The following is a 65,901-nucleotide window of genomic DNA, read 5'->3' on the forward strand; positions in this document are numbered from 1 at the left end:
TGGCAATTTGTTGGTTGACAATGACGGTTTCTTTCTCTCCACTTTTGGAGAGCGTTGTCTTGGCAAGTAGATTGATCCTCATCGATATTACCATCTTCTCTGAGATCTATGGTAAGGATTACTCAAGTCCGAGTGTTTTCTTCACCATTCCTTCAATGGATTGGTGCTTTTTTGTAAACATTTTGGAGGTTCCACCCAAAATTGTTTGGCGTTGTCCCTATCGAGTTTTCATCTTCCTTTTAGTTATGGAAGAAAATTTGATTGAGATATTGCTTGATATTTATCTCGGATTTGTTGAAGATTTGAGAAACACTCTAGTTGAGGATTGTGTGGCTCTAAAAAACAAGACACATAGCGGTAGGAGTTATATGATCCAGATGGATTTATTGGAAGAAAGACACCGAAGTTGGCGATATATGCTATCAATGGTTGCTATGGAGAAACATGGGATACGTATAACTCTCGCCACAAGATGGTTCGTACCACACCGACAAGTAATAAGTCATTATTGGGATCGAATGGAAAGAAATACAAAGCCAAAGATAGTTAAAATGACTATGATATGGAAGTTTTGGTATCATAATGTCTACAAATCTGAACTGTTATCGGAAGCATCGGGTTTTATAATGCGGTGTGTAATACGGAGGTTCAGCCAAGAGATGCTACCCACGCACATAATTCGCATAAGAGCAAGATTGGATATGAAGGAAAATAATGGATTTAATAATCCTTTAGCGAGTAAGGCTTATCTGCGGAAAGCATCGTCAATTCACTTCAGTTTGTGTATCTTTCTCAATTTATGGTGCATAAATATGCTTATGTAATAATTTGTTTTCCGAAGTTCTGTATTCTGACTTTGTATTTTGATTTGATATCAATGAATTTAGAAGGAAAAAAAATATATATATTGACACCATAAAAGGTGGGATTTGGTTCTTCACATATTTTACATCCAATTTTCTATTAAGGTTCTAATTAAATAACATTGTCATCAAAATTATCCTAATATTGAAAAACATTAACATTTAATAGAATTTTAAAATCACTAATTGAAAAACAATAGAATTAAAAAACTATGGATCCATAACTAAATAACACTAGATTTATATATAATTTTTAAAAAATTAAAATGAATAACATTCTTGTTGTGAACTGTGTCTTTCATTAATAGTATAAAGGATATATATACAAGGATAATAGCAGGATACAGAGAATAAGGTAAAACCCTAATGGGCCATGGGCCGGTTATGGAGTCCATCCATATGGTTTATAACACTCCCCCTTGGAAGACATAACCGTGCCCGATACTAAACCGGGATCTCTATAATGCCCTGGGGAATGTTGCCTCATTAAAACCTTACCAGGAAAACCCAGTGGGACAAAACCATGGTGAAGGAAAAAGAGTACAACACACATTACTTCCCCTGATTTGAGCATCACTGTAGATCCTTAAGTCCGCACATCCCGATCTGATGAATGAGCTTCCGGAACGTTGAAGTCGGCAATGATTTGGTGAATAGGTCGGCTGAATTCTCACTTGACCGGATCTGTTGAACTTTGACCTGACCGTCCTTCTGTAATTCATGAGTGAAGAAGAACTTGGGCAGAATATGCTTCGTTCGATCCCTCTTAGTGTAGCCATCCTTGAGTTGAGCAATACAGGATGCGTTGTCTTCAAATATGATGGTCTTTGATGTAGTAGTAGATGCGCCTTAAGGAAGGCTGCCTACGTACCCTTGGAAGGGATCAAGCCACACATAGATCCTATTCATTGACCATACCATAATCTGATCTTATGAATATCCTGCATTAGTAAATCAAACTAAACCAAAGCAAATTGGACCTTCTTTGGTTAGATCAGTATAGAATAAAACCCAAGTAAACAACGCAGGAAGAATGAACTTTAAATTTTAACCAAACCTTCCTTTAAACCTTTCCAGTGCCTTTGGGTTGATCATGAACTAAATTTAGACAGGAGACTCACGGCAAAACAAATGTTTGGTCTAGTGTGTCTAGCCAAATTCATTAGAACTCCTATGGCACTGAGGTATGGCATTTCCGGACTGAATGGATCACTATCCAATCTAAGGCTTCTCACCACCATTGGGCCTGGTCAATGGGCGGGCCTGGTCCTTATTAAATTTCCTTGAGTACTCTTTCAGTGTATGCCATTTGATGCACAAGGATTCCATTATTCACGTACTCAGGTTGTAATCCCAAACAGAACTTAATTATTGCCTAGGTCTTTCATTTGAGATTCTTTCTTTAGATATACTCAACTGTTTGGGCGATTATCCAGAGGTTTAAATCATTCATATACACTGCTATGATTACAAATCCTTTGTTTGCAAACCTCTTGATAAAAATACATGGACTGATCGGATCGTTTTAATAGCCTTCTCTGATGAGATATTCGCTTAACCAGTTATACCACATACGTCCGCTTTGTTTCAGTCTATATAAGGATTTGTCCAGCCTTATGCAGTGCTGTTCTCGAGAATCTTTCTTATATTTGAGCTCAATACCCTCTGGTAATCTCATATATTATCCAGTGGACTTATATAAATATGCAGGCATTACATCCATTAGCCGCAAATCTTTCTCTTTTATATAGCCAGACTTAGCAAAAATTTAAATGTTTTAGCATCCACCACAGGGGAGTATATCTCCTCTATTTCTGGTCTTTGTGTGAATCCTTGTGCGACAAGCCGTGTCTGATATATCACGCTTTCACTATGTTTATTTCACATAATCACAAAGACTCATTTGTCCTACTGGCTTTACATTGAATGGTGTCCTTCGTATTGGACCAAACACATTCTTCTTCTTAATGATTCTTAGCTCCACGTTTTATGGTCTTGTACCATTTTAATCAATCAGGTCTTTGAGTGCACTCTAGTATAGACGTGGGCTCCTGATCCTCATTCATTTCAGTTGCTACCTTGTGCGCAAATATATTATCATTTATGTCGACATCTTTTCGGTTCCATTGTATTCAAGACATGATATAGTTTATAGAGATCTCTTTACACCTTCAGGACCTTGAGGTTTGGCGTCCCAAATCTCATTGATTGGTACCTTAGGGTTATGTCTATTAGCCGGCCATGTCTATGGTTCCTTGAACCTTCTCGGTTTCCCTTGCACCTTTCTTTGATTTCCGAGGGTTCTTGTCTTTGGAACCTTTTGGGTCTACCACGTTTCTTACGTGTTGTAGCCTCTGTAGCAACTTGATTGTGTTCCTTGTGAACATCAATACGTACTGGTGCATTACAAGCTGGTATGTACGATTTTGTTACTCTCTTTGGGTCATTATAGGAATCTTGGCAACTGTTTTAGCTAGCTTTTGCAGATATATAGTCTTTTGGATCTCTGATGGAGTCCGAGGATCTTACCATGTGAAGGATGTTTGATTCCATATAAGTTCTTTGACCAGCTTGTTAGTCTCTCCACCCAGTGTTGGGAAAACAGATTCATTGAGATGACAATCCTTGTATCTGGCCTTTGGCTCGAGATACTTAATGATGGTGGGAGAATCATTTTTAACGTATATTCCCATCCCCTTTTGAGGTCCCATCATTTGCTCTCTGTGGTGGTGCTATGGGTAAATAGGTGACACACCCAAATGTCTTTAGATGGGAAACGTCTGGCTCATGACCCGTTAGCAATTGGGATGGGGAATATCTATGCTCACTAGATGGCCGAATGCGTATTAGTTCAGCAGCGTGTAAAACTGCATGTCCCCAAGCTGAGACCGGAAGCTGCGACCTCATGAGTAATGGTCGAGCAATTAGTTGAATTCGTTTAATGAGGGATTCAGCTAATCCGTTCTGTGTATGGACATGTGCCACAGGATGTTCCACACTTACCCCCATGGCCATACAATAGTCATTAAATGCTTGGGAAGTGAATTCACCAGCATTATCTAAACGTATGGTCTTAAGAGGAAAATCTGGAAAATAGGCTCGCAATCTGATGATTTGGGCCAATAACCTAACAAACGCTTGGTTCCTAGAAGACAAACATGCGACCAGCGGGTCGATGCATCGATTAAAACCATGAAGTACCGAAATGTTCCACAAGGTGGATGGATCGGACCACATATGTCTCCTTGAATTCGTTCCAGAAAATGTAAGGTCTCTTTAGACACTTTGACTGGTGAAGGTCGAGTGATAAGCTTCCCTTGTGAACAGGCTATGCACATGTGGTGCTTAGGGAAAACTCAGTTTTCTTTAAGGGTGTGCCCATTAAAACTTTGAATTAATTTACGCATCATATTCGAACCGGGCTGGCCAAGCCGGTCATGCCATTAGTGAATTTCTCAGTAAACCCTTTTGTTTACTTTATTAGCCTTTATCATATTGACCTTGGCATAGTAAAGATATATGACGCGGGTATAGTCTGTAAGACCTTCTCATGGTCTTGGATGTTCTTAGTAATATATGGGAATCCTTTGTTCCCTTCACCCTTAGTTTCAATGTGGAAACTATTCAAACACATTTCTTTGAAACTCAACAAGCCCCTTTGAGCTGGGTGAATATGAAGCATCTGAGGATGCGTGCCCTTGGGAATATGGGCCTGCCATGGGCCTACCCTTAGCCTTCACTAAATTTAGCTATACCCGCAATTTGGCTAATGAACCATGTCTTTAGATATTTCGTTTATTGAATTCTCATAATCATCTATCTCATGGTCGAAATCTTCTTCACCATCGTGATGAACTAAATGAGCTTCTTGATTCTTTTCAAACTCTCTTGATAGAGATCAACGAGATGCTTAGGTGTCATGCACGTCTTAGTCCAATGGTTTCCCCATTCCTCATCAGTGGCAAACAAGTTTATTTGAGTGTTGTGGTTTGGGTATACCGTGGCCTACCTCGATTACGACCAAAGTCGGGTCGGTGGCCTAAACCATATGAATGGTTTCCTTGATCATATAAATTATAATTTCCACTTCTACCACGTCCATTCCATTTACCATGACTGTGGCCATGATACTTATCTCTTTGGACGTGGTTAGACTCTTTAGTCTCTTTAGGCTCTTCAGCCCAACGGGCTTCTGATAATAGGGTAGGACCAGGAGGTCTCATTTCACTATTTATAACTCATTGTTTTGCTCAGCAAGTAGCATATCAGAATCAATGTTCTCATCACGGTTTCTCCAAAGCCTCACTCCTTAGCACTCTCTACAGAGGAGTCCTCCCCAAAAACAAGAGTTTAGACTTGCATATGTGGTAAAAACCTTTTTCACGATATTGTTGCTGAGGAAATATATTGTTTGTGTGAAAGGTCGAGAATGCTTTCTCTAGCAAGTCATTCTCAGTAACTTCCTCACCACGGAATCTCAGTATTGACACTATTTTAAATAGTGCTGAGTTATACTTATTCATGGATTTGAATTCTTGGAATCTGAGATTCTTTCGATCGAATCGGGCTTTTGGGTAATAGCACCGTTTTTTTTTTTTTTTTTTTTTCAACTCTGTCCTGAGGTCCAGAGGATTCTTAATAGTGAGGTACTGATTTTGAGACTCTCATTGAGGTGATGGCGTATGTTAGTAATCGCCTAATATCTTTCTCTTCTGGTGACATTGTTTCCTTCTACAATAGATTCACCAAGCCCTTTTTCCTTTAGGACAATCTCAGTGTCCAAAGCCCATTTTAAATAATTGTCACCAGAGGCATTGAGTGCCATGTATTCATAATAGTTGATTTCTGATATCTATAATATATAGAGTTAAATGAGTTAAATCGGTTAGACCAAGTCATGCGGTATTTAAGACCGAGCCATGCTTGTCTTCAGCAAGTGTTTTCTAAACAATCATGTTATATATATATGGATGAAATCAACCCTAGAAGATTGATCTAGTATGCAACAACCAAACAATGGGATCATACTAGATTAGGATATTAGGATTTCGCGGTTAAGTTTTAGGGTTTTAGCATCCGCGATTTATAGTACTAGGGTTTTTGCTAGGATTTCGGTTTTATGTATGGAACTTTCTATTTATGGAAACTTTCCTTATATGGAACTTTCCTTTTATGGAAAATTTCTATTTCTCATCTAGAAAGAAATCCTAAATAATTATGTATTTTAGGGTTTTGGAATATTTCCTTATGAAGGGGTTTCCTATTTTGGTAACTTTCCATTTTGGGAAACTTGCTATTTTAGGAAACCTTTTATTTTGGGAAACTTGCTATTTTAGGAAACCTTCTGTTTCTGTAAACTTTCTTTATATGGAACTTTCTATTTCTGGAAACTTTCCATTTATAGGAAGCTTGATCTTAAACCGTGACTTAGGGTTTATTAAACCGGTTTAACCTAGGATTTAGGGTTTCGGTTTACTTTCGGTTTAACCTACGGTTTATATTAAATTAATAAAATATCAAAATGTCTGATAACGTGTTGTGAACTGTGTCTTTCATTAATAGTATAAAGGATATATATACAAGGATAATAGCAGGATACAGAGACTAAGGTAAAACCCTAATGGGCCATGGGCCGGTTATGGAGTCCATCCATATGGTTTATAACAATTCTTACGTTCAATAACCCCCAGTGCATTTCTTTTTGTTACAAAACTTATACAGAGAAAATCTTGGCGAAATAATTATTTTAGCCAATCAGAGAATCCTTTAAAGGAAGATATCCGATATTGTTGGAAGCAATAGAAAATTATCTATACTGTATATGCTATAGATACAAAGGGTCTGACTGGTTTAAACGCAGCGGTTGCGGTTGCGGTTGCGGGAGTTTGCGGAAGCGGGCGGTTGCGGTTTCAAGCGTTACCAAGCGTTTTGAACGACTGGTTTAGCGTTTGAAAATGGATGCGTTTGCGGAAGTTTTATGACTGGTAAACCAGCGGGTGCGGTAGCAGTTAAATAAAAAATGACTAAAAAAATAAAAAATATTACAAAAAAAAAAAGAAATAAAAACACCAATATATTATTATGATAATATTAGAAAAATTGAACATGCTTAATAATTAAAACCATAAATAAAGTACTAAATAATTATTCAAAAATAAAAAATTTTTATAATAAGATAGTACTTTATGCTGGGTCGTTAACACCAAAAATTGTATCAAGTAATGGGACAAACTGTAAATAACGTTGAATTCAATCAAAAAGCAAGTAATTTTCTATTCGAGAAAACAAATCGAAACATATATTCAATCAAAAAGAAAAGCAATATATAATGAAAGAAAAAAATATTCAAATTGATTTTCATCAGTTTGGGTGGAAGACATTGAGAAAATAAGGTTTTAGAATATTGATTAGGGTTTCTGATGAGAACGTGATACAAAGATGAAAGATATATATAAGATTAATATATTTTATAATAATTATAAGTAAACGTTTGATTTTTTTTTTTTTTTTTTTTTTTTTTAAATCCAACCGCTACCGCCCGCAACCGCAAACGCTTGCGGAAATGAGCTTTTGAAATTCAGCGATTTCGAGCGGTTTGAAGCGGTACGGAGCGGTTTCTATGATTGGTACCAACCGCTAACAACCGCAACCGACCGCTAGTAACCGCTAGGAGGGTGCTAGCGGGAGAACCAATCAAGCCCAAAATGGTTATGTATATGCACATATCTAATGAGCTATACGAGAGTTGTTAGGAAACGTCTTGGTCACAGATTCTTTTTTTTTTTTTTTTTTTTTTTTTTGGTAAAAACCACAGATTCTTTACTTTCTTGTTCTCTGATCCTTTCTCGCTAAAGGTGAAGAAGGGCTTATGCAACATGACAAATCTTGCGGTCTTTATGCTTCTTAAGTCCCTCAAGCCTTTCCATCTTCCTTGGTTCTTTAGGTTTTGGAGTATTCATTTTTCATGAGTAACGAGAGAGCGTCTACACAGGGAGACGCCTCTAGTTTACCGGAGAGAATGCCCTTAGTATTGGCCACATCAGCAGATTTTTTTTCTTCTTCGTCGAAGGTCGAACAGCTTCACCATCTCATCAACTTTCTTGTACTTCACCTCCTTTCCGTATGTCAATTTGACTGCGCAAACTGATGCAATCAAGTTTTAACTCAATATGCTAGTCAGTAAGTGCACGATAATATCCAGTGGTATCGAACTCACAAGAATCATCAGGGTCACAATTTTAGTATTCTAAGAACTAAGTTTAACCAAGACGTACCCATTTTTCGTGTCTTTTGTATTGATTACACTAATGAAATCAGATAGCAACAGAAGGAAATTAAAGAAGCAAGGCAACTGAAGAGATCGTAAATAGAATTAAAAATATTGGGCATTAGGATTGTTCGCACTTCGCAGGGGTTAATTGTCATAGAAAAAAAAAAATCAAAATTGTTATAGCTAGGACTCATACTATTACTAATATTGATTATCAAAATGGTTTTAGCTAGGACGTCGTAATTATCAGAGAATTATTTCTTAGGTTTAAATTATAACAATTAAAAGTTTTGATTATTACACAGTTTTTTTTTTTCTTTTTCTGATAAATCCTATCGGCTGATCCGGTCGGCTTCGGTAAGAACGCATCGAGGTACTACAGAGTGGACTATTCATGTGGTTCAACAGTTCAACGATTCAACGGACACCATGAGCTCCGAGCGGACTCGGGTCAAACAACGGGTCATGAGATTCGTGAGATCCATGTAATCCAAAATTGGGATACCACACTGCTTGTTTCGAGTTTGGAGTACCTTTCGACCAATGCCAAGGGTAGTCAAACCCGCCTGCATTTCTGACTACCACGTAAACCAATTGGACCAACGCCCAACTGACAGACTTTCCACACAAATGTGTTTTTATTTCCAGAGAGGATCGAATTCGGATATGGGAGTTTCACCTTCACCAAAGCTTTCCATACTACTAAAGCACATATGCACGGGCATTATTACACAGTTACACCTTGGCTTGGAGCTTTTGTTGAATACGTGTCCATGGTATCAATTGTAAAACGTTGAAAGATTTTTGCGATGATATACTTAGCAAGAGTATAATTCAAAAACAATACAAACTTCAAATACATTTTTATTTATTAATGAACTGGCCCCGAAATGAGATCCGATTATCACAACATTATTAACAACATACAATACACTTAAGGTTTAGGTAGTCTTAAAAAATAATAATACATACAGTACCATTGTTATTACGTTCGAGGTTTGGATTTATATCAAGGGCCGGCTTCCACTTATTTTGCGAGGAACCTAGAGAACCATTTTCCAGAAGCTTTTTCTTTTCGATCAGCAGGATTAGTGAAGTTGACCCAATTCATACCAAACCGGAGAGTGTAACCATTTCCGAATTCGTAATTGTCCATCAGTGACCATGCAAAATATCCTGCTACGTTGCATCCATCCCTATAAAATATTTTTCGAAAAGTATTTTTGGTATATTAACATTTATAATTGTCCAAAGAAAGTATATCAAATAAATAAAACAGGAATCATAACTCACTTTATGGCGCATTTGAGACAAGAGAGATGGCTGCAATGGTTTTGAATTCGTCCATTATCGGCAAGAGCAGTTGCAAGCGTTACGTTTCCAAGATCAAGATCAGCAACTCCTGAAATTTTAACACAAGCTAGATTTGTAATAAACACATATCTAGATCGATTTTTCATTGGTTAAACATATTCAAATGCAACATAAAATGATATGTACATACCGTTTTCGGTGATGTAGGTAAGTGGATTTTTGTAGTTGTCTTTGATGTAGTTTAGAATCTGACGGAATCCTGGAGGATAGTAGACGAAGCTAGGAGCCTGTAGAAGAAAGAAAAAATAGAGTTGAATTAGTAATCTTTTAACTGTGAAAATGATTTTTTTGAAATTTAAGTCGATACTTGCCACAACACCAATAGGAACTCCATTGCGGTAAACTGAAACCAAATAAATGAATAATGAGTATGGATACTTAAAATATAAATAAAAATATACACAAAAAAATACGGAAAAACAAATTTTACTTACATCCAAGAGTAACTCGTGGATCCGTTATTGCACTAGGTTGTGTTGGAGCAGGTGCGTCGGTTGCATATTGTGTAACGTAATAGTTCAACCCTAAAAAATCAAGTGATCCTTTTACTAAAGCTGATTCCTCCGATGTGAATTCTGGCAATCTATCTCCTACCATCTCTCTCATTATCTTTGGATATTTTCCATACACCAATGGATCCAAGAACCTTAATTCATGTAATAAAAGATTCATAAATTAGTGTTGCAAATTAAAGTGTGCTTTTAACAAAATCTTTCCAACTAAAACTTTATATATATGTGCATGTATTTTAAGAATCATTTAATTGAACATAATATATATACCATCCAACGAAAAAATCGAATGCTCGTTTTGCAGCAGCCTTGTCGAGATTGTTAGATTCGTTTAGTGGGGCGAACCATCTCCCAATCAAAGTTGTTCCAATCTTACCACCTTGAAATTTCTGCATAAATATTTTTAGATTATATACTACAAATATGTAAAAATTGACGCACAAATGAAATTCTCAGAGATGTTACACTTTATATACCTGATATCTTTTTCTGTATAAAGATACAGCTTTGGCATGAGCTAGAAGTTGGTTATGTGCAACTGTATAAGGTTCCACTCCGGAATCTCCTCCAAATTCACAGCCGGTGCACCGTCCTGGTGGATACGATCCATCTCCATAACCTTTGGTTGCAAGAGAGAAAGGCTGATTTAAAGTGATCCAAAATTTGACCCTGTCTCCAAATCTTTGGAATAGAAGCTCAGCGTAGTTTGTGTAGTCCTCCCTATTCACGTATCGCACATATTAGGCATACATAGATTTGATAGCGATGTTACATAACCTAAAGCAAAGAAAGAAAAAAAGAAGAAGTTATGAATCAAAATCGTTAATGCACTTACACTATACGTGAGCTTAAGAAGCCTCCATATTCGTCTTCTAAAGTCTGGGGAACATCCCAATGAAAAATAGTCACATATGGTTCTATGCCTGTATTCACGTATAAGTTAAATGTTTATACGACAAATTCAATAACATTATTTAAAATGTATTAGCATTAAGTACTTGAATTTCGAATTTACCATTTGCTTTCAACTCGTTAATGAGATTGTTGTAGTATGTTATCCCATTCTCGTCCACTCCCCCAATCAGTCTTCCCTCTAAGATTAGTATATAAAAATCACAAAATTATCGGTCATTTTTCTTTTGTTAATTAGATGAAATCATGCATGAAGAATAGGAGAAGTGTTTTTGTATTTACTTGGTAAGACCCTTGACCATGCTATCGAGAGTCGGTATGCTTGAACATTCATTCTTTTTAGTAGTTTGACATCATCCTGTTCAAGGTTAAATGAAAATTGTAAAATTAAATTGAAATTACAAAACTGAAAAAATATCATATCTACACATTCATCAATAGTGATAGCCTCTTCTTACCTTATAAAGATCATACGAATCACACGCTGTTGGTGTTTTTGCTCTTGTATAATTGTAGAAGCCATTGCTTCAAATACAGAGCATGGTAGAGAAAACAAAGAATTGAAAAGTGGAAAAACTTCTTTATTATTCTCGACAGTTTTTACATAAGACAACATACACACTTATATAGATGTGTACATAACTAACTACTCTAAGTAACCGTTGGTAAGAGTTGTAACTTTTCCGACAAGTTACGTGTCTTACTCACACCCTTTCGTAGTAAGTAACATGTAGCACATGACATCCGTTGACTTTACATACAAACTATAACATATATGATATTACAAGATTTAATCATGGACACAAATTCTAACACTCCCTCTTGAGTCCATTGATTAAATCCCCAATTTCAATCTAGGGATTTCATCATTTATCCCATCGATTCTTCTTCACCATGGTGATTTACCTCTTCTCTAGGTTGAATCCCTTTGACGACATTGGTAAGCTTCCCTTCTCTATCTCCCTCTTGACCTTCTTTACTTCTTCTTCACTGGCAAGTAAAGCACTTGTGTCTGACTTTCTCCATCTCAATGGAAAACTCTTCTGCTTCATCTTAATATCCAATATCCTTCTTCCTTGAGGTTTATTGATGATACATTTATTGTCTTCAAATAAGACTCCGTGTCCATTGGATATCATTTGAGAAACACTCAACTCGCTAAACCCGGCACTAGAAATACCTCTTTGATGATCTTCTCTCCTTGGCTTGTCATCACTTGGATATTTCCTTTTCCTGCCGTCATTACATGTTGACCATTCCCCAGAAAGTCTTCTCCAAGTCACTTTCAAGTTTACCCGTGATCTCTCTCACGTTTTTCTTGAAGTCTCCATGAACTTTCCTCACGTCTTCTCCGTGATCTTTATCATGTTTTCGTCGGCTGTTCTTGCAACCTTCTTCCACTCCCTTTCTCTTAAGTGAGCTTTCTTCTCTTTCCCTTTTGGTGTCCTCTTGATCACCAAATATGTGATCCTTTGATCATCATCACGTCTCTGTGACGTCTTGTACGTGAATCTTCTCCACGTCTTCTTCGGTTGTCTATACAACCAGCCAATGCTTCCTTTCACTCTTAGGTAAGCATCTCAACTTTTTGCTTGGTGTCTTCCTTTGATCATCATCACGTCTCTGTGACGTCTTGTGCGTGAACATCTTCACGTCTTCTTCGGTTATCTTTGCAACCGGCCTCTGCTCCCTTTCTCTTAGGTAAGCAGCCTTAACACCCGTAGGCAAGCTAACATCGTTGTGTTGCTTTCTCCAACAATCACTCCCATTGTGATTGTCACACGTACAAAAGTCACACCATTTCTCGGCTTTATTTTGACTTTTGTCGCTACGTTTGTTTCTTACTTTTTAAAACAAACTTTCTCCACGTCTCGTTGACGACATCGGTTCCCTTGAACCTTTTTGCTGAGTAGCCTTGCACTGTTCTCCCAACAGAAGCTTACTCCGTGTTGCAGTGTTCTTCACAACTCAACAACACCTTTTGACACTAAGCCTTGCCCTGTTTCTTACAACAGGCGGCTTCCCCGTGTGAACATCATTCTCAACGACTCCACACCACTTTTTGCTAACAAGCCTTGCTCTGTTTCTTAAAACAGGTAGCTTCCTCCGTGAGATTGTGTTTTTAACACCTCACACCACTTTTATTGATTTTCTGGTTTAAAACCAGAATCCCTTCTTCTTGGTCGAGCACCGAACACACCTTCATACGTGTTCTAATTCTGTGAAAAGACATGATCTTCATGTGCTTCACAGTGTCCTTAATTCCTCCATTGACGCTTCCTTCCTTTGATTTCTTAATTGCACCCCTTCGGATGTCTCTTCGGATTGCGTCAGTTTGTTAGGAACACCTTTCACCACCAGCCACAGTTATGTCGATAGTAAGATGGTCTTCATCTTGTTACACACCAGATTCCATCGTTTCTCCATCAAACATGTGAATCACTTGCTGCAACGTCTTGCCATGATCTCTGTTTTGACTTGAACCTTTTTGCAGATTCTTTTTATGCTTCTCTTAATGCTTCGATTGGTCCTTGAATCATTAAAGCTCTGATACCATGTTGGTGTTTTTGCTCTTGTATAATTGTAGAAGCCATTGCTTCAAATACAGAGCATGGTAGAGAAAACAAAGAATTGAAAAGTGGAAAAACTTCTTTATTATTCTCGACAGTTTTTACATAAGACAACATACACACTTATATAGATGTGTACATAACTAACTACTCTAAGTAACCGTTGGTAAGAGTTGTAACTTTTCCGACAAGTTACGTGTCTTACTCACACCCTTTCGTAGTAAGTAACATGTAGCACATGACATCCGTTGACTTTACATACAAACTATAACATATATGATATTACAAGATTTAATCATGGACACAAATTCTAACACACGCAAGGTCTCCTGAACTGCGATCCGGAACTTTTTCTGTATATAAATAACAAAAACATGACCATGAATAACTCTTTTAACATCTATATATAGGTACATTTTTTCTCATACATTGAGGATCATGGTAACAAATAATATGTTAAATGATGTTTATGACCTGGATATCTATGAGTGAAGTAGTCCCATCCATTAAGTGCTCTATGTGCTGCACCTTCAATCTGGTAGAACAAATTAAGTCATGTTGGATATATATATATTGTACGAAAAAAATGAAAAATCCTATATATAGCAATAAAAATCGATCCCCAAAAGCCAAGATATATATACTTGATATGCCGAAGTAGCTGCACCAAAAGTGAAATTTTTGGGAAATCCAGTTCGGTTGAATGCATGAGTATTGTCGCAGTGGAAGGGTTCTTTGGCCTTGCATTCTGGATTGCAGACTTTTTGGCTACTCGAAACGACAAAGAGAACGACAAGAACTGCTAAAGAGTAGTGAGCTTTTGTAATTGCCATGGTTGAGTTTGTATTTTCTTTATTGATGGGCCGCTTATTTTGGTGATGATTAAACGATGAACTTGGAGGGGTTTATATACAAGGGTTTGAGTGCATGGGACTTGCATGGAGATTCAAGTTAACTCGTTACGTATATTTGCATTGCATTTTAATTATTCTGAATTTGATCTCCTCCATGTTCTCCACTTCGATCGCTGTCTTGTTTTCTAATAAAAAACTACATCTAATTATCAAAACTTGAATTATTCTTAATTAAAAAAAGAAACAATATGAGTTTTACGGCACCATATTTCTCTTATACATTACCTGCACATGTCTGCGTGAGAATATATGTTCCTTAACCATAATTAATATTCAATTTTTAATTTAAATTTGTAGAATTTATTTTATAAGAATTTTAAATTTTATGAAATTGGCTGGAGGTTTAAGTTCCGTGTCCCTTCTCATTTAGCTAACATTATGGTCGTTTATATTATTCGTGAATGCAGCAACCTACGTTCCATAAGCAAAACATGACTTGTCTCATTGATAAGTATCAAATATTTAATTAAGAAATTTAAACCCTATCTTAAGGTACAACGTAACGTGAGCATATAATTTTATTAATTAGAATAATATAACTAACTATACATTTTATAATACATATGACATTCTGGTATTATTTTTATCAGGGAAAATATAGAAATACATATCTGACATTTTGTATCATACCTAATCTCTGAAAATAATCAATTTATTAATTAAAATTTACGTAGAATTTATTTTTACAAGAATTTTGAATTTTTTGAAATTGGTTGGAGGTTTGATTTGTTCCGTGTCCCTTCTCATATACTCCCTCTGTTTCACAAAGAGTGTCGTTTTAAGGTTTTATTTTTGTTTCACAAAGAGTGTCGTTTTAGGTTTTCAATGCAAAATTTAATGATTTTTTATGTTTTATGACTATTAGTATTCTGCAGATTGTTTTACTATTGGGCAGATTGTGTTTAAGTATATAGGTAATGATGTTTTTGTTTAGAAAAAACAAAAAATTTAATGTTTTCTTAATCTGTATGCAAAACTCTAAAACGACACTCTTTGTGAAACAGAGGGAGTAGCTAACGTTATGGTCATTTATATTATTCGTGGATGCAGCTACCTACGTTCCATAAGCAAAACATGACCTGTCTCATTGATAAGTTTTAAATATTTAACTACGAAAATTTAAACCCTATATTAAGGTATAACATGAGCATATAACTTTCTTAATTAGAATAATATAACTAACTATAAAATTTTAAAATAAATACGAAATTCTGGTAATATTTTTAGAGAAATTCTTCAATATACCACAGTTTTGTTGCCAGAAAATACCACTATTAGTTTAGTGTTATAAAATACTACCAAAGTTTTGGTTTTTCAAAAACACCACAAACACCAAAAATGATTTTCAAGGGTTCAGAATTTAAATTTTTAGATTTAGTTTAACTATTTCAGATTTACGGTACAGTTTATAGAGGATAGGGTTTATTAAGTTTAGGATTTAGTTTTGAACTAGGGTTTAAATTTTTGAAATTAAGCTTTAACTACGAAAATTTAAACCCTAGCTAAATTTTATTTTTGTGGTATTTTGAAAAACCAAACCTTAAATTAGTATTTTGGAAAATTGTGGTATTTTTGTAAAATCAAAACTTAAGTTTGGTATTTTTGGAAAAGCAAAACTTAAGTTTAGTATTTTTGGGAATTGCCCATATTTTTTTATCAGGGAAAATATAGAGATACATACTGGACAGAATGTATCATAGCTAAAACTCTGAAAAGAATTAATTTTATCTAGAGGTAAAAATCTGATCTAAAAAAAAGGATTGAATCATCCATGAGTCGTGAGTAATTTATTTAGACGATGGCCGAATGATTTTCTAAGATTTTCATTCTTTTGTTTTAGGTGACTGGTGAGGAAGCTATTGAAAAAGCCAAACTTCTTGCTCTCAAATAAGAATTGTTAGAGCATCTCCAACGCTCATATACCTTTCTAGTTTCTTATTTATAATATTTTAATCATTTTGATTATTTATTTATATTTTAAATGATAATTAAAAATATTGGCCAATCAAAATAAAGTTATATGTTAAATGGGTTTCTCATAGTTTAGAAACGTATTTCATTCTCTTTCCTGCTTTTTTATTATTTTCTATTATTTAAATCATAAAAAATCTGTTGAGACACTAGCGATGTAGATGCTCTTATAACTATGATCCTTTTTTTGTTGTATTCCGGTCGTAATCTTCTTTCTGTGCTTTTGGTATAATTCTAATTTGATCGTCTGAATCTTCTTCAATGGCATAAACTCTTTATTTTGTGTGAGATTTGTTTTCTTTTTTTGAAGTTTCTTCTTTTGTACTCGTGTGATTGACACGTTGAACATAAATAACTTGCTGATGACAAACATTTTGGTCATGTTAGTATTCATTTATGCTCTGCTTTTGGTATTTGATGGGTGAAATTAGGTCTTATAATCAAGAATGATGATCATGTTTTATCGATCGGAGTAGAGATGGATTCAATTCTTCACAAGTCTGGATAGTTTCGGGGGAAAACATATTTCTTTTTTTTTTGTTTTTATGTGCTAAAATACAACAATTGAGGTCATTAATAAAAAATTTGAATTTATATATATCATTTATATAAGTGAATTCATCTAATAATATTTGTTATTTGTTGTCAAAATAATTTTTATTTTATTATATTTATAACATTAAATTTCAAATTAAAAACAACAAAATTTATAACATCCAAAACATTAATTTTATTTAGATAAAATTCTTTTAATTCATATTTTTCCTAGGCTATTAACCATTAAAATAAATTTTCTATAAACTAATAAATAAAAATTAAGTAATATCATTAAATTGATAAAATATCATTAATTTATAGAGATTTACTGTATTTAAATTTTTTGGCTTTCCTGGTCCTAAAGAAAAAACATTTGTGGGAAAACTGGTTGGAAGTTTAGTGGACAAGTTCGTACCTCGCTTTCTTCTTCTTAGTATTTTTCCGAAAATTTTGAGTTTTTATAGATTCTGTGGACACGTTGTTGATCTTTTGCCCCTTTGTTATGCAGATCGCCATTTTCGAGTGGTTTAGATTTTATCAACCAGATGTTCCCGGCAGGTAATTCTTTGTTGATTTCGTGATTTTAACTCTGATAAGTGAGTTTCTCAGAATTGGTGTTTTCTCTTATAGAAACATATCTACTTGGACTTAAGCCACTAATGCAAAAGATTCATCATGAGATGCAACGGATTGATGCTACCATACTAGCTGATGTTCGTCCACAGGTCGTTTTCTTGAATTTATGTGAGGATTATAATGTTTTTACTTTACAAGAATTATATTGTATGACTAAGGAAAAAGAAGAACTTTGCCTCTGTGTTCAAAAAATAATGTATACATCTGAAACTTATTTTTGGTCTCCCAGAGTGACTTGGGAACAACTGAGGATCTTGATGATGCTACATGTGCTGCGGAGGTTAGTTTCTCATAGCTTGATATGTGTTGTATTCGTATTGTCAAAATATCTTATCAATCTGTCTTTTTCATTTCATTCGTAAACCTTTATATTCTTTATAAACATAGGAACTTTCTCAAAAGATTAACAGTGAACTTCGGCGGGTGGATGCTACTCTACTTGCTGCTATTCGTCAACAGGTAAGCTTTGTTTTACTTTTTCTTCCTGGTCGCTTATTTATGTGAGGTTATATACCTTATGTAAATCGTTGTATTGTATGCACTATGAAAAAGAATAATGTTGCTTCTATGTGCTTCTGAATCTTTTCCTTGGGTCTGGCTATCATTACTCCAGCGTAACTCGGTAAATAAAGCTAAAGAAGATCTTGCTAATGCTACACTTGCTGCACGGGTTAGTTTCTCATAGGTTGATATATATGTATTGTATGTATGCCTACTTTCAAAATATCGTTTCCTTCTTTCATTCTCTTATCACTCTTGTCTTTTTAACTCAGGAACTCTCTCGTAATATTCAAGAGATGAATTCTAAAGCTGAGAAAGATGAAGCAATGATCCAAGAAATATGCGGTGACATTAAGAAGTTAGATTTTGCAAAGAAGAACATAACCACCGTAATCACTCCCCTCCATAACCTCACAATGCTAGGTAAGTTATCAATAATCACTCCATTCAACTATATCGGGTCATGGTATGCTGAAATCTGAATGATAGCCAACAGTATTGAACTGTATTACAAACAAACCCTATATAATTAGGGGTTCCAAGTTAGGCTACATGAAGTTGCTTGTTAACCTATTAGTGAATGTATTTATTTTGTTTATGTAGTAACTTAATATATTTAGAAGCTCATTAATGACACTCACAACCACACTATGGCAGTCTCTGCTGTTGTACAACTTCAGGGGATGGCGTCAAATAGGCAATACAAGGAGGCAGCTGCGCAGCTCGAGGTACCTTTTTTTAGTTAAACAAACTTTGGCGTTTGTTGGTTACGTTTAAGTTGGTCGTAGTTCACTTGCTTTAGTTTTATGTTCACCATGGGAGCCCAAGTCAGTTCTTTGCCATTTTGAAAATCAATTTTTGATGTTAGGTGGATTTTCTAGCACATTACTCTTCTCATTTTCTGACCCTATCATGTTTTTTCAGGCCGTAAACCAATTAGTGAATCATTTCAAAAGGAATTGGGATGTTCCTAGCATAACGGATGTCAGAGTAAAGCTTGAGAATATAAAGCAAATTCTTAAGTCTCATGTATTTTCTGATTTTTCCAGGTACTGCCTTTAGTGAGTCTACCATATTTTACATACTTAAGTAAGTCCACAGAGGTGGTAAAAAGATATTCACTGTAATGTTCGTATGTTTTAACTGTTGGTACTAAGGTGATGATTTTGCACTCTTGGTATATAAATGGAGGCCTTTTTTATTGGCTGCTCTTGTTTTGTTAAAATAGTACTTGCATAATCATATAGACTATTTTCTGCTTCATGTTGTTGTAAACCACAAATTGTCTTAAGATGTTTCACTAATCTCTCAATTCCCCCTCTCGCATCCTCTACTGCCTTCCTTGTTCCAATAATGTCTACTGTTGTGATATCAGTCTAGCTACTGGGAAAGAGACAGAGGAAATGTCTTTACTAAAGAAGTTATCTGATGCTTGCTTGGTTGTCGATGCGTTGGAGCCATCTGTGAGGGAAGAGTTGGTAAACAACTTTTGCAGCAAGGATCTAAGCTCATATGAACAAAAAATTATAGAAGCTGGTATGTTAGACTTAATATATCCCTAGGTTTTTTATAGGTTTTATCTTTGTTGTAATTTTTAAGTGTTTCATTGTCGGCAGAATTGACAAATTTGGATGAAATACAGCGGATATACAATCAGATACATTGTCATATCCGAACAAATCAAGAAATCTGGAAGATTTTTCCTGCTTTGTGGCATGTGCCTTATGGACTGTGCATCAAGATCTGCAAGATAACAAGGTAGTAACTTCTGAGTTTTGTTGAACTGGTCTCTCGGGGATTCATATTCTTTTTTCTTGGTGTCTTCAGAAAATTTATGACATGTTCTGTGTACCTTTCTTTTGGTTTGTATCTCTAATCTTTTACTGATTTTGGTCATTTTTCTGTGAAAATTTAATCATTATCTAACTGTATGCAGCCTCCTGTCTTTCCATTATTTATTTTCAGGGGCCAAGTAGAATCTATTCTGGTCAACATGAAAGGAAAGCCAGCTGCTGTAGCGAGATTGCTTCAGGTCAGGCACGCTTGCCCTGACATGAAAATTTCATTATATTTACTAGATGGATTGTGTTTCTATATGATAGTTTTCTTACCTTTCAAGGAAAATTGGTGATGATTATGAATTCTTCTATCGTGTCCCTCCTTTTCTCTTTCATCAAATCTTGTTTCTTTTGATTATGTTATCGTATTATCTCTACTAGCAATAGTGGAATGTCTCAGGTCTCTAGTAAAGTTTGATGTCATTGAATGATTAGGAACTGGAAAGGACGCTAAAGTTTGAACTGGAACTTGAAATGAAATTTGGTGGTGTTCCTACTAAGCATATTGGAGATGACATTGAGGAAACTGTTGACGGGGAAAGTTATAGTCGGAATGTATCCGAAATTCACATGAAGTTTGGTGCTAATCACGACTTGGTGGAAACTGTATGTTCTGTGTACTTACTATTATATTTTAAAACGCTAGTAATTTTTCTAAGACTTAATTCTGAAATTTTATAGTTACTTGACCTGGCAGTTTAACTTCCGTGGAATTATCTCTTCTTGCTTCGAGCCTCATTTAACCAAATATATTGAGGAGGAACTAATGCAATGCCTGGAAAGAGTTGTTCAGGTAATTTGTTATATTTGCCTAAAGAAAGCGTTTTCATCGAAGCTTATCAAGTTTTCTTAATATTCATTTTTCTTTCTGTCAGGAGGAAACATGGGATACTGATGAGGAAAATCTAAATAATATTTTATCTAGCAGTAGAGAGGTGAGTACCTAGGCAAGCTTCTTTAAGTAGAGTTATGTGATAGTTTTTACTTGTGAAGTATAATTTATAATTGCCTTGTTTGCAGTTGTTTTTGGCTATAAAGAAAAGCTATGACAAGTGTAAAGCTCTGACTAAGAACCTGACTTTATTCAATTTATTCAAGGTACCAATATAGTGATATGCATATACTATAGTAGAACAAAATAAGATAGATGGAGATTTTGAGTTTCTTCTAATGAAAGGCTTTCCTCTTTACAGGTCTTTCAACGAGTTCTACAAGCCTATGCTACAAAGCTATTTTTTAAGCTCTCCAAAGGAGGCACTCGTAAACAGATAGAGGTGCTGTGCACTGCTTTCTGTTTCCCATATGTGCTTTTCGATGTTGTTAAGCTCTTTTTTAATACCCCTATGCAGGTCTCGGGGATAGATGAAAGGTTGATATGTTACATAGTTAATTCTGCTGAGTATTGCCGCAAAACAGTAAGCTTGTTTGACTACTTACTGCTTAATTGAACAACAAACAACTTGGCACTTCACAAGGATTGTTTTATTGTTTTTGCAGTCTGGTGATTTGGCAGAAGAAGTCTCGACAATTATTGACCCGCTTTATGCAGACGGTGTAGACATGTCAGAGGTCCAGGTACTATTGACATGAAGGACTTATAATTTTTCTCAGATATATTATGTATTTTGGATTTTTTCTTAAAAACTGTGGTACTGTGCAGGATAAATTATCGTGCGTCATAACGAAGGCATTGATGACACTAGTCCGTGGACTGGAAACTAAATTTGACACAGAAATGCAAGAGATGGCATGTGTTTCATGGGGCACACTTGAGAGTGTTGGTGACCATTCTCAGTAAGATCTAACTGAGGTTTAAAGCTTCTATAGACAACCAGTATGACCAATAGACAACCAACACCTTTGAAATCTGTACCTTTCTTGTAGGTACGTAAATGGAATATATACAATCCTTAACAACAGTTTTCCTGTCCTTGGGAAACTTCTAGCACCAGTCTACTTCCAATTCTTCCTGGAAAAGGTAATTTTATAGTAAAATTTGAATGACTTTATAACACCAGTCAAGGCCTCTAAAGCTATTACTAGTGACAGGTTACGCGATTAAGCCTTGGCTTACTTTAAAAATCTTTTGTGTAGTTGGCATCATCCCTTGGACTACGGTTCTATGCTAATATTTTCAGATGCAAGAAAATATCAGAAACTGGAGCTCAGCAGGTTAGCCTGCGTACTTTATGTTCCTCGATTTGCATGTGTTGTGATTTTTTCCAAATGAAAAAAGGACCTAGCTAGTTTATAAGGTATATGCAAAGACTAGAGCTACTCAAACATTTATATATTTCTCTGTCTTTTGGTTTCACAGATGTTGCTAGATACGCAAGCAATGGAGATGATTCTTTTAAAAGTTCCATCTCTTGACAGACAGGTTAGCTCATCAGTTCCAAGTTTATGTATCAGTCCCTCTGTTGGGGACTCTGTTTTTAAGATTAAACCTTGTCTATCGTTGTTAACCATGAAGCATTGGGTATTCTTGGCCAAAGTTATAAAGCATTTTTGGTACTCTATGAATCCAAAGCCGGTCACATTTTTTTAGTTTTGGAAATGGCATTGCAGACCGTAAGTGCTGCGAGCTATTCGGAATTCGTGAAGCGTCAAATGAGCAGAGCTGAAGCAGTCCTAAAGGTTTTCGCCTGAGCACCATCGAGACAACTTTCCTTTTTCTACCTCTACGAAAACTGATATCATCGTACTATAGGTCATACTCTCCCCGATCGATTCAGTGGTAGACACATATAGTGAACTGTTTCCAAAAGGAACACACATGAAGCTTCAGCGCATCTTAGACCTTAAGGCAATTTTGGCATTCTAAATCCATTTTCATACTTGATTAATCTCACGCTAACGTCCTCCTCCAGTGACATTCTCTTCACTGTCTGGAAAATCCTCTCTTATTTTCAGCCAAAACAGGTATCTTAATGTACTAGGTCCTTAAAGAAAGGTGTAACTTATTTGATGTTGCAGGGTCTTACGAAAGCCAATCAGCAGAGAGTACTTGATGATTTCAATAAGCATGCCCCAAGAATCACACAGCCTTCGGTTGCAGCAGAAATGCCACAACCGGTTCCAATCCCACCTGCACCGCCATTGGAAATCATAGCAAAAAGTGAGGATGTTACAACTAGACTAGCAACCGCTAGCTATTAGGTTCTTATACTTCATATTGAGACTTTATAGAACAATACAAAGCAACGCACACTAGCATATAAACTTGGGTGTTGATGTCGGAAAAAAAAAAAGAAGCTTAAACTTGCGTGCATTTGAATTATGTAACTACATATATTGTAATTTTGTTTTATGTTTCAAAATTTGCGGTTTATGTAACTAAGAGACGAACCTCTAATTCTAAATCTCTAAAGAAGATATTAAACTAATGTTTTAATCTAAAATTTTTAATTATGCAATCGTATTGTCCTAGTTAGGTTTTAGGGTTTCAAAGAGAATTCATGGATTGCTAGATTAAGATTGTTAAAATAAAGATTTATCTAAATGATTTTTTTTTCATCTATTGTCTTTCTCAATGCTCAAACTTGCCTGATTACCTCGTTTACGATCTTAGGTTAATTTACTCATCAAAATATATAGTTAAGTTGCATGGATGAACATAGATGAGCAACAAAAGCAGTTGATGTCAGGAGGTTTTGTGAACATAAATCAAACTATGTGTTTTAACTTTCTGAATTTAAACGACAATTTATAAGTTTAGGTCTGTAAGCATAGTAGTCAATTCCACGACTTTATGTTAATTAGCAATAAATCCGTGTTTTGAGTTATAAATCGATTTTTAATCTGATTCCTTGTTCAAGTATATGTTCTACAATTATTGTTTCTCTCCGAATTGTCTTAATGCATCACGCTTTTAATTCATAAGTTTTTAATCCTTAAGTCCATTTCGTTTATATTTTCTTTGCATCAAAACAATCGAAGACTCATATTTTGTTTTAGCTCTACTTTATTCGTGATTTTTCTATTGTATAACAACATGTCTTTATGGATTTCATCCTTATTAACTATTGCTAATTATTGTGCTTTATATTAGCGATTATTGTAGACTAAAACAATTTACTAAACTGTGTGTTTGTGTAACTCAGTTTTGTATTAAAGATTTGCATTTCTATTTACTATTGTAAAATGAAAATTAGGATGTACTTTTTTTGTACTTGTCATTGTTTATCTATGTTTTATTTACAATTTGTAGATTTTATCGTGTAAAATTTGTAGATTTTAATTTTAATTTATTTTAGTCAGTGTCTTGAAGGTCAGTTACCTATAACAGCTGGCAAAACGGGAGGGTTAGTCTCTTTTTGTGATTTAAGACCTTAAAGACACATAAATCATGAATCTGTCTGTGTTTTTTAATTGTTTTTGTTTAATGTTGTGTTGCAGATGCCAAATTCACGAAGTTTAAGCCTTCAATTCTCTTTGCAGCGCCAGTGCTAACGGCCATTGCAGATCTTGATCCCCAACTTTTGCCACTCTTTGTTGAAAGATTTGAGGGAATTCACATGGTAAGAAAACACTACTTTCTTTTGGTATAGGTCATTAAAATTTTTTGTACTTTTCAGTTGACAGTTTCTTTTTCATTTTTAGGACGATCTAAGACGTGTTTTATACTTGTTTTGGAAATGTGCAAAAAGAAGAAGTTGCTCTCTCTTTTCATTTTTGTGTCTTATGGTAAGTTCGTAACATGACATGCAAATTTTTTCAAGTAATGAGTTTTTGAGACGTTAGACATACTACGGAATTCAAGACAAATTCATTTCTCTTATATGGCTATATGCAATAGCATAAAATCTAAAAGTGTTACTTAAATAACTCTTTAATTTTTACTTTCTTTTTCTTTTTTTTCATAGAAAACTCTTGAGATCAAAATATCTTATATTCTTGTTGTGTGTATTCATGATAGTGAACAAATATTAGAATCTTAGATATAAAAATAATCAGATTATACATGAAAATGTATAAATTGATATTTAGAGTCAAAAACGAATCTAACAATAAAAATTGTAAATACATAAGATGAGTCTAATTTTATTAACTATACAATAACAAACAAAAAATAAATATAAATCAGTGACAAAAATAATTAACATATTTTTATCTTAACAATTTTCAAAACAAACTCACGCGTAGCGTGAGAATTCAACTAGTATATTTAAGATTTGAAATATAGTGGAAGAGAATGAGAGAATGATAAAATGAGTATTTATAGGATAAAAAGTGATGGGAGTTACAATAAAAAAAAAATTTGGGAATTACAATATTAATTTATTGTGTATTAAATAAAATTGAGTGGAGAATTATAATTAATGCATATTTTTTTATGGTTTCAATTTTATAATAAATTGTGAGTTAATTGTATATGATTAAATGTGTTATTTTTTGTTTAATTGGAAATAAGAAGAGAGTGAAAATTTACTTATATATATAAATATTTATGATTTATAACGGATCATGATGTATTGATGTTTATACTAATACATAGAGATGTGTTTGTAGGTACACAAATAAGAAGATAAAAATAGTTCAAGGATTCGATAACATTCTCTTCGTGCACATCAGAAAATTTTTGTTGTTTTGTTCTATGCTCTGATTTTAACATATGAAAAATAGTATGTAAGAAACTGTCATATGTTTCTTTACAACAATTAAAGGTGATTGTTTAATGATCAATTAATGGTTTTTTGGATGTAACATAAACAAGAAAAAATAAAACAAGAAACCACATGAACATGATTATAAAAGATTGGGGAAAAATGTCATTTAATAGCCCAACTTTCAAATTGTGGCCATTTGCCACACCAACTTCATAAATGGCCAATTTAAACATGACAAATACGTTGACTTCCATTTAGCACATTACAAAATCGTTGACCACGCCAAAACACCAAGCCATTAACAGATCCGCTAACACCCGTTACCACCCGTTAACTTCTGTTAATAACTCCGTTACTGTGCAAAAACGACAGCATTTAGGTGTAATCGATTTTCCCCCCAAATCGAAATCCCCAAATCATAAAAATCAAATCCCTAATTTTATCGAAATCGAGATTCTCTGATGAACTAGCAAATCGTGAATTCGTATCGAGGATTGGGTCTGTAGTTGAAGCTGCAATGCAAGGCGAATTAGATAGAGAAGCCAAACTAGCATTTCATTACAGCAAGACACAACATGAACAAAAGATAAACACAAAGACCAAACAACTAAAACACATACCAAATAACAAAGAAACTAGTAACCTAGAATAAGTTTCTGGTTTTTGGAAGTATACAACATTAGGAGAACAATTGCAGTGACAGTTAAACAAATGCAGACCAACCACAATTTGATTCTCTTAATTTCTCTTTTGCTCCACGTTCCATCTTCCTTCAATTCATTGATCATACACTTTAACTCTGCAATCTCGATTGAAACCTCACATTTGGCATTGTTTATTTCATTGTCAATGCTGGAGATTTTCGGCTTAGCGTCTACAACCTCTTCGTAGACACAATCTTCAACCCATTTAAACAAATGGTCCTGCGATCACGTTGAAAATGTATTAGCGACCAAACCAAAAAAACACTAAATCAAATCTACTTACATTATTTAAGGTTGGACAACGGAAGAACGGTCTCCCTGGGTTCTGCTTCGTCTTCGATGTGAGAATGACAACATCTAAGCCGCAGTGACACTTCGAAGGAAAGCCGCGGAACTCGCAACCTCCATCTTGAACACACGAATTGCAACTCATATCTCTGGTAGAATTGGAGAATTCGATGAAAAAAACAAGATTTCGAGCTCAAAAGGAAGATAATGCTGCGAATTGCTGAGAATTGAAAATTTTAGGGTTTGAAATTGAAATGGGGATTTCTCAGAATTGGGGATTCTTCAGCTTTTAGAAGTTTCGCTTAAGCTCTAAACGACGCCGTTTTGGGCTTTAACGGAGGTGTTAACGGGTGGTAACGGGTGTTAGCGGATCTGTTAACGGCTTGGTGTTTTGGCGTGGTCAACGATTTTGTAATGTGCTAAATGGAAGTCAACGTATTTGTCATGTTTAAATTTGCCATTTATGAAGTTGTGTGGCAAATAGCCACAATTTGAAAGTTGGGCTATTAAATGACATTTTTCCCTAAAAGATTTGGGGAAATTGGAAATAAAGCGTTTTCTATTACAATTGGTAAAAAAAAAAAAAAAAACTGGCTACGCTACAAGAAAAGTAGCATTTTCCAAGACTCTTAACAATAAAAACTCAAGACAAATCCAAAAGGGACATTGTTGTGGACACTCTGACTTAAACCTCGTTGTTAATATACAAAATATCGTCTTTCGATATGTTCATTTTCCCATTGTTATTCCTTCCTGCAGTTCTTGTTCCAGCCCTATCAGATTGTCCTCTCTGTAAAGTCATCCAGTTAAAAAAAAAACAAATGAGTAAGGAAAACTTAGTCTGTGCAGACACAAATAGAAACTGAAGTATGTGAAATGAGACCCAAAAAACCTTTCTAAACACAAAAGAGAGGTAGAGATACGCGGCTTCCCATTCATCCGCTGATAGTGTGCCTTCAAAAATATATCAGTTTGGTGTATTACTAATATTATCAATTTTTGCTAGAAACAAACTGAAGATGATGGTGCGGATACAGAATAAGAAACGAGACTTACTTTTGTTTCGATTACCATCACCTAAAGCACCAAGCTTTCGCATGAGCTCCAAAAACTCAGGTTTTTGCATGTACTCGTGCACAAACTCATGAAAGTTCTTCACTAATACCAGCTCTAAATCATACTGCCAAAGTTTCATAAGACAAACAATGAGACACATCATCAAGTTGAATATGCTACGGTTTCCAATTTAGAAGACTTTTGTCTACAATTGGATTGTTTTCATAGAACAAGACTGTAAAAAGGCACAAGCTACCTCTTCTGCTAAGGATTTGAAGACGTGAAATGGCACAATCCATTCAGGACAATCAACGGCATCCTACATTACAAAATGTTGTATCATACTTACTACAACAATATATCCATTCTTTGAAAGCAGCTAAATTAGGCAGGAGAAGATAAGGGAACTCATGCATAGTAGATTAATTTTAGTACCTCAAGATGAAATACATACTTGATACCAAAGGGGCTGCTAGCTTTAAACTTCTGAATCATTGTAACAAGAATCGTCATCAGAAACCGAAACAGGACTTCAGGTATTAAAATTCTGAAGGTAGGGAAACAAAAAAAAACAGTAACCTTTTGAGAATACTCTTCACCAAAACGAATCCAGTATACACTATTACCAATCTCCAGACCTTCAGCTGCATATTCAGAACAAGAAAAGGTCTGAAGAGTACAAGTTTGCAAGATCATGGTTAAAAATGAAGAAACAATTTACACTAGCTTGTGGGGGAAAAAAGAAACCTTCTCGAAGCTTTTTTATGATAACATTGGCGTCTGGCATTGTTCCAATAAAGATGCCTCCAGGACGAAGTAATGCTGAAACATTTGACAAGGCTCGTCTAGCACGGGTCTCAGTTGTCCAAGAGTAATGCATAGCAAACTACAAATCAAAATTGCTGACTTTTAGTAAATTCAGAATCTATAATAACTTCACCATGAACATCAATACCAAAAGCTACTTAGATAACACTTAACTTCATATATTAACTCATTAAGGTTTACGTAGTAATTTGGGGAAACAACTTAGTATTCAGAATCTTGATCAAAAAACAAGCTAACTGAAGCATACAAAACCTGGCAACTGCAGATATCAAAAGGAGCATCCTCTTCAAGAATCTTGTCAAGCTCAATCTGAAAATCAAGAAAATGATGTTTGTAGAACATAAAAGATCTAAAAAGCGTTTTCGTATCATCCATTTGGAAATATCCTATTCAGAGTTCTAAACTACTTGACACAACTTGGTCATTTACCTCAAAACAATCTCCACACAATAAACGGGCTGGGAAACTATACTTTCTATGGCGATGATGATGGTCCGCATCACCATTATAACGTGTCCGACAATCTTCAATCTGTACAAGTCATTTACAGTGAAAATTTAAACAAAATACATAAATGAAGCTACTCATTCATTTCAACATTCAACTGACCGATCCTTCAGCAATATCGATACCAACATAGTACCCGATCATCGCCTTCTCCCACTTAATCAAATCACCACCCTAACATAATAACAAAGCAGTATGTAAGTGTATAGCAAGAAAACAACATCCAGAGTAATCAATACATTTTGCTGAAGTAACCTTCCCACAAGCAAGGTCTAGAACTGCATCATCACGACGAGTATAAAGCTGAATCAACACACTTTTAATCTGCACACAACAACCACAAAAAAAGAAGAAGAATCAAAGACATGAATACATTACTCCTTATGGGATTACAAATTTCCATTAGTGGCGATAAAGAACAGTCATTAACTAAGTAACTAACCCAATTATTAAGTTTTTTTAAATGAATGATAGGACTTGATTCTCTTTCTTCTAAAGTTTGATTTGTTCTTCTACTGTAATGATCAGCGACCTTACGAGCAAAATTCTTGGTGCTATCATCATCTTTTAAAAACTCAGAATCACCTGATGATAAACCAGAAATACACATTTCACACAACTCTCAGATATAAAAAGATTGAAACTTTAAGTTTGATTGAGAAAGCAAATTACAAACCACGACAATTCATATCATAATCAAAATCCAATGAAGAACTCGAATTATGAAAATCAAAAAGGAATGAAGCGGGAACAAAAACCTTCGGGATTTAGTTTGAATCTTGATGAAGAAGGAAGATCAGAACTTGAGGGAGATTCGAAATTTCCTCGTTTCATAACAAAAAAATCCGAGAAATAGATTTGAAAAACAGACAATTCAGGAACTATGTCCTGTCTTTGTATTAAAAACTTTGTAACTCGATGAATAAAAAAGAGGACTTTTTCAAATCTTCACACACAAATTTCACAATTTTCGATTTCGAAAAAATCGTTTTTTTTTTCTTTGGAAACCCAATTTTAGCTCTTTATTACGTTATGATTAATGATTCCGAAAGAACCCTGATTCAATTTTTTGAAATTGGGCTCTTTAGTAAAATGTAAAAGCTTGGGGACGAAAAAGAAAAACAAAAAACTGTAAAAAGGCAAAAAGGGTATTTTAGTAATTCGCACATACGCGGATCCTGAATCTCGAATTATCCACCGTTGATTATGATATAATCTAACGGTGATAAATACCGATCCGCGTACTTTCTTCTTATTGGTTTAGGCGAATTCAAAACAGTATATAAACTCTGGAGAAGATCAAGAGTTCTACACAACAATTCAATTCGTACAACTTTTTCCCTCTCATCTTTTCACAAAAGAATTCGAATCGATTTCAATGGCGGGTCGTGGCAAAACTCTCGGATCTGGATCTGCGAAGAAGGCAACAACAAGAAGCAGCAAAGCCGGTCTTCAATTCCCGGTGGGTCGTATCGCTCGTTTCTTGAAGAAAGGCAAATACGCCGAACGTGTTGGTGCCGGAGCTCCGGTTTACTTAGCCGCCGTTCTTGAATACCTCGCCGCCGAGGTAATTTCTCTTCTCTATCCTTCAAAGTTTCGATCTTGTAGTTCAATTTTTATAAACCCTAGTTTAGACTGATTTGGGGGAAAATTTGAAATTTAGGTATTGGAATTGGCTGGAAACGCAGCGAGAGATAACAAGAAGACGAGGATTGTTCCAAGGCATATTCAATTGGCGGTGAGGAACGATGAAGAATTAAGCAAATTGCTTGGAGATGTGACTATTGCTAATGGTGGTGTGATGCCTAACATTCACAATCTTCTTCTTCCTAAGAAGACTGGTGCTTCCAAGCCATCTGCTGAAGATGATTGATTAAGTCAACCAAATCTGCTTTATGTTTTTAGTTTTTACGGCTTTCTAAGTAATTTAGATTAGATCTATGGTGAAGAAGAAGAATCTATCTTTTGTGTTTTCTTTTTTGAATTGAATGTTCATATGCTTCAGTTTCTTATGGAATCAAGATTCAGACTTTTTCTAGGGCTTCAATTTCATATGCCAATCTTTTAAATCACTAAAGATTTGTTTTTTTTTTTTTTAAATTTGACTGGTTGACATAAAGAATGGATTTTTGAGTTAAAAATTTGGGAAAGCTATTGTGTATGACATCATGAGAGGTGTATAATTGAGCAACTATGACATTATTTTTATAAGAGATCTGAAGGATTGATAATGATTGGTGGGCCAATGAAAATGAGAGATCAAGAATATATAATAGAAACCGATTGAGAGAAATGGATCTATCTCTCCCACTAACCATATCTCTTTTTTCTTCCGTTTTTCCACACTTTGTCTCTCCCTTTCTCTTTTTCAGATTTGACCCCTTTATTTGAAAGTTTCCGAATTTCAGTAGCCACCGGGAATTAGGAGAATGGTATCTCCGGAGAACACGAACTGGCTTAGTGATTACCCTTTGATTGATGGTGCTTTTTCTGATCAGAATCCTACCTTCCCTTGGCAGATCGATGCTTCAGCTACTGTCAGGTATCTTTTTTAATCATTTGGATTTAGTTTTTGCCTTCAAGGATCTCTGGAGTCTGGGTTTTGTTTCTTGGCTTTGGACTTTTGGTGATTTAGGGTTGGTAGTAGTATCTGGAGAAGTTTTTAAGGATGTATGATCACTCTGTTGGTTTTTAGATGGTCTTGTTGTGATTGACATCGGACTCCTGCATGATACAAGCTTTTTTGTCTCTGTTTTGCTTCCATTCCTCTGTTTCCTAAAGAAATAGACGAATCTAAATCTCCCTACTTCTATTCTAGATTTATACAATTTGCGATAGGAAGGTTCTGTTAGTAGTATCTGGAGAAGTTTTTATTCAGAGTCAGATTGTTATTAAATGGTCTTTGTTGTGATAGAAATTGTAGGACAAAAGAATTGAGAATAGTATAATGCTTTTTCTCTCTGTTTTGCTTCCATTCCTCTGTTTCCTTATGAAGTAGACGAATCTAGATATCTGCTTCTACTCTAAATTTCTACAAATTGCCTATAATCTTTGTAGTTGATCCTTCCTCTTTTGTTGGTGTTATCTGTTCACAGTGTTGAAGTTGATGGCTTCCTTTGTGATTCAGATGTGATCAAAGAACCAGGCTCAAGGAAGAGGTATCAAAAGCTATTGGTCAAACCTGCTTTAACTAATAACTTTTGGTTCTTGCTATCCAAGTTAGATTAATTTTGAGCCTGTTTAAGTTTACTTTTTCCCAATGTTCTCATTGCTTCAGGATCAAAACTGAATCTTGCGCTGGTTCTAACTCGAAAGCTTGTAGGGAGAAACAGAGACGTGATAGACTAAATGACAAGTATTTTCTTGCTTTCTCTTCGTTCTCTTTTATCATTTACCTTTTGAGTTCTTAATCTTTTGGTATGGTACTTTGACAATAGATTTACGGAATTGAGTTCCATATTGGAACCTGGGAGAGCTCCAAAAACAGACAAGGTTGCTATTATCAATGATGCTATTCGCATGGTGAATCAAGCCAGAGAAGAAGCACAGAAACTAAAGGACTTGAATTCAAGCCTCCAGGAGAAAATCAAGGAGTTGAAGGTAAAAAGAACTCGAAAGCTCAGCCCTGTAGCCATTGTAAGATCATTAGATTGTCCACTGATCCTATGTATATGCCGATATGTAGGATGAGAAGAACGAGCTGCGTGATGAGAAACAAAAGCTGAAGATCGAGAAGGAGAGAATCGATCAGCAGCTGAAAGCGATTAAGACACAGCCTCAGCCTCAATCTTGTTTCTTACCAAATCCGCCAACACTTTCTCAAGCTCAAGCTCCTGGAAGCAAGCTTGTCCCTTTCACAACTTACCCCGGCTTTGCAATGTGGCAATTCATGCCACCTGCTGCTGTTGATACTTCACAGGACCATGTCCTTCGTCCTCCGGTTGCTTAAAGCTGCTGCCTCTCTCTACTATTGACGGTTCAGGTGCTTTTTTCTGATGTAATGATTATCACATTCTGTGATTGGAGACATAATCCGATGCAACTTAAAATGTAAAAATGGAAATAAGCTTGCACTAAAATTCTAATCTCATTGTGCAAAAAGTCCAAATGAAATGTTAAACTCAATCAAAAGAAACGTTTTCATTGAGACCTTCTTCTGTTCATGACTTTCTTCAACAGACTCTCACGACCAGGAAAAGGACTTTGAATCTTTGGCTCAAGTTTCTTCTCTACTTCTTCTAGCTTTCCCAAAACACCCTTCTGCTCAGTCCTATTCACCGTTTTGCCATCATCTCTCCCAAGACTCTGTCTCATCCTTTCTCTCCTCTGTCTTCTCCTCCATCCATTCTCATCTTCTTCTTCTTCCTTCTTCTTAATCTCTCTTCTTCTTACGATCTCTCCTCTCTCTTCTTCTTCTTCTTCTTCTTCGTTCATCTTCCTTAACCTAGGAATCCGACCACCTTTACTTGTCCCCAAAAGCTCGAAATTGATTTTGCTCCAACCAATCTTATCTTCATTATCCCAACCAAATCTCTCACTTATCTCCAACAACATCGAAACAGAGTTTACCTCTTCTCTACTCTTCTTTACAGAAGTTAAAGCCCTCATGCTCTCATCACTTCCATGGAGGATTTTCTCTGCAACTTCCCACTCTGTCCTATCTTTATAAACATCGTCTTCGAGCACTTCATCAGCAAGCTTTGCCCAATACTCAGAATCTCCTGCACGGAGATTCTTTGAGACCCATTTGAGATAAGAAGAAGGTAAAGTACCAAGCATTTTGCCCTTGTGTTTGCCGAAGTCTATGATTGTGTCTCTGGCGGCTAGGGTTTCGATGATTTGAAGTTTTTTGACTAAGGGTTTAGGTTGATTGGTGGGGAAGATACGATTAGATGAAGAAAGATTTCTTCTTGGTCTGAAAGATGATGATGATGATGAGATTGTGAAGATGGTTGTTCTTGTTATTGCAGAGTGAGGATTGTGGAACAAGACCACCGAGAAACTCATTGTTGTGTCTCCAATTTTTTATTTGTTTTTTTCTTCTTAAATCTTATAAAACACTTGGACACACTTAAGTGTTTATATGTTAGCCTATTTTCGTATTCAAAAAAAAAAGAAAAAAAGATTTGTGTTTTGTGGGCAAACTTGAAGTTGATTAAATACATAAGTGTTTTCGCTTCCCTGTGGACATACATAAAAGAGAAATTACATAAAATGGTAATCTTATCAAATAGTTGGTGTCTCTAATCTCTATGATTAAGATCTTAGAAATGCATAAGATCAAACACCGAGTTAGAGTCACCACAATATGTAACCCTGAAGAATTTTTCTACCCTGTTAGAAAAGACAAAAACTCTCAAGACGACGAAGATTCATGTTTTAAAAAGACTAATACGAAAAGATGATCAATTAGGCAAAAAGAAGACAATGTTTAAAATCCTAATAACATCTTATCTTATGACAAGAAATGTAAAATTAGTGATTGAATACCACTAGTTACGCAATTTTGACACAAAAAAATGAATGTGTTCGAACAACATAAAATTTTAAAATAATCAAAAAAATAAAATTTTGTTTAAATTTACAAATTAATTTAAATATCAAATTTAAAACACCTTCTGAAATCTCTCAATCCTTACTTGGGAAACCAAATGTTCATACATCCTTGAAGATTTTTGTTTCTACATCTTCTCAGGCCCTATATACAGAATAAGTTTGATCCAAGATCATTAAAAAAATGTTTTCTTAAGTTTGTTGGCATTGTATTGGGCTTGTGTCAACAAACTCTAAGAAAATATCAAAGTCCATGTGTTTAGAATTTTCTTGCAAGTAGATTATATATATGCTTGCTATGACATTTACAAATGTAAATTAGAAAGTTGCCACAATTTCTTTTGGTGTTTATAAATTATTTTTTCCCTCTCTCTTTTTTGCATTTAAATAATAAAGCTTATAAAGCTTTTTATCAGAGCTATCATATTTTCAATTTCATTTTGTAATCTTATTGAGCTCTTTTAACCTTGATCCACTTGCTTTGGATTTATCACACTTTTTCCAGTGCTAATTCTCGCTTCACCAGTTAAATGTTTGATTGTATGTAAGGTTCGCATTATATATCTTCTTCATTTTTTTCAGATAAGAAATTGGATTCTATCAATTTGTCGTCCTATTGTTCTTTTCTTGTTTCATATACGACTCACTGATTTTTTTAGTTGATTGGTAGAGAGTCTTAATGGAAACATCAAATTCAGGCAGTCCTTTTACAACAATTTTCATCCATGTCGGCTCATTATTTCGCACCACAGAAGAATAATCAAAAACTATTATAGAAATTGGACCACTATAAAGCACTTGAACTGTGGTCGTGCACTGTCGTCTAATGTGAGCCCATTTTGGTAATTATTCAGTTGTGTACGTACGCGATGTCGGCGTCACACCTTCAGAAACTTCGAAATTATTTTGATAAACCGTGTATCATACACGTCATTTTAGATACAAAATTAGATATTTTGACATATCAGAAAAATAAAAATTTCTTTCTTGTTCTCAGTCTCTCTTTATATCACTTTCTATATATAGTGAATCATGCAACAAATACACATAAAACTTTGTGTTCTTGTACTTGTTTGGTGACTCAAGAATTCTCCCAAGCTATGGCTGAGAAGGTACTTTATAATTCTAATTTCCCTTTTCTTGGATCTGAATTTTCATATTACTTCTCTTTTTATCAGATCTTAATATCCTTTTAACTAACTGTTAATTACCCTGTAATACAGTTACTAATTAAGGTAATAATTATCAAATTATATGACGCAGGTAGTAGTGATGATGAAGTTGAAAGTGGATCTAAACTGTTCCAAATGCTATAAAAAGGTTAAGAAAGCTCTCCGCAAATTCCCTCGTGAGTTTCTTTCTTTAATTTCATTTTCTGCTCATTTGAATTATAGTATATATTGAGGGGTGAGAAATGTCTGAATTATCTTGATAAATGGATACGGTTTTTGTGGTATGTGTTGTTTTGTCCAAAACACAGAAATAACAGACGAATTGTTTGATGAGAAGTCGAACACGATCATCATCAAAGTGGTTTGTTATGATCCTGAGAGGCTAATGAACAAACTTTGCTACAAAGGAGACGGTTCTATCAAGTCCATCGTGATCCTTGAGCCACCCAAACCACCTCAACCCCAGCCTCAACCTCCTCAGAAGCTCAAAGAGGCTCTGGCTCCAGCTCCAGCTCCAGCTCCAGCCCCAGCTCCAGCTCCAGTTCCGGCTCCTGTTTTTGTTTCGGCTCCGGCTCCTCAACCGATGCCGATGTGGCAGCCGTATCATTGTGGGCCGTATTACGAGGCCCAACAACACCAATGTTACGGAAGGCCCGTCTACGAGAGCTGGGGAGGTGGACGACATTGTTGCCACGAAGACATGAACTCTCAAGGATGCTCCATCATGTGAAACGCTTGAATTGAATCCAAGTCTCATACTTCTATAGACTATAGTAGTATATACTATATACTGTACCAACAAAAAAATTCACGAAGCTATTTTTAATTTTCTTCGTCTTATAGTAATATTTCTATGTCGAGGTATCCTTTAATTATGTCCAATTTTACACACACTATAGGGTATTGTGATCTTGTGTATATTGCGCTTTACTTTCTCTTCTTGTGTTGTTAGATATACAAATAGTCTGATAGAGGTTTTTTTGGCATTAATATATAGTTTCTGTTACAAAAATAGCATTAGTACAAGTTAAAGAATTGAAAGGTAGTAGTACATGTGAGTGTTAATATGTAATGTTGTTGCTATAGCATTGTGAGAGAAAGAAGTTTGTTGCGCATGAATAAAATGATAAAACTATATGTTTAACTGCTTAATTATTTTTAACAAGCTATAAAATACAAGTGTAATCGCATTAGAAAATGTGATTTCGCATTCCACGGGTTACCACAATTAGAGCTAATTAATTTATCACATCTATATTCAAAAGATATTTGATGACTTTCAATTACTTCAATTTAGAACATGACTACTGAAATGTTGATTGTATGTCAACAATAGTGATCTAAAGTAAAGAAGAAACTGGTACATAACCTCAATAAAATATCATATTTATATGTTTTTTTGTATCTCAACCTTAAAACATAATTCTAGTGACTTGCCTCTCTGGTAAATCTTCTGTCCAAGCAAAAAGGCTGCAATTTCTAAGTAGTAATCAAAAACAAAACAAAATTATTCACACGACACGACCGTTTTAGACAGAAACAAAGCCGTTGAGTCGTTTACTTCTTCACACGACACCGTTTTAAACATAAACAAAAAAACAACATGACGTTCTTGTCTGAAACACTTAAACGACGCGATTGGTAACAGTAGAGAAGGCCTTACCTTTCTCCAATTCTCAAAAACCTCTAAACACTCTTCGTCTAAGCTTTTAAAATCAATGGCTTCCACTTCTACATTTCTTCTTCAATCTCTCTCTTCTACTAATCTTCACATCACAGTCCCTATAAGAACCTATAGCTTCGGTCTTCGAACAACAAAATTCTCAACGAAATGTTCATCAAAACCAGAGCCAAAGGATCAATTCATCAATCTCACACCAGCACCTGAATCAATCAACACAACAAGCGCAGAGAAATTCCCAATAGAGAAACGAAGAAGATCAGAGATCATACGAGACAGAACACAAAGAGGAATCGAGAAACAAGAGCCACCAAATTTCGAAATCGGTTGGAAAAGAACAAAAGAGATAAACTTGGAGAAACCTAAAGGTTATGTAATAATGGATTTCTTAGAGAAGTTCGAAGCTTTAATGGCGAGAGAGTTTGGATCAAAGGAGCTTTTAGCTAAAGCTGGTGAGATAGTTGCTGAAAGAGCTAGAGAAGAAGCTGAGGTTTTGAGAGATGAAGGTAAAGTTGAAGAGAGAATGGTCACTGAGCTTTTTAGGGTTTTGAAGTTGATGGAGATGGATTTAGCTATGGTTAAAGCTTCTGTTAAAGATGAAACTTTGAGTCAGAGGATTGAACAAGCTAGAGCTAGGTGTAGACAAGCTATTCTTGTTGCTAATTCTTTCTAATTCCTTCTTCTTCTACCTGCAAATTGAGTCAAAAGTCTATGAATTTGTTTATAGTTTTACACAAAACAGAGCTTCAACATCTGTAAAAGATCTTATTTTTTGGTTCTGTAATCATCTCTGGATCATTCATCTGTTACTTCAATGGTAGAAGAAGGATTAAAGATGAGGGAATGTGAAGAATCAAAACAAAGATTCATGCTTTTGGTATTGATTTTGCAATTTGTGAAGAATCAAAACAAAGATTCATGCTTTTGGTTTTGCAATTTGTGAAGAAGCATAAGGGTTTTTGGGAGGATAGTATTTTAATTAATTGAGAAAATTTACTTCCACTAATTTCATTTTTGAAGATATTTCACAAGTCTCATGCTTTATTGTACACCACACAATAAAAATGAAAACTTTAATCATTTTAACAAAAGCTTCACATTTCACAAGCAGCACTAGACAGCAACAATGGTGGCACTTAGATTCTACACCGTAGAGATGTCGCTACCATGTTTATGTCAATGCCCATCATCGCCGATTTCTCTTTCATCGTCTTCTCCGAGATACAATCTTCTTAACACAACAAGCAAGAGACTAGATTCGTCCAGAAACTGTAGAACTCTGCGAATTAGTTGTTCATCTTCCTCTACTGTCACTGACCAAACACAACAATCGTCTTTTAATGATGCTGAGTTGAAATTGATTGACGCTTTAATCGGAATTCAGGGCCGTGGCAAATCTGCTTCTCCTAGACAGCTCAATGTATGTAAAAACTTTTACTTTCTTTAATTTTCCGACATGTTTCTTGATTTATGTCTGATTAGAGACATTTTCTGTTGTAGGATGTTGATTCTGCTGTGAAAGTTCTCGAAGGTTTAGAGGGAATTCAAAATCCTGTACGAATGTTTTCTTGTGAACCCTTCATCTTCAAAATTATAAAATTTTGTTATCTTTTGTTCTTTGACTCATTTGGTTGTCTTTTGGGGAATGTTTTCAAAATGTTTAGACAGATTCTGACTTAATCGAAGGTCGTTGGCGATTAATGTTCACCACAAGACCTGGAACTGCATCTCCAATCCAGGTCAGTTCTTTTTCACATATTCATCATCATATCTCTATTTTATAGATGATTGTAATTTGTATGTAAGAAGAAGGAAGAACAATGGAATGATTTGTGTCTGCAGAGAACATTTACAGGAGTAGATGTGTTCACTGTGTTTCAAGATGTATACTTGAAGACAACAAACGATCCTCGTGTTTCAAACATTGTTAAATTCTCTGACTTCATTGGAGAGCTGAAAGTTGAGGTAAGCTTCTTCAAACTAAGTCTTTACATCTAAAGACTGAGACATTCATGCTTCATTAACAGGCAGCTGCGTCGATCAAAGATGGGAAACGGGTTTTATTCCGTTTCGATAGAGCTGCTTTCTCTTTAAAGTTCCTTCCTTTCAAAGTTCCATATCCAGTTCCTTTTAGGCTTCTTGGTGATGAGGCAAAAGGTTGGTTAGATACTACGTATTTGTCGCCTTCAGGAAACCTTAGGATTTCAAGGGGAAACAAGGTAAATGAGTTTCTTGATTCTGGAAATTAAACTTTTTAGCTTTATAGCAGTTTTATCCATAAGGCGATATATTTGTAGCGCAGGGAACAACATTTGTTCTTCAGAAAGAAACCTTGCCTAGACAGAAATTGTTAGCCACCATATCTCAAGACAAAGGAGTAGCTGAGGTAATGTGTAATGCCTTCAAGAAACCTGAAAGCAAATGATATTTCAGTTTGAAATGAAATAAATGGATCGCTTAGTATAACCACAGGCTATCGATGAGTTTCTTGCGACTAATTCTAATCCCGCGGAAGATGATTACGAGCTTTTAGAAGGAAGCTGGCAAATGATTTGGAGTTCACAGGTCATTTCTCCTATCACTTTAGTTTTTGTATTGAAGAAGAAATTTATTCGTTTGGATAAGCGATTTTTCGGGTTTTGTGTTTGCAGATGTTTACAGATAGTTGGATTGAAAATGCAGCCAATGGTCTTATGGGAAGACAGGTATACACTTTACTATAATGTCTTAAGTAGTATAATGTTGCTTCAACTTGTTTCATTAACCGAAATTGAAGATATGTTTCAGATCATCGAGAAGGATGGAAGAATAAAGTTTGAAGTTAACATCATCCCAGCATTTAGATTCTCCATGAAAGGCAAATTCATGTAATTCTCTTTGTCTTTTAGATAGTCATTTTGCTAACTTTTTTCTGAAACTGTTTCTTGATTGGTTTCATGAATGACCTGCAGAAAATCAGAAAGCAGTACCTATAATTTGAAGATGGACGACGCAGCAATTATAGGCGGTGCATTTGGATATCCTGTCGATATAACAAACAACATCGAACTTAAAATTCTGTAAGATCTCTCTATCTTCTTCTTCTACTATATACAACAGATGATGATGCAATGATGTTTATACTAATACAGAGAGATGTGTTTGTAGGTACACAGATGAGAAGTTGAGGATAAGTCGAGGATTCGACAACATTATCTTCGTGCACATCCGAGAAATTTAGCTGCATTGTTCTATGCTCTTATTTGAATATATGAAAAAATAGTATGTAAGAAACTGTCAAATGTTTTACAACAATGGAAAGTGATGGTTTAAATTTCTCTGTTCATCATTAGTTTTTTTGGATGTAACAGGAACCAGAAAAAACAAGAAACCACATGAGAATGATGATATAATTTTCGCTACTAATGTCTAAATTTAGACAAAATTAACATTAAGAAAAGTTTACTTTTTGTCTTAATCATAAGAAAATTCACTGAATATTTCTTTCTACAGAGAAAATACGAATATCTCACTAACAAAGGAAACTTACCACTAACAGCTTCTGGTGACATAATTACTCTGTAAATTCCCATTTTTTCACCGAGAGAAAACTAGAAAAAAACAACAAAAAATGGAAACTGTAACATTCTAAAAGATTCATTGTTAACAAAAACAACAGAGAAACATAATACTGATTTTCCAGGATTTACTCCCTCAAATCTCTCCTTCAAATACTCTTCCTAATTTCTTCTGTTTTTATTTTGCTTGTTTCCTGCGAAGATCTCTCTCTCTTCCTCTGTCTCTTGTTTTTTTTTTCTTTCTCTTGATTTTTGTTTTTTGTTTATGGATATGGACAAGATGAGCTATGAAGCCAAGACAACGACAGAGACTTCAGGCTCAAGTGACTCTGTCTTGCACATCACGAAACGCATGAAACCTACTTTGGTTACGACGACGACCATAAAACCTGCCTTGTCCAACACGACGAAATACAAAGGAGTGGTTCAGCAGCAGAACGGTCATTGGGGTGCTCAGATTTACGCAGAACACAAACGGATTTGGCTTGGAACTTTCAAATCCGCTCCTGAAGCCGCTGCGGCTTACGATAGCGCATCGATTAAGCTTCGAAGCTTTGACGCTAACTCGCACAGGAACTTCCCTTGGTCTGATTTTACGGTTCATGAACCGGACTTTCAAGAGTGCTACTCAACAGAAGCTGTGTTGAACATGATCAGAGACGGTTCTTACCAGCACAAGTTCAGAGATTTTCTTAGAATCCGGTCTCAGATTGTCGCTAACATCAACATCGTTGGTTCAAAACAAGTCCGAGGAGGAGAAGGAGGAGCTCAAGAATCGAACAAGTGTTTCTCGTGCACACAGCTTTTTCAGAAGGAACTGACACCGAGCGATGTAGGGAAACTGAATAGGCTTGTGATACCTAAGAAGTATGCAGTGAAGTATATGCCTTTCATTAGCGATGATCAAAGCGAGAAAGAGACGAGTGAAGGAGTAGAAGATGTGGAGGTTGTGTTTTATGACAGAGCAATGAGACAATGGAAGTTTAGGTATTGTTACTGGAGAAGTAGCCAGAGCTTTGTCTTCACCAGAGGATGGAATGGTTTCGTGAAGGAGAAGAATCTCAAGGAGAAAGATATTATTGTCTTTTACACTTGCGATGTCCCCAGCAATGTGAAGACATTAGAAGGCCAAAGCAAGAACTTCTTGATGATTGATGTTCATTACTTTTCAGGCAACGGTTTCAACCTTCCCGAGGAAGTAAACAAGACGGTTCACGAGAGTTCTGATGAAGAAATGAAAACAGAAACCCTCTTTAGCTCGAAGTTAGAAGAAGAAACCAAATCAGAGGAGAAGAAAGGAGGGTTTATGTTGTTTGGTGTTAGGATCCAATAGCTACTTGGTTCTTAGGGATTTTTATTATAACCTAATTAGAGTTTGTTTTTTTATTTTGTTTTTGCTTTTGTATTACATAGTTTCTTGATTTACAAACTCAATGCTTTGATTTTGATATCTAACATTAATTAGATAAAATGTCTCGCTTGAGTAGATTAAAAAGAAGAAGAAAAGCCAAAGAGGCTTTAATGGCTTCTTTTAAGAGTTAAGACAAAGCCACTTAACTGGTAAAACCTACCATGAACAAAACAATCCTAGTGAAGACATTAAGCTAATGTCACAAAATGAAACAGATACAAGAGTTTCAACTCACTACTCTCTCTATACACTCCTTAAGACTAGGTGAGTTTCCGCTTACATCTCCTTCGAGTTTCATCGCCATTGGTGTCAGGAGTATCTTCTACAACAGTTTCTTCTTCTACAACAGTTTCTTCTTGTACAACCAAACCTCGGTTTCTCGACAGTTTTCTTATCGGTGTTGTCTGAGTATCTTGTGTGAAATCTGCTGATGCAGCGGGACAAGAAGATGAAGCGACTGCAGTTTCTCTGTGTGGCATTAACTCCTGGCCCAGTGGCACCATTTCAGACATCAACTGTTTGACATATAATCACACAAAAAAGTCAGACATTTTCAGGAAATAATTTAACAATCGAGATGAGATTCTATTTTATTTACCTTCCAATCTTTGAAATCTAATCTAAACACAAAATGGTTATAAATGACTTCACCCGACATCACCAGAATTGCATCAGGTCCATTTCTCGGCACTGAGGACACATTAGGAGATCAAATATAAGTGAAACGAATTAAATATCAAAACCAGACACAAGAGAATGGACTTGTGATCTTACATGCGAAATGAGAACCACTTTTATCGACAATGATCTCAACTCGTCCATCTTTGGCCAAGAAAGATAGCGCAAACAGATTCTCTACAGTCTGTGCAAATGACCGCCTATTGAGCACCAAATTCTCAAGCCGCACGCGCCTCTTTTTCCCCAAGATGGTAAACATTATTGCCATATTCTTGTCTGTATCAGTTTTCTCTTCTGATTGTGAATCATCTACCTGGTAATTACGTTAAGTACTCAAATCAGCTTGTTTGTTTCTTATTCACATCCTAACTACATAACATTCAGCAAGTTCAAGACAAAGCATCACACATATCTCACAGCGGAAACATTGCAAATCAATCAACATACGAGAGCTTTCAATTTCACTAAGTTTTTTTGTACAATTAAACAGTGCACACAGCATATACAACATTGGATACCATGCAAATGACTCTTAAACACCACTGATCGATCAGGCTGAGATAAGAAAAGCACTCAATGAATCTAGGCAAGGAGTTAAGATGTGCAGTCTCAAAGGAAAATAGGACTACAAGTACGAAATAAGTGGAATCAGTTTGATAATGCTAGTAAACTCAAACAAAATGGGGTCTGCAAAACACTTCTTACCTCATCTGGACGAACGCCTTCACCAGGCTTTGTACGTTTTCTGTTAGCTGCCCTTTTCCTTTGCTTCAGTTCAGTATCCATAGGTCCCAACCTGGTAGCAAAACAGGCAAATAAACCTTTGTTTAGACAGAATATACTCAATTATAGCAAAGCAAGTCAATATAGAGTAGTTATTATGAGAACTCACATTGTGGAACAACCACATGATACTAAAACAGTAGAACAGACAGCAAACCCAAGATCCTTCCACTTTAAAGATACTTGGGCAGTTTCATCAGTATCAATTCCCAAAGAACCTTGACCAAACCCACTGACCAAAGCATTAACAAACTCAGCCGGAGAAACACCATGAGCAGACTGAGACTTCACCGATGACATTACGGTGTTTGCTATATCAAGAAGTGCCTCTGCGTCTGCAATCTGTTCCCTAGGCTTCCGAACTACAGAAGAAATTGTAACCAAACCAAAAAAGGAAGTCTTTTCATTAGTCTCTGGTTCAATATAGTTAAAGAACATCTCCGACTCATAAAACTCCTCAACAAAAGAGCTGCATTTACGTCGTTTTCGCGAAATGCGACAAAAATTACTGAAGAAGGAGGTACTATTGCAATATTTTTTCGAGATCAAAGACATCAAAATTCACAATGTTAAAGCAAGAAATTTACCCTGTTTGTGCAAGTTTTCAACTTCATTAATAATTCTGGAGAATTTGTCAGAGTCAATCTTCATCAAATCATCTTTAGAATCTGCAAAACAAAAAGAAAAAAAAAACTCTAAAATTAAAAAGAATCAATGGACATAAGTAATAAAGAGTGAGTAAGAGACTGAAATGGTACCGTTGATTTCGTTTTGAAGAGAGAGATACTTAGATCTGAGAATTCTCCGATCAGAAATTCCTTGTTCTTCTTCCTGAGTCGGAGGAGGCTCGTCGGGTCGTACGAAGCCAGCTCCGGCTTTTCTCTGTTTCTCCTTCTTCACAGACCTCAACCGCTCCGGCTCTTCGTCTGCTTCTCTTTTGCCGCCGCTGCCGCCGGGGGCTTCTGATTCTCGCTTCACCGTCTTCCTCATGATGATTCCAGAATTATCGAACAAGGAGAGATGTAGAAGAAGCGAAACGAAGAAGAAGAAGTGGAAGAAATTGAAAACCCTAACGGCAGATTGAATTTGGGGATTTTTTTGAGGGAAAAAGGAAGAAAGAGAAAATTCGATGATTTTTCCCGCCGAGCCCATAAAATAAACAATTAGCAATTCCAATTAACTCGTGCTCGCGAAGCTTGGGCCGAATCAAGTTGTTTTTCTTTTTTTGTAAAACTTTTTTTATTATTTGAACTTTTCAAACTTTTTACAAAATAATTTTAGGCGAATAAACAAGGAAATTGATAAAATATCCGAAAATTTCAGGAGTTACGTGGATTTTTCTTTCCGAATTTAGCTACAAAATGTTTAGGAGGAAACCCATTTCTCGTTTAATTATTTAATTGGTCAAAATATTCTAGAATATTGGATCATGATTGTAACAAAAATAAAAAAAATTGTTGCAATAATAAAAAAAAATACTAGATCATGATTCATACTATAGTAAGGGTTAAATTTTATTTAGTACAAAATTTATATATTATATATTTTAAAATAAAGTTTTGATATATATTATTTAAAATAAACTTGTTCCATTATTCAAGACCAAGTAGTAGATCCGAACTCAATCCGGAGGCAAATTCGCAAAGCAATGGACTTCGAATTCGCCGATATTAGTAGATCGGACGATCTGATATGCCTCTGTCCACCATCATGATCCAATCTCGTTTGTCTATGTGTTGTTTACCGGAAAAAGTTTCCAATTTTGTAACTGTGAATTCGTTTTTCCAAGCTCAAACCCAATTCGGGATGGGCCTTAATATTAATAATATAAAAAAAATTTAAAAAATTATAAAGCCATAATAAATACATCGAGAAAATATACAAAATTGCAATAAACAAAAACGAAAAATGGAAAAGAGATGAAGAAATCACATCAAAGATCCAATTGGTCAAAGAGGAATATGGGTTTTAAGCCCAAATTAGAATCAAAGCCCAAGAGAGAAAAATCAAAACAAATGAAAAGAACGCCCCTAGGTTGCTTGAGTTTGTCCTCCTCCTCCTCCGCCTGTAAGAACCTCCTCATCCACATCGACCAACATTTAGTGTAAAAGATTGTTCTAAGGAAATAAATCGATTAACGATTTGATGCGATCATTTCATGAGGTACACTCACTGTAATTTATCTTTTGTCATTTGTGATTTTAGTTTGACGAGATTTTTATGTTTTGATTATTAATAAGATAACAATACTTAGGAATGTCGATAGAGAGAATTTGTAGAGTGCTAAAATTTCCATTTCCTTAAACCGACTTGACTTTTTTTTTTTTTTGCGATTCCTAGCTCAGCTCGTGTGTATGAAGCCTCAATTGTCTGTTGATCAATTGGAAACAAGACAATGTTGTTGAAAAGACATCGCTCCAGTGAAAACGAAACAGTAAAAAGACATCGTCGCTCCAGTGAGGAATTGCTTCCACACGATGTTGTAGAGCTCATCCTTGAGAGGCTTCCTGTGAAATCTCTCATATGTGTATTTTGATGGGTGAGTATGACTACCCGAATCCTAAGCTTGGATTTGGCAAAGATAAATTTACGGGCACATACAAGCCGGTTTGGTTGTATAATTCAACCGAATTTGGACTAGAAAACGTTACCACTTGTGAAGTTTTCGATTTTAGCACAAACGCTTGGAGGTACGTTCTCCCTGCTTCTCCCTATCGGATTAATGATGTCAATTTTCCCGTGTATTTTGATGGGTCTCTTTATTGGCTCACCCTTTGCGAAGAGACCAAGCTGTTATCTTTCGATCTGCACACTGAAATTTTTCAAGTCATCTGTAAAGCTCCCTTTACCCCCGCAAGTGACATTTTCAGCCATAGCAACCGCATCATGTGCATCCTCGACAACCGCTTGTGCGTATCTGAGAACAATGGTGCAACCCAAGTGATATGGTCGTTGGATTCTTCAGGCCTCAACAAGACATGGAAGATATTGTGTTCGATAGATTTCACAAAAACTGTTTCTTGGTTTGGGGACAAACCCTTGTTCCCTGTGAAACCTATAGAAATTCTGGACGACGATAAGTTATTGGTTGGACAACATGGTTACTTGGTGCTGCATGATCTCCATGCCAAATCTTATGATTTACTCGTTGATCGCGAAACCACCCTTGGATATCATGTGTCTTATTTCCAAAGTTTATTCTCTGTTTTACCAAATTCAATTATTTGTACTGATGAACTGTTGTAACAATTTAACATTTTCTGCATTTTGATTTAACAATGATTTTCTTCTAGTTCTGAAAGGTCAAGTTTTTTCTTTCTTTCTTTGGCTTCTTGTTAAGTATGGATTTGTTAGCTACTTGATCGTATCTTCTGGTTTGGTTGTTTGAGTATATGATTGTGTTTTGCTTGTGAATATGATGATGATGATGATGAGGATAGGTTAGTATTCACAAGTTGCTTTTGGAGTCCAAATTTAGGACGATTAAGAAAGACGAGGCGGATTTATTCTTTGTGCCAGCTTATGTTAAATCTGTGAGAATGTGTGAGCATGTTGAGAATGTGTGAGAATGTTGGGAGGTCTTAATGACAAGGAGATTAATCAGACCTATGTCAAGGTTAACGAAATCATCACTCACTGATTCAAATTGTTTATGCTGATGTTTTATTTTGTTGTTTCGAATTACAATGATAAATTGTTCTCTGATTCACTAGGTTTTTCCAAAGATCTGGTCGTCGCGATCATATATTTGTTTTTCCAAGTTATACAAATTGTTATTCTTATGTGGAACTTGATCGATGAACTGTATCGTTGTTTCGATGAACTGTATCGTTGTGTGCTATATTTAACATTAGTTATCTTTGTTATACTAACGTAGTGGTGCTGGAGCTCACTTGTTTAGATCCTGGTCAACATTTATCAACCACTCTATTATCCTCACTCCCGAGATACTTAGCGTGCTCTGTTATCCTCACTCCCAAGTTACTTAGCTTGCTTGCTGTTGAGGAGTTTCATTTGGTTGCGAGTAACCAAATGGTCTATGTGCCTATTTATGGAATCATTGAGCTAGGTTCTTAGAGTTTGTTTTACAGAAACATGAATGCTTCAATGATTGTGGATGCAGGCTGACCGGAGTGACAAGAAAGACACAACTGCCTTCAATATAATCATACCAGGAAACGTCGATGATGCTTTGACTAAAAATGGACAAGCTGATGTTCAGCCTTTGCCTCTGTCAAAGAGGAAGTATTTAGCAAATTATTTAGGTCGTGCGCAAGGGAAGGCTGGTCAGCTTATTTCTTCAAGACATTTTGGCTGCACAGTGCCAGTTTTGTGAATAGAGTCCACTTCAGTAAATGGAGGCCTATGCCTCTGGGTACATATTAGATTCGTAGGTTTTTTTTGTGAACTTAAAACATGTTTGTTCTACATTCCGATATCTCTATACCGAGCCCGAGATAATAAATAGGCCCATTATGGGCTTAGAAGAAGATTTCGTATCCGGCCCAACAATTTACATATGATGAGGGAAAAAGTAAGATGATACTGTTTTATACAAGTTGTTTTAAGAATTTTGATGCATCAAAGCATATGTATATGAAAGAGAGCTGGTTTTCTTGCTTGAAATCCAGAAAAAAAAAATATATGAGATATTCTAATAAAGGAACTGCGCCATTCTTGCGAGCCAAGCAAAAAAAAAAAAAAAGGATTTCTAGTTATACAAAAACACGAGATTTTGGACTTGATTGGTATACCGTAATTTTTACGTTTTCGTCAAATATATACCACTAGTACCAGTCCGTGCTTTGCACGGGAAAACAACAATACCAATAGTATATTTTGTTTTTTTAAAAAAAAAATTTGCAACCATTATACCAATGAAGAATGTCACAAAATACAATTTATTTAGTTTTATTTTATCTTAATACATTGATTGAATATATTACAAATTGCTCTGTAACTCTCAATAGAAATCTTCCTCAACTTCACCCAAATCGTGATATATAGGTGCAAAAATTAAGGAAATTTTCATTATATTTTGAAACAGCCAAATATACAGTAAAAAAGAGAAAGAATAGATGAGGAAGAAAAGCTATACAGAACCATTTTTCTTCTCCAAACCTAACAATAGTAATGATGGAAAAATGAATTACCTTCGTATCAAAACGCTTTTGAAACTTGAACATATAAGATGGTTTCACATTTAAATTCTTTTGCACACTACACCATGGAAGAAGATGTCATGTCATGCCACCCATCTCTCAAATTATTTTTTTTCTTCTTCTTCTTTTGAATTGAAAGCCCCAAAACATTTGCTTTTTTGTTGCTTCTCTATACAAAATTGTTGGCAGAATTCCACGTTCATACAATTGATTCAAGCTGCATCCATTTTGTTTCTATACGATTTTTTCAAACTCGTGTGGTCATTTTGTCGAGCAGCTGGTGTGCATAGAAAGTGTAAGAAGATAGACCAAGTAAAACGCAACAAATCTGGAAACCAAAGCCAAAGATTTAATGACATGCATACCAGCGATTAGGTGGACCGAACGTAGTACGTTGTAGGAAGTTAACATCGTCCATCACATTAGGCATCACAAAAGTCTCAACTTTCATTGTTTACGTCATCCTTTCGATTCTCTGTTATACTATTTAGAAGAAAGAATGGAGGATCTAAGGTTATGAGAAAAGAGAGAAGAAGAAGAAGAAATTATTACATCTGTTTTTACAGAATGGTTTATACGGTTGCCACTGAGATCGTAATTGGGGAGAGAAAAGGAAAAGAATCTTAAGATCGTGGAAAAGAGCAGTTGATATTTATTTCTTTGTCAAAAAAATTCTGTCGTAAATTCTTTTTTTTTTCTATTTAAAAGCAAAGTTTATTTTTTTTTTTTTTAAGTGAAAGGTGAAATTTTGGGACTTAAGCCAAGTGTCAAATGGAGAGAGTTGCAGTTAATAGAGAAGTGACTTGTGAATTATTAGATAAGGATTCATCATAACAAACACACAATAACAAAATGAACAAGTGATTTTCGAATCTACTCCATTCCTTTTAAATTTATAAGTAATTTAGAAAAGAAAAAAATTCATTAAATACTAGTTTAACTTTTTTGAACATGAGTATATATATTGTGATGAAACCAAATTGATGATAACTTTGCAGTTTCTTGATTCAAAATCAGCCTGTTTCGGACAAGTTTTTTTTTTCTTTCTTTCTTTCTTAATTTACTTATACTAATAAAATTGGGTCTCCCAAGAAATTGGACCTATGCAAAATCTTTACAAAACAGAAACATGTAATAAAGAGAACCTCAAAAGCAAAACATCACCTTCGGAGAATGCTCCTAATCTGTTGACGACCTTATATAGAGACATGAACAGTAATTCCGGAGAAAGCAAGACCCATTACTTTGCGGCAGAGACTCCGGCCAGAAACCAAGATCAAAAGTTTTAAGATTTCAACCATGGTTTCCTTCCATCCTCTCGCCAGACCCGCAATGGATCTTCTGATCTGTTCAACGCCACCAACAACAGGCTCTACCGGTGATGGTCCCATGCCTAGCAACCATACACATATGATAGTTGACTTTAACTTCACTAACAAATAACACCACCGTAGTCTAGAGGGAAGATTGCTTGCTCCATATGGTTCTTGTATATTCAAACATCCATGGTTAATCTGATTAACTTAATCACAATCATCAATTTTGGAAAGTATATTATTATCAATTTTTATTTTTTGTGGCCGATATGTGTCATAGGTTTTTGTAAAAAATGTACTTACAATATTATTATTTAGACGTAACATCTTTAACTAAATCTTAAATCTGTAACATTTTATATAAAGTTATATAAACAGTATAAATTCATAACTAAATCAATTTAGTTTATTTGGATCAAAAAGGAATCGTAAAGTTATGTAGTAATGGAAAAAGATAGAATTTGATAATGGACATGTTCGAGCATTTTAGAAGGACACAACAACATTAATATGCGCATTATCGTTTTAGGAATCATATCGTAATACCTTTTTACCTAACGAACCTTTTTGGTATTAGCTGATGATTAACACTTGTAACCTTAAGAAGAAATTTTTACAATATCTTTGTCACGTGTCATCCCCACAACTTAGTGCACCTTCACATGACTGCCTAAAAAAGCAAAGAAAGAAACAAATAAAGACATGGTCCCCAACAATAATTAATGTTGGCAAGATTTTGCCCATCTTTTTTGTTTGGACTAGACTTATGGACTGTGATATATATGCTTCGTCAGGTCAGTTCAAAACAAAAACAAAAATTAAAAGAAATATTATAGATTTTGTTTTGTTCAAAAAATTAGATCTGTTAAAATATAGTAGATAAATAATATGTAAACATTTTTAATAATAATAAAAAAAAAATTTTATCGTCCGGATTTATTATTTATTGCAAATTATGAAAACGGTTACATATACGATTCTACAACGGACAATTTCTTCCGATCCTTATTAGATCCACGACAGATGACACCTCATTCACCTCCTTCTTCATGCTCGATGGACACTTACTTCTCTTCATAGAATCCTGGCGAACGGCTATAATTGTACATCGCTGGAGATCTCCTGCACACTTGCGACCTCTGGATGTAGAAGCATTAATTAACCATTAGTCAACAAATAGGCCAAAGAGACTTCCACTAATAATAATAAATTAGATACTAAAATATAGTAGTAGATAAGATTTGTTGATTTTATACGGGAATATGTGTGAATTCACGAATGAAGTAAACTGTTTTGATGCTTAGCTTAGCAAGTTAAAGTCTAAAATGTTGTTTTTTGGGATTTCAGCTGTATAACAAAGAAGAATGAGTTAGAAAGAGTTTCTATTACTACCACATCTTCCACAAATCTTGGAGACTGGTCTAAACTTCAATTATGAAGAAAAAATTTCTACAAAAAGTTTAATACAACAAACTCTTGATTCTTGAATCATATATCATGTTTCAAACACCTCGTTGTCTCTCTATATGCGAGTAACTTATCATAGTTAGTTGGTCATTTTGCCATTATGGTTATAATAATCTGTTCAAGATTTATTAATTTGTCTATAATATTTTGGTAAAGAACTAAAGACATGGTAGTTGATGGTTCCAACAAAAGAAAATAAACTAATTACCCTGAATTATTTCTTGAGTTGCAACAATAAAAGAAGCTTCTCATTGTACATTACTTCTCTTCTGCATTTTTCTTTAGGTGTAAGAACAACATACAATAGCTTTGGAGTTCGGACCATTACACAAACTTACTTTCTTCCCTACCAAAAAAAGGTTCCAACTTTACAAAACCCTTTTCACCATCATCCACCAAATTTATCTCTGTTCATGATCTCTTCTCTACTTTGCTATCTTCGACTTTTTCTCCAAAGGCCGAATCGATCGATACTTCTATGCACAAATCCCTCCCTGGCTAGCACTCGCGCATACTGCAACTTCTAGTTTCACGCACTAGAACATCTACATCTTGCCCGAGTCTCTTCGAGCGTCTAACCAAAAATCCAAATTTTCGGTTTCTTATAAAGTAAACAAAGGGATTCAGGAGATATTAGTGTAAATTGCAAGCGAGAACATTACCTTCACTTGTTCTTGCAGGTCCTTGATGTACTGAACCGCAAGATCCAACATGTCTGCTGTGTTTGTTTGCTGCATATCAATTGAAGATGATAAATACATTGAGCAAAGAAGATGAAAGTAAGAATATGAGAGAGGAAGATCGAGTAATCTAACCGTGTCCATGTTTGGAACGAGGTCCTGCAGCTTCCTCATTCTTTCACTGATCTTGGTTCTTCTAACCTGCTCCACAACATTTTCGATATATATAAAATCTCTGGAGAAACTAATATGCTACCATGGAAGTAATGACATTGACTATAATGGTAAGGGAAAAGATTTACCCTCTCGGCGATGCTGCGAGGATGAGTTGCACAACCCCGCTTGGCTCTGATCTTACAGGGGATAGAATCTGACAGTAACTGTTCAATATCTGATAAAGACTTGGGCAAACTCATGTGATGTGCCAAAGGGGGACGTCTACTTGCTGAATCCTCATCCTGTTCCCATCGGTACAATCAACCAAACAAGGACCAGCAAGAAACATCACAGACAGGATTTTGGAAATCACAGAAAACCTCTCAATATGAGCTCATTCATACCTTGGTTTTGTATTGATCTAGACCTCCAGATTGAGTCCTTGCAATAGCAGTAAGCTTAGACGAAGCAGACCCTTCATTCCCAAACGAACGATTAAACCCACCGGAAAGTGTCCGAGGAGGCAATCTAGCCGAAAACCCGGGCTTAACATCAACCTCAGAGATCGGACTCATCGCTCTAGAAGTAGGAGGAAGTAACTTGCTTCTAGGAGTAAGAGAAGAAGCTTCAGTAGTACTTGTATTCATCACATTACTTCCTCCAAAACCTCCCATACTTTTCATTACAGCTGCATAAGCTGCAAATTTCCAAGAAAAAAAAAACAGAACAAAAGATTCATATATATTCAAAAAGACTTCACTTTTCAATACTCTTTCTTCACCAAATTTAGTGATTAATTAGTACTAGTTGCAGATAATAATATCTGTAATTAATTGCTAATCAATAGAATCCAATTTACAGAGACCAAAACAAGCAAGTTGCTTTAAATCATTATAGTCCTATCAAAATCGTAAGCATATTCTCAAAAAGTTACCAGAAAAAGTTTCCAGATTAGGAAATAATTTCAAAATTTAACTTCTAAAACTAGAAAGAAAAGACTCAAACCTGTTTCAACATCAATGGAGGAAAATAATCCGGCCGGTGAACTATTATGACGAGCTAGATTATTCACCGGAGTTCGATCATCTTTCTCTCTTGGTCTCTTATTCTGACCTAAACTCCTCGAAACCGAAGCTACATATCCAATCGATTCTTCAGGATTCACTGAAATCTCACCGGAAACAACCTCCATCGTTGTCACAGTCACCGGAATCTCTGTCTCGTCCTCCTCTGTTTTCACTTCCGGAGGTTTCTTCTCTGTTCCGTCACTGTTAAAAGTATGGTGAAGGAAACTATCAACGTTATTGCTTGTGTCGGTGGTTTGTAAAAACCCAGATAAGATTCGCTCAGTTTCAGGACTCGTGGGTCGATCTAAAAACTCTTCGATTGATTCACCGAAACTCGAAAAATACGAACTTGGTGCTGATTGGTAACGAATCAATCCTGAGTTTCTAGGTCTTTGGTGTTGATGATCGTGGAGAAGAAAGTGATGTTGCTGAAATTCTGATTCCATCTTAGTAGCTTTTGAGTTTCTCTCTTCTTTTGTTATTTTTTTTTCTCCGTTTAGAGTACCACCGGAAGTTTCGTTCGCCGGGAGAGGAGGATTTATCCGGCGAGAGATCTCTCTGAGATTTAAATAAATAAAATTAAAAAAGAGAACGTGAGAGAAACTTATGTGTTGTGTGAGAGAGGAGAAGAAGAAACAACAGAGGGCAGGTAGAGATTGGGATTTATTTCAGATTTGACTAATATACCCTTGGTGTCTCTCTTTATTACGAGTGGAGCCCTAGATGCTGACACGTGTAGGCCACGTGGGGACCACGTTAATCTTTTATAATGTTATGTTACAGTAAAAATCATTTTTCTTGCTTCGAAAAATTATGGAAAAGAAAATAGTTTTTTTTCCGATGTGATTATTCATTTTTGCAAATTTGGTATACTTCCAATCTTTATTTGAAAAATTGTTGAGCGCTAATCAAACATTCGGTATAGATCTAGTAATTAATCGTAAAATTGGATATTAATCGAAGATTAGTTTTATGGTTACTTTAATAACTTTAAAACATATTAATTTAATATTATTTTCAAAAATGCAATAGACTTATAAAACTATATTTTTAAGATAAATTTTTATGATTTTTACTACAAATTTATAATTTTTTACTAAAATTTGAACATAAGTTATTGTAAAACATTACAAACTCTCAATTTAAATGATTGAATAACAAAAATAAATCATGATATGTAAAATTAGGCGACGAGTAATCAGATTAGGTGGAAAGTAATCGGATTAGGCGAAAAGTAATCAAACAACTGTTTTCTTTAGAAGATTAGTCATTAATCGAAGTGGATAGAGTAGACTTAGCGATTAAACGGGAAATAATCGAATTAAACGGAAATCTTTAGAATGGGGTTTCTAATCAGTATAAAATCTAATAATTGCTATTAAATGATTTTTCTCGTTTTGCTAAAAAATCCAGCAGCTTTTTTTTTCTATTTTTTGGACTTTATCTTCTTTTTAATTAAATTAATGAATTTTAAGAATCCGCAATTATTGACATGATTCAGAACTTTCAGATTAAAATAAAACGACGACTATATAATTGTGGGAATTAAAGCTGTTGACTTATAAAGCAATAAAAATTGCTGAGAAAAAGGACATATGTCGATATGACGTATATTGAAATGACGGACAACTTAAAAAGAAAAACAAATTATAATATCTATAAGATTAAAATCTTTATAAAAAATAAACCAAAAAGAAGAATAAAATAAAATAAAAATAGTTGGAAGAATCAGACAGGTGTTGTTGATATGGCAATCTAGGGCTCCAAATTTTAGGGAACCTTTCAAGCGACTAAATCCAACTATTCACGCTTAAACACGTATGTACCCTTCGCATAAAATATAGGACACGTATTGTACTTACGTTTTTTGTACAATATAGGAGTACTTATTAAAATAACAAGTGTTATTAATCTACAAAATTCAAAAAATACATAACAACAACTACTATTCCCTCCGTTTCGTTTTAGTTATCGTTTAAGGTTTTCTCACACAAATTAAAAAAAATATTAAATTTTTTGTTTTACCCTTTATTAATATATCTTACTCCCTCCGTTTTCGAATAGTTATCGTTTTAGAGAAATTTTTTTGTTTTTAATTAGTTGTCGTTTTCAGTTTTCGATGCAAAATTTATTATTTTTTTATTTTTTTATATTTATTTTTATTATGCAACTTGATTTACTATTGGTTAAATTATATTTAGATAGATAATTAATGATATTTTTATATTGAAAAACTAACAACATTAATAGTTTCTTAATTTGTGTGCATATAGTTAAAACGTCAACTATTCGAAAACGGAGAGAGTATAAATTTTTTCATTGACCAAAACATTAAAACAATAGGGATGATACTGGAATTTTTACCAAACATCTATATTAAACTTAAAACGACAACTATTACGAAACAAAATTTAAGTCTTAAAACGACAACTAAAACGAAACGGAGAGAATACTAAATATACATATCCGAATTCAAATTTCATTATCCACTTCAATTAATATGTCGTATTTGCGTGTTTGATTTGGAAAAACACTAGAGTCGAATAGTCTTGAACTTTCTTGCTATTCAATGAAATACCAACTGGTTTTCGATTGGTTTATCAGACCGGTTAATTGTAATCTAGTATACCTGACTGGTTTAACCGTGACTCGAAGATATGTAATATTGTTCTGGTTTAGTTTATGTACTAAATTTTAAAAGTAAACTTATTTTTTATCAGAAAAATAAACTTTTGCGACAAAAAGTATGGTGTGGCTAGTGCATAGCTAAAAGAAAATGGAAGTTTTTTTACTTGTAATATTTATGAGTCTAAGGATTTTTTTTTTGGAAAAAGTACTTTTGACAACAAAATATAAAAAGTATGAGTCCAGAAAATATCAGATGAAAAATATTTCTTCACAATGTCCACTAGTCAGACCTTATCATCCACCCAAATCACTGTCTAAAAGTTATTAAAAGAAAAAGATCATGATTTAACATATCAAACGAAATAACGTCAAAAATCAATAACTAAAAGTGTAAAAAAGAAACGTATTTAACGAAGTCAGATGAATTTAAAGGTTTATGTAATGCAAAAATTGTTTGTGTAAAAAAAAAACAAAAAGAGGAATTTTGGATAGATTGAGTTTTGATTGCAAAAGTTGGTGTATAATATGGATGGCTCCCTTAAAAAACGTGACTAAGTGATTCATGGTTCAACAAACAAGAATGGATAATCTAATTAATATATGATTAAAAAATCTTTGTTTAGTTTAAAAGAATGCTCTTCATGCGAACAACAAAATAAATATAAAAAGTGGTAAAAGCCAGCAAAAAAAAATCCATACTTGTTGTTCTATTGATTAATGAATGAGGTTACAACTTACAACACATATATATACATAATAGGGGAGACAAATCCCAATTAGGCTAGGAAACTCTAAAGCCCAAAGCCCACTAAGACTAACATAAACCGTCATTGAGTAAGTCTTCTAGAACGTGGACATGGGCCTTCTAGAACATGGACCACGGTTATGGAGTCTATCCTAATGTGGTTTACAACACTCCCCCTTAAATGACATAACCGTGTAGATGTCAAAGGATCTCAGTAATACGCTTGGGGATGCTGCCTCATTAAAACCTTACCAGGAAAACCCATTGGGACAAAACCATGGTGAAGGAAAAAGAGTACAACACGTATTACTCCCCCTGTTTTGGTCATCCCTGAAAGTCCTTAAGTCTCCGCATTCCAATTTGATGCGTGAGCTTCCTCAATGTCGATGTTGGTAATGCCTTAGTGAATAGGTCGGCTGAATTTTCGCTAGAACGAACTTGCACCACTTGAACTTCACCATCCTTTTGTAAATCATGCGTGAAGAAGAACTTTGTTAAGATGTGCTTCGTCCGATCTCCCTTGATGTAACCTTCTTTGAGCTGAGCGATGCAGGCCGCATTGTCCTCGTACATGACCGTTGGTCCCTTCTCATCGTCCATGCCACAATTAGATCGTATGTGTTGAGTCATCGACCTCAACCACACACACTCACGGCTGGCCTCATGTATTGCTAAGATCTCCGCGTGATTGGATGAAGTGGCTGAGATGGTTTGCTTCATTGAACGCCATGAAATCGCGGTTCCACCGTGTGTAAACACATAACCTGTTTGTGACTTGCCATTATGCGGATCTGATTGATAACCTGCATCAGCAAAACCAACTAAACCTTCTTTGTTGTGGTTAGTATAGAATAGACCCAAATCAACAGTTCCTTGTAAATAACGTAAAAGATATTTAATTCCGTTCCAGTGCCTTTGGGTCGGACATGAGCTAAATCTTGATAGGAGGTTCACGGCAAAACAAATGTCTGGTCTAGTGTGGCTAGCCAGGTACATTAACGCTCCTATGGCACTGAGGTATGGCACTTCAGGACCGAGAACTTCTTCCTCGTCCTTCTTTGGACCGAATGGATCACTATCCAATCCAAGGCTTCTCACCACCATTGGGCTGCTTAATGGGTGGGCCTAGTCCATATTGAATCTCTTGAGTACCTTTTCAATATATGCCTTTCGATGCACAAAGATTCCATTATTCACGTACTCAAGTTGTAATCCCAAACAGAATTTTGTCTTGCCTAGGTCTTTCATCTCGAATTCTTTCTTTAGATATTCGACTGTTTGGGCGATTTCCCCAGAGGTTCCAAGGATGTTCAAATCATCCACATATGCTGCTATTATCACAAATCCTTTGTTTGCAAACTTCTTTATAAAAATACATGGACTGATGGAATCATTTTTATAGCCTTCTTTGACTAGGTACTCACTTAATCTATTGTACCACATGCGCCCACTTTGTTTCAGTCCATAAAGCGATTTGTTCAGCCTTATGCAGTATTGGTCACGTGACCCTTTCTTATCTTTTCCTTTGAGCTCAATACCCTCAGGTAATCTCATATATATTTCATTATCCAGTGGACCATATAGGTATGCGGTCACTACATCCATTAGCCGTAAATCAAGATTTTCTCTTATAGCCAGACTTACTAGATATCTAAAAGTCGTTGCATCCACCACAGGGGAGTATGTTTCTTCATAATCTATCCCCGGTCTTTGTGAGAATCCTTGTGCTACAAGCCGTGCCTTATGTCTCACGATTTCATTATTCTCATTTCTTTTCCTCACAAAGACCCACTTATGTCCTACTGGTTTTATCTCGGATGGTGTCCTTATGATCGGACCAAACACATCCCTTTTCTTTAATGAACTTAATTCCACGTTTATGGCTTCTTTCCATTTTAGCCAATCAGACCTTTGAGTGCACTCTAATATCGACGTGGGTTCATGATCCTCATTCATTTCATGTGCTACCTTATATGCAAATATTTCATCGATGTCGACATCTTTTCGGTTCTATTTTATTCCAGACATGATATAATTTATTGAGATCTCATTATTATCCATCCCTTCAGGACCATGAGGATTGGCGTCCCAAATCTCTCTATTCGGTTCCTTAGGGTCTGCCGCGGCCATGTCTATGGTTTCCTTAACCTCGTTTCCTATTGCACCTTTCTTTGATTCTCGAGGATTTTTATCTTTGGAACCTATTGGTCTACCACATTTCTTACGTGCGTTAGACTCGGTAGCAACTTCATTGATTCCCTTTTGGACATCAATACGTACTGGTGCATTACAAGCTGGTATGTAGATTTTGTAACTTTCTTTGGGTCAATAAAGGAATCCGGCAATTCATTAGCTAGCTTTTGCAAATTTATTATCTTATGGACCTCTGATTCAGATGCCAGAGTCCGAGGATCTTGCCAATTTAAGGATGTTTGATTCCATGATATTTCTTCGACCAGCTTGTTCGTCTCTCCACCTAAAGTAGGAAATTCGGATTCATTAAAATGACTATCCGCGTATCTAGCCTTAAATATATCACCCGTAGTTAGCTCTAGATACTTAATAATGGTGAGAGAATCAAATCCAACATATATTCCCATCCTCCTTTGAGGTCCCATCTTTGTTCTATGTGGTGGAGCAATCGGTACATATACGGCACACCCAAAAGTCTTTAGATGGGATATGTCTGGCTCATGACCCGTGAGTAATTGGGATGGTGAATATTTATGTTCACTAGATGGCCTTATGCGTATAAGCTCTGATGCATGTAAAACAGCGTGTCCCCAAGCGGCTACTGGAAGTTCCGACCTCATGACTAATGGTCGAGCTATCAATTGAATTCGTTTAATGAAGGATTCCGCTAATCCATTGTGTGTATGTACATGTGCCACAGGATGTTCCACACTTACCCCCATGGACATACAGTAGTCATTAAACGCTTGGGACGTGAATTCACCGGCATTATCTAGACGTATAGTCTTAAGCGGAAAATCTGGAAAATGGGCTCTCAGTCTTATGATCTGGGCCAACAACCTAGCAAAAGCTTGTTTTCTAGAGGATAATAAACAAACATGCGACCATCTTGTCGATGCATCAATGAGGACCATGTAATATCTAAATGTCCCACATGGTGGGTGTATTGGTCCACATATATCCCCTTGTATTCTTTCCAGAAAGTTTAAGGTCTCTTTATTTACCTTAGCCGGTGATGGCCTTATAATGAGTTTCCCTTGTGAACATGCTTCACACGTGAGATTCTTAGGGATAACTCTTTTCTCTTTTAGGGTGTGCCCCCTTGAATTTATCATAAGCTTACGCATCATACTATGACCCGGATGGGCCAAGCCGGTCATGCCATAAAGTGAATTTCTCGATGAACTCTTTGTTCATTGCCATATTAGCTTCGATCATATCGATTTTAGCATAGTAGAGACCAGTGGATAATGCGGGTATAGTCTCTAGGACTTTCTTATGTCCTTGGGTGATCTCAATTATATTTAGAAATTCTTTGTTCCCTTCACCCCTTGTTTCAATATGGAAACCATTTAATCTTATATCTTTGAAACTTAATAAGCTCCTCTTCGAGCTGGGTGAATATAGGGCATCCCTTATTTCAAGATGCGTGCCCTTAGATAAAAGAATATGGGCTTGACCGTGGCCCTCAATAAGACTAGCTATACCCGCTATGGTACTAATATTGGCATTTTTCAAAGTTAGATTTATAAAATATCTTTTGTCTTTTAAAATTGTGTGGCTCGATCCACTATCCACCACAAGTATGTTCTTGTCATCGGTCATTTCTAATATTGACAAGAAGCATGTCTTAGATAATAAAGCAAACGATTATATTGAAAGCAAATTAAACTTAAATTTAAATCCAAGACATAATAGAATTCAAAGACATAGAGCATGAAAACATAAAGCAAATTTAAACACTAGATGTCGAATTTGATTTTCCTCTCTTAAGCAATCTGAAGTCTCATACTCCAATTGGTCATCGTTCTCATGGTCGAAATCTCCATCACCATCGAGATGAGCCAAGTTGGCTTCGGGATTCTTCTTTATCATCTCTTGATAAGCAGCTATGAGATGTTTAGATGTCCTGCACGTCTTATCCCAATGATTGTCCATTCCACATCTATGGCAAACGGACTTGGCCTTGTGTTGCGGTTTGAAGATCCCGCGGCCACGACCTCGACCATTGTTCCCACGGCCTCTACCACCATGATGGCTTCCTTGGCCGTAGGGGTTATGGTTGCTACGACCACCACCACGCCCTCTACCACGGCCACGGCCGTGATATCCTCTATGGACGTAGTTGGTTTCTTTGGTCTCTCGAGGTTCTTTGGCTATTTCGGCCTTATGGGCTTCCGGCAACGGTGTGGATCCTGGAGGTCTCATTGAGCTATTCATTAGTAATAGCTCATTATTCCTTTCAGCAAGGAGTAAGCAGGAGATCAAACTTGCATATGTTTTAAATTTCATTCCACGGTATTGTTGCTGAAGCACCACGTTGTTAGGGTGGAATGTTGAGTATGTTTTCTCAAGCAAGGTATCATCAGTCACCTTTTCACCACATAACCTCAGGATTGAGACAATCTTAAAAAGCTCGGAGTTATACTCCTCCACGGATTTGAAATCCTGGATCCTGAGGTTTTTCCAATCATATTGGGCTTTCGGTAAGAGTACCGTCTTTTGGTGATCGTATCGGTTTTTCAACTCGACCCAAATATCGAGAGGATCCTCGATAGTAAGGTACTGGTTCTTAAGGCTCTCTGCTAGGTGTTGGCGTATAAATGCAATCGCCTTAAACTTTGACCTCTTATCACACTCGTTGTTTTCCACAATGCACTCGGCGAGATCTTTGGATTCAAGGGCTATCTTAATGTCCAATGCCCATTGTAAGTAATTGTCGCCGGAAACATTGAGTGCAGAAAACTCGAGGTTCTTCGTTTTCGACATCTGCAAGCAAAGGGTTTTTGAGTCAAAATCATGTAATCGTTAATGTCATGCGGTATTAAAGACCGAACTATGAATCGATTTACTTAAGGATTTGACTTCCCTTTTAGGATTAAATTTCCTTTTTCTAAAGATTTCCTAATTAGGATTTTAGGGTTTTAAGATTTCTATTTTAATTAGGATTTTAGGGTTTTAAGATTTTCTATTTTAATTAGGATTTTAGGGTTTTAAGATTTTCTATTTTAATTAGGATTTCGGTTTTAGGGTTTATGCAACATGAGGGATTTTATCTCTTTAACAATTCATGCATGCAACCACAGAAACAATCAAACTAAAAACGCCCTAAGCAAGTAATTTGCGTAACCCATGTAATTTGTGTAACTCATGTGATTTGCGTAACCCATATAATTTTCGTAACCCATGTAATTTGCGTAACCCATGTAATTTGCGTAACCCATGTAATTTGCGTAACCTCAACCAAACGTGATTTAGAATTTAGGGTTTTGATCCGATTAGAGTGTTTTTCAATTTAGGGTTTATGTCTTTTAGGGTTTCGGATTCTAGGTTAAGATGTTTTCGATTTGCGAGTTTAGGATAAGCAATAACAAGCTTTCTAGCAACCTAAACAAGTCAAACAATCGATCAAACAAACCATCGGACCAAGCAATCAAATCGCAAACACTTATCAACCATTCGTTTTAGGGTTTTAGTTGTTTGTTAGGTCCAAATTCGATTAGGGTTCTTTAGCTTTAGGGTTTGTCAAGTTACCTTTCTCCTTTGGGGTTGTATGGACTAGAACCGGGAGCTAAAGACCTCGGTTATCAACTTGTCACGAGCGTATGGTGCTAGGAGGAGATCGCCGATCAAGGAGCAAAGCGAGCAGTCGGCGGTTGGTAGCTTCGGGCGGCGGACGAGCTCGGAGACTTTAGATTTAGGGTTTTAGGGTTTTCGTTAAGAGCAAGTCGTGCTGATAACGTGTTATAAAACTTGTTGTTCTATTGATTAATGAATGAGGTTACAACACATATATATACATAATAGGGGAGACAAATCCCAATTGGGCTAGGAAACTCTAAAACCCAAAGCCCACTAAGACTAACATAAACCGTCATTGAGTAAGTCTTCTAGAACGTGGACATGGGCCTTCTAGAACATGGGCCACAGTTATGGAGTCCATCCTAATGTGGTTTACAACAATACTAGTATTTTTGCAACACTTTGGTGACGGGTGGGTAAAAATGCTTCTGGGTTAATCGGATATCCGATCCGTTTTTAACATCCTTCACAAAAAATTTGTTGGGTCGGGTCATATTTAACTCAACTCATACACCGGATATTCCATATTTAATAATTTAGATATTTAAAAGATTTGATTATGATTTAGAATTATGATTCTCCTATCATCTTTGTTTGATTTGTTTTTAACTGTTTTGAATCATCATATAATACATAAAGTAAAAAAAAAAATCAATTTTTTTTCTACATATACTGTGATTCGAAATTTAAAAAACGGACATATATTATCTGATTGACGAAAATGTGTGTTCAACGTTCTACATCGATTAAAATATTTAGACAATGATTCAGAATCATATCATAAATAATATCAACATTAATAAAATAAATGAGTTTTTTTGGCGGGACGGGTTTGGCGGGACGGGTTTTTGAATCAACAATAATAAAAAGATTAAAATATCTTTAATCCGTGCTTCAATACGGATTAAATCCTTATTTTTTTAATACCACCTATATTAGACATATTAAATCAGTCTCATTTAGAAAATATTGTATAAAACCAAAAATTGTCCCGTGGTATAATGTTACTTAATAACAATATTTATAAAATTTTAAATATCATTAACATGCCGCTTTAATACATATTAAATCTTCAGTTTATTAAAATATAAATGTCTTAGAGAATGATATGATTTGTACACTTTTATATATAATAAATAATCATTAAATTTTAAAATAAAAACAAATCACGGGACGGGTTAAGAAATTACGGAACGAGTTATATTTCGGAAAGAATTTATATGGCGGACGAATTTGAATCAATATTTATATACCGCTTTAATACGGGTTAAATCCTCAGTTTATTAATAATTGTCTCGTGGACTCGTGGTATACCGTTACTTAATAACAATTGTAAACTATGATATATATAAATATGTTATAAGAAGATACAATTTACAAAATATTTTTATATAACTTTAAAATTAAATCATCTCGCGGTGTACCGCGGGTTAAAATCTAGTATGTAGTATAAAATGTTAAATTAATGAGTTTTTTTAAACATTAAACATTATGTAATCTGCTGTTAGTGATTAATATCTTTATATATATATATATATATATATACTAAATTTTCTTCTTCTTCTTTTTTGTTCATTTTAGGTTGAATTCTACTTTTTGATCAACAATATCATCGATTCTCGCCTTCTCAGTTAGCTTGAACCAACACAAGTAAAATGATGTAATGGTATTTGGGTCAGGATCTAGAGAATGGGGATTGTATCTCACTGACTTTAACGTGCATGAATTCGATTTTTACTTGTACTTCTACATGTCGACCCAAATAATTAATATGTAGATTTATTATTGGGAAGTTGACGAGATCGACCAAACCGAATCGAGACCGATGATCGATGAAAAACTTGTATCGGTTTCATTTCATAAGTAGCAAAATAGTTTGATCCGACCTTGGAAATTAGTTATACTTAAAAGTTAAAAATAGCAAACGCCTGTAATCTATCTATAATTCCAGTTTTTAAATATTGGTGATCGGATATCAGTGATATCCTCAAGAAAAAAAAACAAATTATGGATTTCTTTTACAGACTAATTAATGAATTCAGGAAGTTGTTATATATTTTTAATAATCCTAAATCAGCAATGAATTTAGCAACTTTTCTATTTGAAGATGTGGGTTGTTTAACATAGAATAGTAACTGCAGAGCAAAAGCTAGCTAAATATTAATTATAACCGTTTTCTATATTTTTTTTTGTAAGAAAATATTTTGGTGTTAAGAAAGTACTCGTTACTTTGGAACAAAGAAAACAATATCCATAAATAAAAGATAAGGTTTGAGAATGTGAGAATCGAGGTGGAATACAACAGAAGAAGCACAATCTCACGTGGAACTTAGGCGTGAAGATCCTCTTCCTAGAAATAGTAAGCCACCAATTTAGAATCTTTCGCATTTTCTAATTTTCTATAACCAAAATGTATGCGAAAAGTCTTTTTGGTTTTAGCTCTTTTTCAGCACTTTTAGTCCCTTTTTTTTTTGGGGGCAAAGGCTTATTTTCATTTAATAGCTCAAATGAGTACAAAGACTTTAGGAGTTTACAGTTTAGTAAACTCAAAGTTTAAAACAACCAGGGCCGGCCCGGCAATTTTAGATGCCCTATGCTGAATTTTTAAAAATGCCCTTTTATCCTTTTATTGTATAAAAATTACAAAACATAATAACAGAAAAAATCATATTCATAAAATTCTTTGATTATGAAAACTTTTTGATTAAAGATTTAAATTTAGGATTTTAAATTTGTTTTTCTAAACCAAAATTTTACTTTAAAACTCATAAATAACAAGCTTATTTAATTAATATTAACATTAACTTATAAAAAATCTTAGTTATTTATTATTTTCACTTGAAATGCTTAAAATTTGGGCTTAAAATATGCCTTAAAATATGTGATGCCCTAATCTGTGGCTTCACCTGCTTGGCCCGTGGGCCGGGCCTGAAAACAACAATTCTAAAGATTTCAAAAAAGTGAACATAAGGATAGATAGGATAATCCGACATAAGCACCATGAAATCTTAGAGACAAGAGTTGTAGGACAACTTGCCACAAGCGAGCCAAAGCTAAGTCGGAGCCACAATCACGAACGCATCGTGAAAAGGGAGAGTAGTCACTATCGATAGACGTTGTGACGTTGTAGACAGATCCACAACCTCTAGTCTCACCGGAACAAGAAAATCTGCACAAATT

At 35.3% G+C, this 65,901-nt stretch overlaps 15 protein-coding genes and 1 long non-coding RNA gene across 18 annotated transcripts in view; 9 read left to right on the forward strand and 7 right to left on the reverse strand.

The window, feature by feature from the left end:
* LOC9330352 (putative FBD-associated F-box protein At1g50980) overlaps positions 1 to 834 on the reverse strand; it is a 3,048-nt gene extending 2,214 nt beyond the window's left edge. The window contains 1 exon segment of the mRNA XM_021014025.1: positions 1 to 834. This exon segment is cut by the window's left edge and continues 1,160 nt beyond it. The gene's annotated coding sequence lies outside the window, so the exon portion shown is untranslated.
* An 8,150-nt stretch (positions 835 to 8,984) lies between these two features.
* On the reverse strand, positions 8,985 to 10,429 carry LOC110224384 (myrosinase 4-like). Its single transcript, XM_021010415.1, has 6 exons — positions 10,290 to 10,429; positions 9,942 to 10,153; positions 9,819 to 9,850; positions 9,638 to 9,734; positions 9,427 to 9,535; positions 8,985 to 9,329 (listed from the first exon to the last, which is right to left on the reverse strand). The coding sequence occupies exons 1-6, from the start codon at positions 10,412 to 10,414 to the stop codon at positions 9,161 to 9,163; spliced, it is 744 nt and encodes a 247-aa protein (XP_020866074.1). The 5' UTR covers positions 10,415 to 10,429; the 3' UTR covers positions 8,985 to 9,160.
* Positions 10,430 to 10,465: 36 nt separating this feature from the next.
* LOC9330353 (myrosinase 4) lies at positions 10,466 to 14,375 on the reverse strand. The gene is made up of 8 exons (XM_021010414.1): positions 14,146 to 14,375; positions 13,976 to 14,036; positions 13,823 to 13,854; positions 11,390 to 11,416; positions 11,214 to 11,289; positions 11,035 to 11,112; positions 10,855 to 10,942; positions 10,466 to 10,739 (listed from the first exon to the last, which is right to left on the reverse strand). The coding sequence occupies exons 1-8, from the start codon at positions 14,332 to 14,334 to the stop codon at positions 10,481 to 10,483; spliced, it is 810 nt and encodes a 269-aa protein (XP_020866073.1). The 5' UTR covers positions 14,335 to 14,375; the 3' UTR covers positions 10,466 to 10,480.
* A 2,905-nt stretch (positions 14,376 to 17,280) lies between these two features.
* On the forward strand, positions 17,281 to 19,392 carry LOC110224558 (vacuolar protein sorting-associated protein 53 A-like). 2 transcript variants are annotated; one of them, XR_002329042.1, is made up of 6 exons: positions 17,281 to 17,648; positions 17,789 to 17,839; positions 17,947 to 18,018; positions 18,173 to 18,229; positions 18,333 to 18,788; positions 18,985 to 19,392. XR_002329042.1 is itself a non-coding variant. In XM_021010773.1 (5 exons), the coding sequence occupies exons 1-5, from the start codon at positions 17,583 to 17,585 to the stop codon at positions 18,540 to 18,542; spliced, it is 456 nt and encodes a 151-aa protein (XP_020866432.1). In that variant the 5' UTR covers positions 17,281 to 17,582; the 3' UTR covers positions 18,543 to 19,392. The 2 variants fall into 2 exon arrangements, 1 of the variants encoding a protein (XP_020866432.1); XM_021010773.1 differs by having other exon boundaries at positions 18,333 to 19,392.
* Positions 19,393 to 20,151: 759 nt separating this feature from the next.
* Positions 20,152 to 23,299, forward strand: LOC9330354 (vacuolar protein sorting-associated protein 53 A). Its single transcript, XM_021010772.1, has 13 exons — positions 20,152 to 20,504; positions 20,596 to 20,691; positions 20,774 to 20,833; positions 20,919 to 20,996; positions 21,092 to 21,172; positions 21,248 to 21,313; positions 21,396 to 21,473; positions 21,559 to 21,692; positions 21,783 to 21,876; positions 21,993 to 22,070; positions 22,216 to 22,278; positions 22,467 to 22,535; positions 22,609 to 23,299. The coding sequence occupies exons 1-13, from the start codon at positions 20,373 to 20,375 to the stop codon at positions 22,720 to 22,722; spliced, it is 1,143 nt and encodes a 380-aa protein (XP_020866431.1). The 5' UTR covers positions 20,152 to 20,372; the 3' UTR covers positions 22,723 to 23,299.
* Positions 23,300 to 27,053: 3,754 nt separating this feature from the next.
* LOC9327675 (mRNA cap guanine-N7 methyltransferase 1) lies at positions 27,054 to 29,997 on the reverse strand. Of its 2 annotated transcripts, none has more exons than XM_021010870.1 (13): positions 29,649 to 29,997; positions 29,333 to 29,475; positions 29,146 to 29,214; positions 28,993 to 29,064; positions 28,813 to 28,914; positions 28,636 to 28,692; positions 28,303 to 28,441; positions 28,135 to 28,199; positions 27,991 to 28,038; positions 27,812 to 27,874; positions 27,556 to 27,679; positions 27,392 to 27,453; positions 27,054 to 27,289 (listed from the first exon to the last, which is right to left on the reverse strand). In XM_021010870.1, the coding sequence occupies exons 1-13, from the start codon at positions 29,722 to 29,724 to the stop codon at positions 27,185 to 27,187; spliced, it is 1,125 nt and encodes a 374-aa protein (XP_020866529.1). In that variant the 5' UTR covers positions 29,725 to 29,997; the 3' UTR covers positions 27,054 to 27,184. The 2 variants fall into 2 exon arrangements, with proteins under 2 accessions (XP_020866529.1, XP_002894293.1); XM_002894247.2 differs by having other exon boundaries at positions 27,055 to 27,289; positions 27,991 to 28,041.
* A 186-nt stretch (positions 29,998 to 30,183) lies between these two features.
* LOC9330355 (probable histone H2A.1) lies at positions 30,184 to 30,937 on the forward strand. The gene is made up of 2 exons (XM_021014056.1): positions 30,184 to 30,457; positions 30,554 to 30,937. Exons 1-2 carry the CDS (start codon positions 30,269 to 30,271, stop codon positions 30,761 to 30,763), a joined length of 399 nt encoding a protein of 132 aa, XP_020869715.1. The 5' UTR covers positions 30,184 to 30,268; the 3' UTR covers positions 30,764 to 30,937.
* Positions 30,938 to 31,140: 203 nt separating this feature from the next.
* Positions 31,141 to 32,978, forward strand: LOC9327676 (transcription factor bHLH115). Its single transcript, XM_021014052.1, has 5 exons — positions 31,141 to 31,432; positions 31,986 to 32,048; positions 32,168 to 32,245; positions 32,328 to 32,490; positions 32,576 to 32,978. The coding sequence occupies exons 1-5, from the start codon at positions 31,320 to 31,322 to the stop codon at positions 32,837 to 32,839; spliced, it is 681 nt and encodes a 226-aa protein (XP_020869711.1). The 5' UTR covers positions 31,141 to 31,319; the 3' UTR covers positions 32,840 to 32,978.
* Positions 32,934 to 34,216, reverse strand: LOC9327677 (golgin subfamily A member 6-like protein 1). The gene has a single exon (XM_002894248.2). The coding sequence runs from the start codon at positions 33,895 to 33,897 to the stop codon at positions 33,031 to 33,033; it is 867 nt and encodes a 288-aa protein (XP_002894294.1). The 5' UTR covers positions 33,898 to 34,216; the 3' UTR covers positions 32,934 to 33,030.
* A 1,481-nt stretch (positions 34,217 to 35,697) lies between these two features.
* On the forward strand, positions 35,698 to 36,759 carry LOC9330356 (protein PYRICULARIA ORYZAE RESISTANCE 21). Its single transcript, XM_021014055.1, has 2 exons — positions 35,698 to 35,791; positions 35,924 to 36,759. The coding sequence occupies exons 1-2, from the start codon at positions 35,698 to 35,700 to the stop codon at positions 36,343 to 36,345; spliced, it is 516 nt and encodes a 171-aa protein (XP_020869714.1). The 3' UTR covers positions 36,346 to 36,759.
* Positions 36,760 to 37,057: 298 nt separating this feature from the next.
* Positions 37,058 to 38,179, forward strand: LOC9327678. Its single transcript, XM_021014054.1, has one exon. It carries the CDS (start codon positions 37,334 to 37,336, stop codon positions 37,967 to 37,969), a length of 636 nt encoding a protein of 211 aa, XP_020869713.1. The 5' UTR covers positions 37,058 to 37,333; the 3' UTR covers positions 37,970 to 38,179.
* Positions 38,180 to 38,341: 162 nt separating this feature from the next.
* Positions 38,342 to 40,624, forward strand: LOC9327679 (probable plastid-lipid-associated protein 12, chloroplastic). The gene is made up of 11 exons (XM_002891571.2): positions 38,342 to 38,716; positions 38,797 to 38,850; positions 38,961 to 39,035; positions 39,139 to 39,261; positions 39,324 to 39,515; positions 39,599 to 39,682; positions 39,769 to 39,861; positions 39,948 to 40,001; positions 40,084 to 40,163; positions 40,248 to 40,355; positions 40,444 to 40,624. The coding sequence occupies exons 1-11, from the start codon at positions 38,423 to 38,425 to the stop codon at positions 40,514 to 40,516; spliced, it is 1,230 nt and encodes a 409-aa protein (XP_002891617.1). The 5' UTR covers positions 38,342 to 38,422; the 3' UTR covers positions 40,517 to 40,624.
* A 169-nt stretch (positions 40,625 to 40,793) lies between these two features.
* LOC9327680 (AP2/ERF and B3 domain-containing transcription factor At1g51120) lies at positions 40,794 to 42,217 on the forward strand. The gene has a single exon (XM_002891572.2). The coding sequence runs from the start codon at positions 41,119 to 41,121 to the stop codon at positions 42,184 to 42,186; it is 1,068 nt and encodes a 355-aa protein (XP_002891618.2). The 5' UTR covers positions 40,794 to 41,118; the 3' UTR covers positions 42,187 to 42,217.
* A 124-nt stretch (positions 42,218 to 42,341) lies between these two features.
* LOC9327681 (non-structural maintenance of chromosomes element 4 homolog A) lies at positions 42,342 to 44,847 on the reverse strand. Its single transcript, XM_002894249.2, has 7 exons — positions 44,484 to 44,847; positions 44,313 to 44,393; positions 43,835 to 44,087; positions 43,648 to 43,738; positions 43,039 to 43,255; positions 42,863 to 42,954; positions 42,342 to 42,779 (listed from the first exon to the last, which is right to left on the reverse strand). The coding sequence occupies exons 1-7, from the start codon at positions 44,713 to 44,715 to the stop codon at positions 42,525 to 42,527; spliced, it is 1,221 nt and encodes a 406-aa protein (XP_002894295.1). The 5' UTR covers positions 44,716 to 44,847; the 3' UTR covers positions 42,342 to 42,524.
* Positions 44,848 to 45,663: 816 nt separating this feature from the next.
* LOC110224383 lies at positions 45,664 to 47,026 on the forward strand. Its single transcript, XR_002329000.1, has 2 exons — positions 45,664 to 45,888; positions 46,066 to 47,026. It is a non-coding gene; the product is annotated as an uncharacterized LOC110224383 (long non-coding RNA).
* A 4,835-nt stretch (positions 47,027 to 51,861) lies between these two features.
* LOC9327682 (transcription factor bHLH122) lies at positions 51,862 to 54,233 on the reverse strand. The gene is made up of 6 exons (XM_021014015.1): positions 53,512 to 54,233; positions 52,911 to 53,203; positions 52,653 to 52,808; positions 52,486 to 52,551; positions 52,333 to 52,401; positions 51,862 to 52,244 (listed from the first exon to the last, which is right to left on the reverse strand). The coding sequence occupies exons 1-6, from the start codon at positions 54,017 to 54,019 to the stop codon at positions 52,200 to 52,202; spliced, it is 1,137 nt and encodes a 378-aa protein (XP_020869674.1). The 5' UTR covers positions 54,020 to 54,233; the 3' UTR covers positions 51,862 to 52,199.
* Positions 54,234 to 65,901: the final 11,668 nt, after the last annotated feature.

Source organism: Arabidopsis lyrata, assembly GCF_000004255.2.
Source record: "Arabidopsis lyrata subsp. lyrata unplaced genomic scaffold ARALYscaffold_1, whole genome shotgun sequence".
Classification (NCBI taxonomy): Eukaryota; Viridiplantae; Streptophyta; class Magnoliopsida; order Brassicales; family Brassicaceae; genus Arabidopsis; species Arabidopsis lyrata.

Coding starts and splice junctions, on each gene's coding strand:
- LOC9330355 (XM_021014056.1), top strand. CDS start 30,269: ATGGCGGGTCGTGGCAAAACTCTCGGATCTGGATCTGCGAAGAAGGCA. Junction 30,458..30,553: donor TTGAATACCTCGCCGCCGAG/GTAATTTCTCTT, acceptor TTTGAAATTTAG/GTATTGGAATTGGCTGGAAA.
- LOC9330356 (XM_021014055.1), top strand. CDS start 35,698: ATGACGCAGGTAGTAGTGATGATGAAGTTGAAAGTGGATCTAAACTGT. Junction 35,792..35,923: donor AGCTCTCCGCAAATTCCCTC/GTGAGTTTCTTT, acceptor TCCAAAACACAG/AAATAACAGACGAATTGTTT.
- LOC9330353 (XM_021010414.1), bottom strand. CDS start 14,334: ATGGCAATTACAAAAGCTCACTACTCTTTAGCAGTTCTTGTCGTTCTC. Junction 11,417..13,822: donor ATCGCAGTTCAGGAGACCTT/GCGTGTGTTAGA, acceptor AAAACACCAACA/GCGTGTGATTCGTATGATCT. Junction 11,113..11,213: donor ATGGTCAAGGGTCTTACCAA/GTAAATACAAAA, acceptor TACTAATCTTAG/AGGGAAGACTGATTGGGGGA.
- LOC9327678 (XM_021014054.1), top strand. CDS start 37,334: ATGGCTTCCACTTCTACATTTCTTCTTCAATCTCTCTCTTCTACTAAT.
- LOC9327679 (XM_002891571.2), top strand. CDS start 38,423: ATGGTGGCACTTAGATTCTACACCGTAGAGATGTCGCTACCATGTTTA. Junction 38,851..38,960: donor TAGAGGGAATTCAAAATCCT/GTACGAATGTTT, acceptor CAAAATGTTTAG/ACAGATTCTGACTTAATCGA. Junction 39,262..39,323: donor TTGGAGAGCTGAAAGTTGAG/GTAAGCTTCTTC, acceptor CTTCATTAACAG/GCAGCTGCGTCGATCAAAGA.
- LOC9327677 (XM_002894248.2), bottom strand. CDS start 33,897: ATGAGTTTCTCGGTGGTCTTGTTCCACAATCCTCACTCTGCAATAACA.
- LOC9330354 (XM_021010772.1), top strand. CDS start 20,373: ATGAAATTTGGTGGTGTTCCTACTAAGCATATTGGAGATGACATTGAG. Junction 21,314..21,395: donor CTGAGTATTGCCGCAAAACA/GTAAGCTTGTTT, acceptor TTGTTTTTGCAG/TCTGGTGATTTGGCAGAAGA. Junction 21,474..21,558: donor TAGACATGTCAGAGGTCCAG/GTACTATTGACA, acceptor GGTACTGTGCAG/GATAAATTATCGTGCGTCAT.
- LOC9327675 (XM_002894247.2), bottom strand. CDS start 29,724: ATGAAACGAGGAAATTTCGAATCTCCCTCAAGTTCTGATCTTCCTTCT. Junction 27,454..27,555: donor TGATGGTAATCGAAACAAAA/GTAAGTCTCGTT, acceptor ATATTTTTGAAG/GCACACTATCAGCGGATGAA. Junction 27,290..27,391: donor TCTCTTTTGTGTTTAGAAAG/GTTTTTTGGGTC, acceptor ATGACTTTACAG/AGAGGACAATCTGATAGGGC.
- LOC110224558 (XM_021010773.1), top strand. CDS start 17,583: ATGCAAAAGATTCATCATGAGATGCAACGGATTGATGCTACCATACTA. Junction 17,649..17,788: donor TAGCTGATGTTCGTCCACAG/GTCGTTTTCTTG, acceptor TTGGTCTCCCAG/AGTGACTTGGGAACAACTGA. Junction 17,840..17,946: donor ATGCTACATGTGCTGCGGAG/GTTAGTTTCTCA, acceptor TTATAAACATAG/GAACTTTCTCAAAAGATTAA.
- LOC9327676 (XM_021014052.1), top strand. CDS start 31,320: ATGGTATCTCCGGAGAACACGAACTGGCTTAGTGATTACCCTTTGATT. Junction 31,433..31,985: donor GATGCTTCAGCTACTGTCAG/GTATCTTTTTTA, acceptor ATCTGTTCACAG/TGTTGAAGTTGATGGCTTCC. Junction 32,049..32,167: donor GAACCAGGCTCAAGGAAGAG/GTATCAAAAGCT, acceptor TCATTGCTTCAG/GATCAAAACTGAATCTTGCG.
- LOC9327680 (XM_002891572.2), top strand. CDS start 41,119: ATGGATATGGACAAGATGAGCTATGAAGCCAAGACAACGACAGAGACT.
- LOC9327682 (XM_021014015.1), bottom strand. CDS start 54,019: ATGGAATCAGAATTTCAGCAACATCACTTTCTTCTCCACGATCATCAA. Junction 52,552..52,652: donor CTCGCAGCATCGCCGAGAGG/GTAAATCTTTTC, acceptor GTTGTGGAGCAG/GTTAGAAGAACCAAGATCAG. Junction 52,402..52,485: donor TCGTTCCAAACATGGACACG/GTTAGATTACTC, acceptor ATTGATATGCAG/CAAACAAACACAGCAGACAT.
- LOC110224384 (XM_021010415.1), bottom strand. CDS start 10,414: ATGCAGAAATTTCAAGGTGGTAAGATTGGAACAACTTTGATTGGGAGA. Junction 10,154..10,289: donor TTCGATTTTTTCGTTGGATG/GTATATATATTA, acceptor ACATGAATTAAG/GTTCTTGGATCCATTGGTGT. Junction 9,851..9,941: donor TCCACGAGTTACTCTTGGAT/GTAAGTAAAATT, acceptor ATTTGGTTTCAG/TTTACCGCAATGGAGTTCCT.
- LOC9327681 (XM_002894249.2), bottom strand. CDS start 44,715: ATGAGGAAGACGGTGAAGCGAGAATCAGAAGCCCCCGGCGGCAGCGGC. Junction 43,739..43,834: donor TCATGTGGTTGTTCCACAAT/GTGAGTTCTCAT, acceptor TTTTGCTACCAG/GTTGGGACCTATGGATACTG. Junction 42,955..43,038: donor AAGTGGTTCTCATTTCGCAT/GTAAGATCACAA, acceptor ATGTGTCCTCAG/TGCCGAGAAATGGACCTGAT.